The sequence below is a fragment of the Cornus florida genome, unplaced genomic scaffold (genome assembly GCF_030987335.1).
Source record: "Cornus florida cultivar Cherokee Brave unplaced genomic scaffold, ASM3098733v1 CherokeeBrave_3.0.0_Hap2_Chr08, whole genome shotgun sequence".
Classification (NCBI taxonomy): Eukaryota; Viridiplantae; Streptophyta; class Magnoliopsida; order Cornales; family Cornaceae; genus Cornus; species Cornus florida.
The window spans coordinates 9,263,500-9,318,814 of record NW_026775578.1 but is presented as its reverse complement, the minus strand read 5'-3'; the positions used below and the strand labels follow the sequence as shown (position 1 = coordinate 9,318,814).

The 55,315-nt window shown below is 36.0% G+C and overlaps 3 protein-coding genes across 5 annotated transcripts; 1 reads left to right on the top strand and 2 right to left on the bottom strand.

The window, feature by feature from the left end:
- Positions 1–6,169: 6,169 nt before the first annotated feature.
- On the top strand, positions 6,170–12,858 carry LOC132269273 (uncharacterized). The gene is made up of 6 exons (XM_059770413.1): positions 6,170–6,439; positions 7,942–8,213; positions 8,297–8,948; positions 9,077–9,276; positions 9,980–10,224; positions 10,692–12,858. Exons 2-6 carry the CDS (start codon positions 7,942–7,944, stop codon positions 12,401–12,403), a joined length of 3,081 nt encoding a protein of 1,026 aa, XP_059626396.1. The 5' UTR covers positions 6,170–6,439; the 3' UTR covers positions 12,404–12,858.
- Positions 12,859–17,569: 4,711 nt separating this feature from the next.
- On the bottom strand, positions 17,570–18,738 carry LOC132269272 (uncharacterized). Its single transcript, XM_059770412.1, has 2 exons — positions 18,057–18,738; positions 17,570–17,972 (listed from the first exon to the last, which is right to left on the bottom strand). Exons 1-2 carry the CDS (start codon positions 18,213–18,215, stop codon positions 17,847–17,849), a joined length of 285 nt encoding a protein of 94 aa, XP_059626395.1. The 5' UTR covers positions 18,216–18,738; the 3' UTR covers positions 17,570–17,846.
- Positions 18,739–26,017: 7,279 nt separating this feature from the next.
- On the bottom strand, positions 26,018–35,743 carry LOC132269270 (uncharacterized). 3 transcript variants are annotated; one of them, XM_059770409.1, is made up of 12 exons: positions 35,602–35,743; positions 33,159–34,106; positions 31,743–31,861; positions 31,523–31,642; positions 29,761–29,851; positions 29,240–29,331; positions 29,058–29,162; positions 28,361–28,470; positions 27,290–27,377; positions 27,178–27,213; positions 26,994–27,080; positions 26,018–26,715 (listed from the first exon to the last, which is right to left on the bottom strand). In XM_059770409.1, exons 2-11 carry the CDS (start codon positions 33,991–33,993, stop codon positions 26,997–26,999), a joined length of 1,680 nt encoding a protein of 559 aa, XP_059626392.1. In that variant the 5' UTR covers positions 33,994–34,106; positions 35,602–35,743; the 3' UTR covers positions 26,018–26,715; positions 26,994–26,996. The 3 variants fall into 3 exon arrangements, with proteins under 3 accessions (XP_059626392.1, XP_059626393.1, XP_059626394.1); XM_059770410.1 differs by lacking the exon at positions 35,602–35,743 and adding an exon at positions 35,043–35,416; XM_059770411.1 differs by having other exon boundaries at positions 26,019–26,715; positions 29,761–29,848.
- Between the last annotated feature and the right edge of the window lie 19,572 nt (positions 35,744–55,315).

The following is a 55,315-nucleotide window of genomic DNA, read 5'->3' as shown; positions in this document are numbered from 1 at the left end:
CTCATCACGTGGAACAATGATTGTATCTGCTTTAGCTACGTGGTAAGATCCAAAAGCAACATCATTCTAAGAGAAGGAAACTTGATTTACATAACTAGATGGTTTGCCATAAAGTTTCCAACAAAAATTCACAGTATGATTAGAAAGGCCACAATGAATACATTTTCGTGATTCCCTACCACGGCCACGTCCTCCCCGTGAATCACGACCACCACGTGTGGAGCATCCCCCACGACCTCCACACTAAGCATTGTGTTCACCCTTTGAAACTACCAATGCTGAATGCTCACCACTCGTCCCATTATTCAAATTTGAGGTGTCACTTACAAGTGTAGCGCGCTGAAATCAAGAAAACACATCAGCAAAAGATAGAAGTGTGGGACTGCCCATAATCTGTGCACGAATAGACTCATATGCTAACGACAAACCAATAAGAAAATGGACAATATTAAAGTCCTCGCGTTGTTGTTGCATACTTCGAACATCAACAGTAATGGGCTGATACATATTCAGCTCATCACAGACTCCTATAACTTTGGAATAATACTCTTCTATATTGTGATTACCTTGTTCAAGATTGAAATACTGCTTACAGAGCTCATAAATACGGGTGATATTACCTATCCCAGAGTTAAATTACTTCAATCTGTCCCATATCTCCTTGGCAGTATCCAAATAAAGTAAAGTTGAACTGATTTGGGGTTCAATACTGGTTAACATTACAGAGATGATACCATGTTCAAAATCATAAGAGATAGATAGAGAGAGAGTGCAGACATTTTGTATATATTGCTTAACCCTAATAAGCCTATGTAGGCTTATATAAAAGATACAAGACCTACTTAATAACACAAGGGCCTTACCAACTATATGTAATTACATAATGACCCAACATATATATATATATATATAAACATTTCAACAAAAGGGAAGGTTAAAATTTATGCCATGTATATATCTGATCAATACTCATTGTTGTTCACATTTGAGTAGTTGATTTCCCATCTAAACTTTATATAACTTTTTTACTTTCGATAAGTATTCCAAATATGCCACAGATTTTGATTTTCTAAATATGCATCTATCTGAAACGGGTTAAAGCAAATTGTTTTGCATTATGCAACAAGTCACCGTGAATATAACATATAATATATATATATATATATATATATATATATATATATATATATATATATAGGAAACATATAACAATGTCAAACAATGACTGGAACACTAGATAATACTCTATTTAGCCTGATGATTGCTTATTTGAAGACTCACTAACGACTAACAGATCAGTAACATATGAATTGAAAGAAATGGTAATCGTGAGTATAAATGATGCAAAAACATCAAGAACACATTGCAAGCAACTAAAGGGATATACAGAGTCTATCTAGCACCACAAATTGAATCAATGAATCTGCATATAGTAAACGACTAACGGAAACTCAAGATGGTTTCATTCAATCCACCTTGATTTTAAGGAGGGTTGTTAGAATATATTATTAATGTATTGTAGAATATATTCTAACCTTATATAGGATTACCATATATAACATTACTTTATATGGTATCTGTCTTAACCTACCCTCATTACCATATATAGCATTACCTTATATGGTAATGACTTGCTCTCCACACGACCTCTCCTATATAAACCCCCATGTACTCTTGTATTATATATCTCAAACATCAATACATAGTACCAATATATTATAGAATATATTTTAACAATATGAATCTAAAGAAATAGCAAGCATGAGTATAAATAATGTAAGCAACAAAATCATACACTCAACTATTGAGATTGTGATGACAATCTGTTTAAACCTATGATACCCCTCGGATCCGAGACACGGGTTGATCAGGCCCAGACCCAAACCCGAGGGAATATCAAACAATTAATATTTTATAATGAACACGGAATACAAAATAAATTAAGAAATGAAATTAAAGCTGGAAGGAACTAAAAATAGAATCCGCAAAATATTATAATTATTAAAATCCATCAAACCCAAACTCCAAAACTCCATCAGTTTACAACTTGGGAATCCATCTCTAGTGGACCCCTATTAAACATCCAAACGGAAGATAGAACAACTGTAATAAACGTCCAGAAATAAAACTATAGAGAGAGCCCTACATAGTCGGAAGAGTGAATAGAGACCTCTGCTCAGCACGAACACGTCTAAACCTGGAACTGTCGTGTACCTGAAAAATAGAAGTGGGTCAGGCCCACGCGCAAGTTCTATACTACTACAATCCAAACAGAGGCCCGATATGCATGTACATCCTAAACAATTCAACAATAGCTAATAGTCCGTAAATATATATATATAGTCACACTAAAGGACTCTCACTGGACTACAGGTCGGTCTCAACCTGAATAGAGGTAACATGCTAAAACGCACACGAAGTGGGCATATGTACCTATACCTAAACAGGGTACACCTCCAACCATCGTAGCCAACTACACATCCCGATGCATATACGCTCCCTAGCCATCGGTCTTGAGGCTCAAGCTCATACCGAGGCATCATAACAGTACATATATAAAATCCATCCAAAATCCCTGGTATTGCCGCTCAACAAGTAGTTGCCATGACAATACAAATCCACGGGACTTAACTTTTAGTTAATCCCATCCTTATTCCAAGTAGGTGGGTAATGGTATTGTTTTAAAAACCAAACACATCCTTAGTATGCCACCGTCCCATACCGGTGCCTACTTTCCAATCCTCCAGTAGTCAATAATACCAATAAATCAAGTATATATCAACTAAATTCCAACATCCAACATTCAATGTTAGCAGTGATAAAATAAGCATTGATAAACAGGGTCACAACAACAACATATACATGCCCAATTTAAGTTGTTCCCTTTAGTCTGATATAAAGACAGAATTAATTAAAACTTCCATTTAACACCTTACAAATGACATACAGATATGTAGGGTATGTATCACAAAATCCTAACCTCCACAGTTGATACTAACTGTGATAATGTAAGCATCAAAACAATATTCACAGTATGTATGTAGACATGCTCAAATTATAGTGTTCCACAAAACCGATCTAGTGTTAAACTCAAATCCTCCTAGTATTTAAGTTCCAACAGTTGCTATTACAGAAGTTAAGATAGCTATCATCTAGACCCATCCTTCCAATAATTTATACTAGCAGTGGTAAGGAAAAACGTGAACCACAGAACCACAATGCATCCACAAACATGCTTAGTCTAGGTTGAACAAGCATACAATACTACTGTAACTACCAGTTTCATAGCAAAACAGATATCATTTTAGTTTGGTTTAATCTTCATTAATCCTGGAATCATTTAAGAGTGCAAAGAGTATGAAGCCTAAGGGAAAGAGTAAGGATAGAATCTTGCCTCAGAAACTTTTGTTCAAAGTTTCAACGTCGTCTTCTTAAAAAATCCCAGCGAATTCCAAAACCCAGTTACTGTTCATGGGTACGAAACACTATTCCCGAACTCAAAATCTGATCTCCACCATTCAGATTGTGAGACACTGAGTCATGAACCTATCCTCCAAATTTCAGCTCGATCGGACCACGGACGAAGCGGGATCAGATGTTTGATGAAATCTGGGCAGAATGGAAAAAACCTGTGCGACCTAGTTACTGTTCACGAGTACGAATCACTGTTCCCGAGGTCAAACTCTGATCTTCACCGTTCATATCGTGCGTCACTGAGTCGTGAACCTCTCCTCCAAAATTCAGCTCGATCGGACCACGGACGAAGCGAAATCGGATGTTTGATGAAATCTGGCCAGAATGGAAAAATACCTGTGCGACCCAGTTACTGTTCATGAGTACAAATCACTGTTCCCGAGGTCAAACTCTGATCTTCACCGTTCAGATTATGCGTCACTGAGTTGTGAACCTCTCCTCCAAAATTCAGCTCGATCGGACCACGAACGAAGCGGGTCGGAGCTTTGATCAAACCTTGGCAGAATGTGAAAAACTGCGATTTTCCTTCTCCACTTCCACAAAACGTGTGCTTTGTTTAAAAAAAAACCCTACACAGACGTCTACCTTATACTTATAGAGTTTTCCTAAACCCTAGGTTCATTTAAGTCCAACTCACAATCCTAACCGGCCCATCCAATTAACGTAGAAACCTACGACGGCTATAATATAAAACCCTAATTTATACGGTAATTAAAACCCTAGTTAGATGTATTTACCTAATTACCCTATTCACCATTAAATACTTAACAAATAATAACCATTAGTAAACCCAATTAAACCAAATAAGACACACATAAAATAAGACACACATAGAATAATTAAACCAATTACACTTAAACCATTAATACTAATTAAATAATTAAAACACTAACAAGTAATTCCAATCAAATAACTAAACCAATTACACTTAAACCATTAATGCCAATTAAATAATTAAAACACTAACAAGTAATTCCAATCAAATAACTAAAAATAAATATCATTTAAATAAATTAAATCACCACAAAAGAAAACAATTAAGCACCTAATAAAAAAAATAATGACACATAATCAAATAAAATGTACTTAAATAATAAATTAAATACCATTAAATACCAGGAATATCCTTTTTAAAATTAGGGGTATTACAAAACCTGCCATTGATGCTTCTTGAGTGCATCCGGCCAAGTGATTTACCCACTTTAGCCAACTCCTTAGGCTCCGTTTGGATTGAATGATTTGGAGAGATAAGGAAATAAATGACATGATAGTGTGAAGTGTGTTTGAATTGTCTCAAGTGAAAAAAAATAAAAATAAAAATAAAAAAATAAAATTGGGAGAAGATTTAGTGAGAAAGAATAGTGAATAAGTAATACTTTCATAATTCCAAAACTACTTTCAACAATTAAAATAATAAACATGTTATACACTTTAGTCCTATCTTAAAAAAGGAGATGATAGTAATTTGATTGTTATTCTTTTCTTATCTCTTCTCTTCTTTCATCTACCTTTTCCAAACAAGAATACTATATTTTCTTTGCTTTTCCTTCATAATTTATCCAAACATGAATAAAGATCATGGATATCCTTTCTTTACTAATGTTATTCTTTATTTTATTTTCTTTTCTCTCCTATTTATTCAAACTAAGCCTTAGAATAATTTGTGCTAATCAAAATAGAGGACAATTAAAACAAACTAAAAGAATCAGTTTAATTTATTAACACTAATAAATTTCTGAGATGTATTGATCCAATGCTCGAAATATTCAAACATCAAAATAAATCTTTTTTTTTTTTTTTTTTTGGGATAAGTCAACATCCTAATGAATCATCAAATTAGCAATACTTACTTCTCACACCATCCACAGCAGCCTATCCGGAATTTTGCTCTCTAAATTAGCCACGTCAGCTTTTTCCAGAGCCACGTAGGCAGCTTCTACTCTTCAGATTTTGCCGCTGCAACAGCCCTCTTTGAATTTTCGCTCTCTAAAAAAAATAATTTTTTAATAATATTTTTTGGAGTATGGTGTATTACCGGGTTGTGACTGTGAAAACAGACCAATATTTTATTCGTCAAATGGTGAAAATTCATCGGTCGGTTGAGAATTGTAGTAGAATGGTGATATCGAATTTATGGAATTGGAAGAATATATAAATAAAAGCTAAAATAGACAAAATAAATAAATAATTAATTAAAGCTTGGAGGAGTAGAGAATAGAGATGGGTTGGATGGTGGTAGAAGTGGGGCTAAATCGGAGTAAAAAAGTGAAAAAAAAAAATATATATATATATAGTTTTTATTTTTTTATTTTGTAGGCCAATATAGTCCTTAGGCACTATTTGGGTCAGCCAAACTGTGCCTACGGACTATATTATTTATTTACTGAATTTTTTTTAAAAATAAAAAGACCACAAAAGTACAGAACAGGTTGTGGGAGCAACTGGTAAGCAAAAAATTTCAAAAAAAAAAAAAATTAAGCGATCGCGGGCTGATTCGCCAGGTCAGCGAGGAAGCCCGTGACCTCAAATGGGCCACCCTCTTTTAACCAAGGCCGCTGTGGCCTGCATTTGGCCCATTGTCATTAAAAAAGGAGTCTATTTATTTTTATTATTAAACCATGTGGGCCTCGGCACCGGCCCTTATATGGTTTGGAGCCTTGCAGCCCAATCAGTATAGTCCCAACCGCGACACATCTCTCCATAGTTGCACTACTGGCTTCGACAGCGGCTGTGAAGGATCCGCCAAAACCACTCATCCCCTTCTTCAGTTCCTCTTCTCTCGTTCTCCGATCGACACCGGTGAGTGACCACGATCGTCACTTCCTCTTTCCGGTGACTCTTATCTACACTTCCCTCACTATCTTTCCCTGTAGTGATTGATCGACTGTGCCTCAAAGCCCTACATCATTTTCTCATTCTTTTGGAAGAATAGGATCAAAGTTCACAGAAAGTTGATATTCCTAAGGTAAGAAACTACTAATTCGACCTACAACATGAAAAATTAGGGTTTCTGTTTCCAAAGTTGGTGGATTTGAATACTATATAAGTGTTTTTTTAATGAATATTTTTGAATGAAAAATCTAAAAAATCATATATTTCAATTTCTAGGTTTTTTGCTATTTTGATGTGTACTGCAAATTATATGGAGCTTATATATGTATTAACTAAAGTGTTTGCTTAATTAAATGTTGTATTGTGGTTGTGATGATTGAATATTAGGAGAAGATGATAGTATAAAAATGGAAACCCCTGCTACTTAAACTGTTGATTGGTTTCGTTGGACATTATTTTGTGTGTTTTTTAAATTTCAAATGACTTATTATGATTTGGAGATAAAAGCTGGTACTTTGGTTTTCTTTTACAATCTTGATCTCGAGCTCATGCTTGAGTCTAAGCTTATTATCGAGCTCGAGCTCACCAAATTAAACGAGCTAACAAGCTGATCCTGATCTTTCTCAATTATAGACTAGCCGAACTTGAAAACTAATGCCCAAGCTCAAACACTCTTGTTGCATGTTCGAGCTGAGCTCAAACAGGCCCCTAGTGGGCTCGGCTTGTATGCAGCCGTAAATGTAGTGTGAGGGCCAGAGTTAGTTTAAAGCAACCAAATAATCAATTAATATCTGAGCACTGTGGGTTTGATTATTTGGCTAGATTCCATTAACTCAATTTTTAATAATTGGCTCAAACATGAAGTGTTAACTTAACAACGAGTTGATCCTCAAAAGACAAGTGTTAACTTAATAGTAAATGCTTAATTTGCTATATAATTGTAGGAATTTGTTATTAAATATATAATTTGTAATTGGTAGAAGTTACTTGAAGCAGTGCCTTTTCTTCCTTTCTCTTACATTCTTCTAAATGATCCATTAAAAATAGAATTTGAAAAAAGAAAAAAAAAATTGTACAATGATTCCGTTTTCAGGAAGTCAAGAAAGCCTGCTTCCTAATCGACTTCCCAGAGGCGGTTAATTCATTGAAGTGAAAATTCCCAAACCATTCTAAAGTTGTCCCTTTCCATATATTTATTTTAAAATTTTATTTCCTATCAGAATAAACATAGGGATCCAATCACTAGGATTATTAACGAATAAGAAGTGTGAGAATTGAAAGATTTGATTCTCTTTTATGGCAATCCAGGGTAGCACTTCACTATATATGAATATGATGGAACCCCTTTTTCAATTATAAATATTTTGAATTATAAATATTAAAGGGCACTTCCTCCTATTTTGTGTCAAATTCACATTGAAAAAAAAGAAGAAGAAATATTTGTTCTCTCCTATGGCCTTCAAAAGTTGGAAATTTCTTCTGTATATTCATCCACCCAACAAACGGAATGCTACTGAAAATAGATTGTTTCATATACGTGTGTACATGTATAAGAAACATAAAATTATATAAAAATACTAAGATAGATTATTTTTGAATTACTTAGTCATTTATAATCCCTCTTATCGCTTGTAGATGGCCAGATGGGATGAGATTCTGTCCCTTCCTGTACAGAACCCTCCAACCTTGGAGTTTTCTTCTGTTGATCTTGTGTGGTCTAAGGTGGAAGGTTGGCGTGACAATATAGATAGAGTTGCTTTAATACCCTTTGCCAGAGTGGACGATTTTGTGAGGGGAGAATCAGCAAATAAAGACTGCCCAACGAGATTTCATGTGGAAGCCAGGAGGCGGAGGCCTCCAGAGATGGTTTACAAGCTAAAGGTTGATGGCATTCTTGAATATATACTGTAAGTTTTCATTTTTTATTTTCAAAATTCTTAAAGATGTTTCGTGTCTTTTAAAATTTAAGTGTTCCTGTTGAAATGTGTAGGTATTGGTGTTCCTTTGGCCCAGATGACCACAGAAAGGGTGGCGTTGTCAGACCAAGCAGGAGTACTTATGTCCCAAAAAAAAAATCTGCCGGTCGTCCAAATACAAAGAGGGGGTGCACCTGCCACTTTATTGTAAAACGTTTAATTGCGGAGCCATCAGTAGCTCTTATCATATATAATCAGGATAAGCATGTGGATAAGAAAGGTTTGCCATGCCATGGCCCGCAGGACAAGAAGGCAGCTGGAACGCGTGCTATGTATGCCCCATATATCTCAGAGGATCTCCGCCTCCGTGTCTTATCTCTATTGTATGTTGGTGTTTCCGTGGAAACCATAATGCAAAGACACAACGAATCAGTGGAGAAACAAGGGGGGCCATGTAACCGTGATGACCTTTTAACCCACAGGTACGTCCGGAGGCAGGAGAGGAGCATCCGACGTTCAACATATGAATTAGATGCAGATGATGCAGTCAGCGTCAGCATGTGGGTTGAAAGCCACCAGAGTCAAGTTTTTTTCTACGAAGATTTCTCGGATTCTGACCCATTCGTCTTGGGTATTCAAACAGAGTGGCAGTTGCAACAAATGATTCGGTTTGGCAACCGCGGCCTCGTGGCTTCTGATTCAAGGTTTGGAACAAATAAATTGAAGGTTTGTTTTATCAATTTGAATGTTATACACTTTGTTCCCCCCCTCCCTTTCAATTTTACATTTTCAATGTACCAGGCAGTTTAATTCCATTAGAATCTTATGGAGCTCTTATCTGCAATTTCATATAGTATCCCGTTCTCAGTCTTGTTGTGTTCAACTCGGACAACAAGGCCATTCCAGTAGCATGGATAATAGCACCAAAATTTGCAAGCATAGATGGGAATAGATGGATGAGGGCTCTTTACAATCGAGTTCGGTCTAAAGATCCTACATGGAAATTGGCTGGATTCATAGTAGATGACCCTTTTTCTGATGTCCTCACAATCAGGTTGGCTGCTAAGTTCTTCACTCTGATTTATTAGAGATGATTAGATACTTTAAGATAATTTATTTACAATTCCTGGGCAATAGTCTAGAAAGGATGCAATCAGCACCTGATAGCTGCCTACTTGATTAATATAGTTCATGTTGAGTAGTGTGTGCATCTGAGATCATGTTCAGTAATTGAGCGGGGTTGGTTCATGAAGCCTATACCTTGATGAAATCGGATTCAGTTGACCTCAACCTGTACTTCCATTATTGCCAAATGAAAATTATTGAATGGGTCCGGATAAGATGATACCAGATGGACCACTTGACATCTGTAACCTGTAATAGTCCCTTTGTGCCTGCTTAATTCTGAGCAGAAATGCTCATCAATTTTGACTATACTGCTGATGCACCACCTCTTGTATTTTTATTGGTCAAATAGTTGTTTCTATGATGTGATGCTAACCATCTAAAGAATAGAAGTTCTAGGTATAGCATTGCTCATGGAAAACGTCCAAGAACAAGCTGAATGGTATGCTGTTCTGTTTTTGGTTTACATCTGGTCCAAGAGGTGGCATCAGACGGTTCAGATCGATCAGCGGGCATACAACTGATTGTAACAGGCCATTGTAGAATGTGCAACTAAAATATCCACTTTGTTTTTCTACCGAATGTTACTTGCATTAATTGGTGTGGTATATTTTTGTCTATATGTTACTCAGGGAAGTGTTTCAATGCTCTGTATTGTTATGCTTTTGGCGGGTTCGTCATGCATGGCACAAAAACTTAGTACAGAGATGTTCAGAAATCGAGATGCGTGTTGAGATATCAAGACGGCTTGGTCAAGCAGTTTATAACATCTGCAGAGGACATGGAACTGTTGATTTGTTTGAGGATTTTATGGAAGATTTTATCGATGCCTCAGATTTTATGGATTACTTTAAAGCGGTTTGGTATCCTAAAATAGGTTAGACACTATCTCTTAAAAGAACAATACTTTTTAATTAACTAATTTGGTAGCATTTGTATCTCTCATTCCAACTTATCAGCATCTGTTGCCACCATTGATTGAGATCAATAAATTAGTGAGAACACTTGTTGGATGGACCATAATCCCAAAAAATTTTATTTCCTTGTGAGCTGAATCAAATTAAAAAATATAGTCAGAATTTGATTAGGTTGGTGCTCCTAGCTTATTTATGGGGAATATGATCTATCCTGAGAAGTTGGCTTACTAATTGGGTGGCCAAGCATCATTTTGTAAGCCTGTAAGGAGGTCATGTTAATTTCCTGGATAGGCTGGATGAATGATACATACAAAGTTTTACTATTAATCTATTATAGCTTGAAGTCTGGTGTTTTTTTTTTTTGTTGTTCCTTTATATTTTATTTTTCCTCACTTCTGCCTTATGTGAGTGCCACCTCTCTCTCCAGGGTTCTGGAGTACTGCGCTTAAATCACTTCCACTTGCCAGCCAGGAGACTTGTGCAGCAATGGAGTTTTATCACAACCAACTGAAGCTCAGGTTGGTAAATGAGAAGGACTCTAGTGTTTATCAACGTGCTGATTGGTTGGTTGATAAGTTGGGTACTAAAGTGCATTCATACTTCTGGCTTGACGAGTATTCAGGAAAGGATGATTTCACACGATACTGGAAAGATGAATGGTTGAGTGGTTTAACATCTTGGCGCAAATCATTGAAGATTTCAGACTCTGATGTTGTCATGGAGGGTAAATGTGCGAAAGTTATTGACCAGGAAGATCGAAACAGAGCTCATGTTATTTGGAACCCAGGATCAGAGTATGCAATCTGTGATTGCAGTTGGGCAGAAATGGGTAACCTGTGTGAGCATGTATTCAAAATTATTAAAGTTTGTCGTGATAAAGGGTGCAGTTTGCCATCTACCTGTATGTTTCAATATCACCAGGCTTTGGTTAAGATGCTACACTGCCCACCTCATGACTCTTTGATTCGAGATCATGCTGTTTCTCTAGCAATATGGGTTCAGATGCAGTTAAATGCACAAGTTGACCTGGATAACAGCCACACTAATGTAGATCCTGCCGAGCAACAAATTGTAGGGCCAGTAGTTATACCGAGTCAAGATAGAGATGTAGTAAATGAAATCCATGGTAATAAAGAGAACATTCCCCACACAGAGGATGGTTCTCCAGACTGTATTACGGGTGATTTGGTTGGCGACTTGATTAATCATTGTGACTCTTTCACTGAGATGGAAGTTGACCCATCATCCATCCATACCTCTGCATCCAGATTATTTTCTATTGATGGGGTTGTATCTGCTGATGTCACAGAGAATGGGGATAGTGTTTTGATTGATGCAGGTATAGACATAACTAGGAATTTTCCTTCTGCAGATGATTTATTTAAAAATCTGAATGGTTTTGATGATGATATCATGGAGAAAGACACTGGTGAAGAAAACATGATGGATTTGGTGCCACAGTCTGAACATGTCCCTCTGTCAACAACGGAGTCTCTAGAGCAATGCACGAGGATCCATCAGAATGATGTTTGCAGCAATGATGCAGAACCATCAGCAATTCCTAATGTAGAAAATATTGATCCCAAAAGCAATAATATTTCCCTGCATTTACGCATGCCCGTCAATCCCCAGCTTGTTGATATGGTTGAAGCTTCAAGTGTAAACAAAGAGAGTGGAGGGGCAGATTTGCAGCGTGAGAATGGAAGTACAATTGAGAAGCTCTCCCCAAAAGGTGACCATGTTTCCTCAGAAACGGTTCAAGACAACATGGTAGAAGATTCTAATCTTTGTGATGTTGCCCATAGAGATGGCAGCCTGATGGAAATGTGTCCAAAAGCAATTCAAGATTCCTCTTCAAAGTCAGTTTCTAGCGAGCAACAACCCCTTGTTGAGCTTGCAACACATGGAGCTGAGATCTCTGCAAAGCTATCTTCTAGCGATAAAAAATGTGGGGCTCAAAATGGTGTTGCTGATAATGGTTGCCATGATGAGGCGATCAGTCAGCATGATATTGTCAATGTTGCAAATGATACCCTTACTAAAGGAAATATTTCAGGGAAGTGCGCCCATGTCTCTCCAGCAAGAACGAATTCTAATGAGCATCAGAATGCTGTCAATGCTGCAGTTTGTGATGGCTAAAAGAGGTTCAAAACTTCAATCTCTCTCAACCCATGTACATAGTATTGATGAACCTGAACTATTTTTTAACCGGTTCAGCCAGTTAGTTCTTTTACTGATTTTCTTCATTGTTGAGCCCTTCTATGAGTGAGAGAGCCCCCTTTTTGACTGCTTAGGCTGGATTACAGATTGATCCTGTACTTATGTACTACTGAACTTTGTTGCAATTGTGAAAAAAGTGGGTGATAGAAAATATGCAAGAGAATGAAATGGGTAGGAGGGAAACAACAAATCAATTTGTGATTGTATACTTGATGTTGATACGATTGTTATTAGGGGAGCAAAGGTGCATTAATATCCAATATATGTACAATTATTCTTCTCCAAAATTTTCTGCCTGTTTCTTGGACAATTCTTGTGCCTTTGGCAGCTTGCCTCCTGAACTATTCATTCAGAAATTTTCCTTCACAAGCTCATACCCATTAAGCCATTCCTTGCTTTATTTTTTGGGTAAATGTTGTGCAATGTCTTTAACCTACTAAAATACCTTACCTTAGGAACAGTCCATGATATCTAGCGTGGCCATGTTTTTGGCTGTAATTAATGAGCATGGCTATTGTTGTATCAGCACGGGAACTTGACAGTTCACTAGGGAGGATCCAATACGAAACTTTATGCCTAGGTTTATCTATTGAAACTTTATCACATGGTTCGCCGTATCTGTCGATACGCGATTGTCTTTCAAGATCCTATACCGGTCGGTTCGGCCAATTTATAATGATTTTGTCCGTTACACCTCAACTGCGACTAATACTGCAGACCATGCTTTATCATTTATATTTATAACACTTCTCAGGTCAATCTCATCCTTTATAAATTAGGGTTTGTCACCCTTAATTGTTCTTTTTCATTTGGATAAAATTGGTAACTGCATGCGATCCACCGTACCTAGGCACTTGGACCGGTCTAATAGCCTACAAATTGAGCTCAGAAATCTGCATTTACTACACATATAGTCAAATACTTGTTACCAGTTAGACACACAAATTGAACCCAAGAATCTGCATTTCCTAACCAACTGCTACAAGAGGAGACTTACCCTCACCTCGGATCTTGATGGGAAGTGAATTGGGCATATGTGGGTTGAGTGTTAGTCTTACCTAATAGTTTATGTTTTTGGAACGGATTGTGAAGAAACACCTACCTGTTATAGTTGGTATCAAAGTCAGACTCAATCCTTAATTTGGTGTTTTGCCAAGTGCTTAGCCCGGAAATATGTCCGAATGACCAACCCATGGACAGGGTGGCTAATTATAACAAAACAATTCAAATTGAGGTGCTAGCTTGATAATTATACATCAGTTGAGCATTAGCTTGCTACACACTCCACCCAATTAGGAATGTGAGTCCAAGACATAGTTGGATGTCATGATTACTTTTTAAGAAGTCTATGGTGGCCAATTATAACAAAACAATTCAAATTGAGGTGCTAGCTTGATAATTATACATCAGTTGAGCATTAGCTTGCTACACACTCCACCCAATTAGGAATGTGAGTCCAAGACATAGTTGGATGTCATGATTGCTTTTTAAGAATGTACGCAATCAATTTCTTTCTCCCTCTTTAGAATAAAACTCTCTTCATTCTCCAATTGCAAATCAATTATTGAATTGTTTTAACCAAAAGAAATGTTTAGAACTGTCAGTCGATTTCATTTCATTCCTGCATTTTTTATTTCATCTCTCATTGTTGACATTATCTACAGGTATGTGCCACCCTAGAAAGATTTCTTTTGACGCGCTCTTCTGATCGGTTTTCTTGCACATGCACCCATGTAACACAGTCGCCATGATTTGCTGCTGCTGTTTCTTCCTCTTAACTTTTTATTTTTTTATTTTTTGATAATTAATAGGAGCATGTTTTGCTCTCGCTGATGCCAAGAGTCATCATATAAATTAAGGTAAAGTACAGAGACACCTCTGAAAATTAGGATAAGAGATATGCGGATGAAAATTTGCCTATTTTTGGACAACCACACGCCCTCGTGAAATTTGCCATCCAAACATAACTTTGAAACATGTGAAAAGTTCATTTTAACCTCACTATTTTATTAATTTTAATTATAAAATATCAAAATACTTAAATAACCTAAGTTCCCTCAGCACCCAATCAATCCTACAATCACCGTGGCCACTACCACCTCCTCCCACCGTAGCCACAGTCTGTCCACCGCAACCTCCACCCCTTCTCTCTCTCTCTCTCCACAGCAACCTCCACGCCAATCAGTTCTCCTGTCCACCACAACCTCCACCCCTTCTTTCGTTCTCCACTACCACCTCCTCCCACCATGGCCACCTTGATGTGTCTAAGACCCTAGTTGTGGCTCCAGAGATCTATAGCGGACGGTAGAGAGCAACGGCAGCGGCAGAGAAGTGATGATCTGCGAGGGGTTAACAGCACCGGAAAAAAGGCTGAAGGATGAGCGCGTAGGCACGTTCGGCGTGAGTTAGATCTACTCGTGGGAGCGTGTCGGGCGCGTGGGTGGTGATGATGAACTCCGTCGTCGCCGTTGCTCGTCACTGCCTTGTGTGTGTGTGCGTGTAAATTGTGTTTCACCAGTTTACTTACATATGGCCACCAGTTTTGTGTGCCCTATGATGTGCGAGACAATGCTATCTATTGGCATACTGGAAATTTGTTGACAATGCACCTTCATTTGCCCTCGTGACATACTCTGAGAATCTGTGTGACAGTATGTGCGTTTGTGTTGGTGTTGGGGTGAAAGAAGAGAGAACAAAGAGAAGAGAAGGAAAGGAATTGTGGGTATCAGGTTATAAAGATCATTTTAAAATTTAAATTGGTTAATATAAAAGTCAAAGAACAAAAATATCAATTTATTATCCTTATATTTTTTCTTTCACTCGTAATATGGGGAAGAAGTGGACTCTATAAGTACTACTAATTGAGTTGCGGAATCTTCTTAAGATATTTTCTTCCGAAGTTTTGTTATAACATCTATAACTGCTTTCGATTTTGGTGGACAACCCAGTAAATAAAAGAAAAAATAAATAAATAAAAATAAAGTAAAAGAATTCAGATTCTAAACGAATAAATTCAAACATACGGGGTGTCTTCATTACTGTATCAAATTTTCAATGGCTGTTGCTATACTTTACCGTTGTCTAGAGAATCTGCTATGTGGCAATTGCACATACGTTGAAGGCTTTGAATGCTAAACCCACAGATCTGGACAGAAATTGCATTTTTCTGACCTAATTAATTGATGTGGTTGTTTGGGCTTTCTGGCAATCAGAGAAGAAAGTCAAGGTAACTAATTGTACAATGTAACAATGTTTTTAAACTACTTTAAAAAACCGTTTAAATTGGGAACCGCCCATGATAACCAAGCGTGTTGGCTGTAGTTAAAATGAAAATGAGCATGGCTGATGTTCTATCCAAGATCTGTCAACTGATTAAACGAGCATTTTCCTAACTTGTACTCTTACATCAATGGAAAGTCATTGGAGGGATGTTTATTAGCTACTTTTGTGAATTATGATCCTTCTTGTCGTTTAAATTAAAAAAAGTGAGAGAACACTTCCTTTTGATTAGATCAATGTTTCCCCTTTGATTTTTGTTTTCAGGTTACATGGTGGGGGCAGTTGAATGTAGTAGTAATAATCACCATTGCTGCTCAAGGGTAGGATTAAAATACATGATTTTGGGAACTTCAGGAAACAAAATAAGTTGAACCTGAAAGCAATGCAACCAAAACTGGTTCTTTCACCTGGTTCTTTCAGGAAAACAAAAAACACAATAATATAAGAGAGAATAATAAGTCAACTATCCTTCAACGAATCAACGGTGTGTTCACAACCGTGTACACATATTGCTATGAAACCAGGATAAGCCACAAACCACAAAGAAACCATGTATTGAGGAGAATGTAAAACTTAAAACTGCACAATTCAATTTTTAGAAATGCTTTATACGCCACTATACCAACAAAGAGGTTTTTCGGTTTCAATGTATCATTGAGTAGAAGAGAGGCAATTGACTATTAACTTGTTATCCAAATAACAAGATAAATGTGAAATCAATCATACACTTAAAACCTGGGAGTAAAAGAGACTGATATGAGAAAAACAGATCATATCAAGAAGAAGTTAAACAACTAGTACACTTAAGATGAAAAAACCAAATTCATCCAGCGACAGTGACGACCACTTGGAATGATCACATATATAGTAAGAAGAAAAAGGGAGAAAATGAACTAATTTACAAATAGATATACAATACTATAGTATTTCAAAGAAATTGAGATTGCATAAAAACTATAAGCAGTATCATATTATTTCCCGTTTAATTACTATTAGTCGGTTTCTAAAGAACAAAATTGCATACAAACTATAACTAGTATTATATTGTTCCTCGTTTAATTACTATTTGTCAGTTTAATTACTATTAGTCAGTTTCAATAACTATTGTGTTTGGTTAGTTGACCCATTCCTTTAGTTAATTTGTATTCTGAGTGCTAATCCGGCCAGCTTCATTTGTTAAGGCACATACTTGCCCAACAAAAAAGAATGAATAAATCTACACTTTCACGCGATAATATTCATTATATGATTTCTTTGGCATTTAAATTCAGAAAAGTATGTTACACGATTTACTTTCAGTTAAATCCAGAAACACAAGCTATTCATTGCTGAAATCACATCTATTTTCGCTTCACAGATAGTATATAACATCAAAGAAACTCATCTGAAGCTCAACAGGCAAAAAACTCCTAGATACACTGCATTTTTCATGGAATTGAGGTTTTCAACCAACAAATCATCTTCTAAATTTTCCTCATCAGAGAAAAAAATTTCAGCTTTATATTCATTATACTTCATTCAAGAAGAAGAAAAAAGAAAAAGATTAATTGGTTAGAAATTAATACCTAAGATTTGTTTTTTGGCTAGCAAGTTAAGTAGACAACCAAACCAAGCAAAAGAGTTGAGATTATAGAAGAGAATTCCGGTGAAATTGACAATTACAGATTGCAGCAGCATCCTCAAGAATTAACATTGCAAGAAGTTCCAACCTTTTTCTTCACAAGCCCCCATACCCATTAAATAAAAAAATTGTAAATAATATATCACATAAACACAGTTCCAACCACAACAAGAAGAAAAACAGAATGAAACCAAAAGCTACCCAAATCCTGATATTGATTGAAGAGAAGAGCATCATTACAGGCAGGCAAAAGTTTTTGCAAATCAGATATTGCTAAATTTTAAGTAACATACAACTCTACAGCCAGTAATGGTGTACTTTGATTCCGAAATCATGATTACAACAGCATTAAAAACGAACCGCAAACAACTTTCAATGTAAGTAGCAAAATAAAAGCAGTAATAAAACCAGAGAATAAGAAAACAGAATCAAGAAGACGAAGAAGTGAGTCGCAGGCACGTGTCAGCTAGAGCGCTTGGAAGAAGAAGAAGAAGAAGAAGATGAAGACGAAACCAAATTCCTCCAGAGATAGCGACCGCTCGCCATGTCCACGCAGGTCCAGAAGCCCGTCGACATTGCTGCCCAAACCTGCAATAGGAGAGGGAAATCCAAGAATTAGAGGATTTGACAGAAAAGAAAACCCTAGAAACGATAAGAAGGTAAATCGGGAACCTTGGAGGAGGATTTGTTTTGATCAGTGGGAGGATTGACGGAATCGGAGGGAGGAGGATCTCCGTCGGGAATTTGGGGTTGAGATTTGAGGTTCTTGAGTACGAAGAAGCCGGCGAGAGTGGCCGAGAGGAAGATGAGAATCAATCTGAGAGGGCACATTCTCTCTCTCTCTCTAGAGATTTAGAGAGAGAAAATCATTCCTTGCTTCCACAATCCGAAGTGAATGAGATGAGAGAGAAAGAGGGATTAGTTAATGGGGAAGGGAAGGATGAACAGCGTCATGGGATTAGTTGAATCAGTTTTGTGAATTTGTCAACAAATGTTAGGTAAGATGCGTTACTGTGCATAATCATAAAATAGTTGACGAATGACGACGGCCCCATTAGGTGAACGAGCTAAGACATGACCAATTTTTTTCATATTATTTTCTTCTCTCAAAGTTAGGGGATAATGCAATATTAATTTTAAAAGTAATGAGTACACATGCCAAATAATAATAATAATAATGACCCATTTCTTTTTCTTTTAATTGGACACATATCATAGAGATATCTGTGAGGGCTATTAACAAATTTTAAAATTGAACCTATAAAAAACAAATAAAAAAATAAAAAATATTAGACCAAGTACTTCCATTACATCCACCGCCATTTAGATGTAACATAAATTTATATTAGATCAATAATGCCAAGATATAAATTATTAAAACTAAGGCCATAGAAGTGAATGGCAATGGGTTGAAACTTCATGGTCACACGTCACATCTCATGAAACTTTGGCTCCACTATCATCAATTACTATAAATAAAAGAGAGAATTTTTGATCCCCAAAATTTTGCTTCTCTTGTTCAGATAGGGAAGTTCGTGTGGGGTAGTGTGTTATACTTTGGCCCCATTTTAGTTTACGACATCTTAGCCATACAGCTTGAATTGAAGATTCCCTGCTAGAAGGAAAATAAATAAATAAAAATGAATTGATCGCAGTATTGAGTTTGCTTTTAAATTTTCAGATGAAATCAAAGATAAAACTCAACTTCAAAGATTTCTGGGTAGCTTGAATCATATTCGCAGCCACTACAAAAATCTTGCACAGGATACAGCAATTTTGTACACCAGGTTAAGGAAATCTCCTTCCCCATGGACTTTGGATCACACCAAGGCAGTCCAGAAGATTAAACTAAGGGCCAAACAAATTCCTTGCTTAGCTCTAGCCAATTCTTCATGGTTCAAAATTGTGGAAACAGATGCCTCCAATATTGGATACGGTGGTATTCTTAAACAGAAAAATCCAAATACAGGAACAGAGGAGCTGGCTCGCTTCACTTCAGGAACTTGGAAAAATGCACAATTAAATTATTCAACCATAAAAAAGGAAATTCTTTCTTTGGTTAAATGCATTTACAAATTTCAAGATGATTTAATCAATCAGAAATTCTTGTTACGCATTGATTGTAGTGCTGCTAAACAAGTACTGGAAAAAGATGTAAAAAATTTAGTTTCCAAACAGATATTTGCTGGTTGGCAAGCTGATTTATCTGCTTTTGATTTTTCTATTGAATATATTAAAGGCAGTTCTAATTCTTTACCTGATTTTCTAACTCGCGAATTTTTGCAGGGCTCATGAATCAGCCCCCCCATGGGCAGGGCCGGGGTAATACTCCAAAGGCTCGTGGCAAAAACAAGGCTAAGGCCAAAGTGGTTATACCACTCACTGATGATCAGTTTCCATATCTGGAGCATGTTGCTGATCTGCTCAAAACTCCTTCTAAAGGAAGCAATAGTTCTCAGCAACAACAACAGAAACCAACCATGAAAGAGGTTCTTGAACAAGAAACTCCATGGATACCTAATCAGAGGTATATTCAAACAGTATTGGTACTGGATTCTCAAGATGAGCAATGGATGCCAGATCCTTGGGAAGTAAAATCCAGATATTTCCAAACTCAACAATATGCTGCACCGGATGGTCGCCATAGATATATCTATGAAGCCATTCTTACTGAAACTTCCTCTGTGGAGATGAACCACACGAAGCAATTTCCGAATTCCAAAGATAGTCCTCTTACTTATAGTAAAGCTATCTTTAAGAGGCTTATACGGCCTAGTGACTGGGGATTAAATCCCAATTTGCCCAGGAAAATATCCTATGGTCACAGTTACAATTATTGGGATTATATCTCAGCATGGACATATTCGTTCTTTTATCAAAACCCGAAGCATAGGCATTCTTGGTTCTTCAAGATATGTCCTCAATCAGTTAAGGCTGATTTCCCCAACTGGGTTATACCCTGGTGGGCTATATTTGGCCCTGATCTGGATATGTTGCCTGAATCAATCAGCAAATTATATTTGCCATGGCAACAATTTCATCCTCAATTACGAGGACAGGATAATATTCCTGTAGGGAAATCCACCCTATTGTTCTTTACTGAATTTGGAATCCCTTGGATTTGGAAATGGGATTTCCAATGTGGTTATACCACTGACAAGTTACCAGTCCTCCAGAGGATCTTTTATTACAGATGGTGGTCAGGCATGACTCAAGAGCCTATCCAAGCCCTCCTCCATCAGATCAGAAAGAAAACAATGGAATATATGGATAAGATTCCAAAGTTATCTATTCCAGAACCTGAAATCTTTAACCCATTTGAACTTGTTAAAGATATGATCAGAAAACAACAACCATTAATTACCGAAGCAGATTTAATGGTTAAATGCATGGATTTTATGAGAAATAAATTTGTTAAATCTTTTGAATCCTCTACCCCTACAGTACGAGATGATGCATCCATGGTATCAGTCTCTAGTCAGAACAGTCAAGATGGAAATCAGTTTTCTTGTCTTGCAGGTTATGCTCAGGATCCCAATGAAGATCTTAATTCCGAAGATGAGATTTCAATAGCAGATTATTGGGATTCGCTCACAGGACATTTGAAGGACAAGATGAATCCACCCAAAAAGTAAAGATTCCTCTTATCCTGCCGACAGAAGAAGCCAAAGAACTTTTCCCCAAAGTCTTTGATTCAACAGTATTTCCTTTATCAGATGTCTACTTTCCATCAGATAAGGAGACAGCACCTAGTGGTGGGCCGACCGACTGCATTATTCCAGCACACGATCCCATGCACTATGCGGACTTCAAATTATTAATTTCAAGTCCATTTTATGTATAAATAGAAGGCAATGTTCTCCTTCAATGTATCTTTCAATTTTCTTTTCTCTCCTTTGTAATATTTCTCTGTACAAGTTTGAAGTTGAATAAAGCAAGTTTTCTGTAAGTCTCTGTTTAAAGTTAAGTATTATCTGTTATTAGTTAAGTATTATCTGTAGTATTATCTGTTTACATATATCGATCATCTAAAATTGGTATCAGAGCCATGCTGGCTTAAATTCTTATTGTTAATACTTTTTAGGTTCTGGTAGCATGATTATTATAGTCATTATGTAATGAACAATATGAATATTATTCTGTCTAACTTATGTTTATCCCAGATTCAATTATGGGTCGTCCAAAAGTCGCGTTGGAATGTTTAACCCGTTTTTGCATTGAATTGCTGCACAGGGTATTGTTTCTAGTAAATCGTTGACAGACGAGTAATAGAATCTCTTTTAAGCAGAACGACGACAGAATAGTAACTTACTGTTCACTACATAATATTATAATATTTATATTATGCAGACCTACAAGTATTAACAATAATTAACAGCCATGTTACAACCCTCTTCGTCCTCCTCCTCAGGACTACAGGACAACCAGGATTCAGAACTGGTAAAAAATACTGAAGTAGTGGAATGGACCAATGTTCAAAATCAATTGAACAAGTGGACTATCCCTCCAGTAAGTGCAAAAAGCATTTACAAAATCGGAATGCTTAATTTAGCTGATCTATGGACTATTAAGACCATGGAACAGACCATGCAATTAAGCACTACGGATACAATAATTAAATTATTGTCTTCCCGTGACCTTCAGAGGCACATGCATAAATATAAGTACATCCATATAGGTTTAATTCAAATTGCTTTTAAACATTTAACCTTGTTAGGTATGGATGCCTGTATTCAAGCAACCCTAAGGGATGCTCGATGTCTGAAATTTTACCCTTCTTTGATGGGTGCACTAGAAACCAGTCTATGTCATGGACCGGTTTATTTTGATGTCTATCCTAGTCTGAATTTATCTTTAACAGATAAAAATATCCATGAGGCAGTAAGTCTTAGGGTACAGACTTATGGATATGATTACTTACCTGGATCGGAAGTGATAAGTGTTATTTATCGCATCCATTACAAAGTACTTGATACTATGTGTCCCAAGGCCATACGCAAAGACTCTAAAGGAGTAACAGCGTTATGGGATACTAACATGTACACCTCAAATGTTGCCACTAAAAGGATGATTCCTTGGAGTGAGATAACATTTCCTGAACACTGGACGATTTCTAATGCCGTTCCAGCACAGCCAATTGCTAATCATAGCTTAGACTGTGTTATTCAGGACCAAGATGGTGATGTTTTTCTGAATTTCAGAAAATCCATAGATCTATCCCGATCTGCATCATCTAAAGGAAGTCAACCTCCTTATCATGTATCTTGTCCTCCTTCTCGACATTCGATCTCGTCAGATTATCGTAAAGAAGGACTCCCTGCAGCAGTTGATTCCAAGCTCAAGCTGAAAGGAATACAACAATCTCCGAATCAAATTCCAAGAGGAGTTTACGAGAAAGCACCAATAGGTATGTCTCGTCGTCAATTTGGAATTGAATTCAGCCCCACTCCATCTGAAATGGGAATCGGAAACGAATCTGTTAAGGATCAATTTGAAGATCCAACAGACATCAATGATCCTCATGAATATTAGTTTTAATGGATTTTATCCCTGATCGAATTGCCATTAATGTTGAATTTCAACAGGATCAATATAAAGAATTCAGAAGTTGGTATTTCAAAAGTTTTGACCAAAATCAATTACAACTTTTCAAAACCCAATTTTATGACTTTCTACAAGAACGCAAAATGGTTATACCTTTTGTTTCTTGGTTCTATATGACCAATCATTCTCTTGTTAATATCAACATATTGGATGATTTCCTGAAACCATGGACTACATCTGACGATAAGGTTTTCCACTCTGTCCATCCTCCCCCTGACCATTTAATTCTGAAACGAATTGCCCCGAACAGTGGTTCTAAAGTGGAAACCAAGGCTTATAGCCAACCGAAAGTAATTGATCCAACTAGTACTGCGACTAGAAAGGACATTACTCACGTTTACAAGCAGAACAATTATACCAATGTTTGCTTACAAACGATAGGATCCCAGCTTGGGAGAATTGAAACAGGAATCGACACGGTATTAAATACAATTAATACTAAGTGTATTTCTGTAAAAACTTCTCCTCCAGAAGCTTCCTTATCCAAAGCATTGGTGAAACCTGCAATTGAAGTCCAAGGCTTCAATCTGACACATCCTAAGAAGAATGAAGAATTTCTTACTCTTCTTACTCAAAAAATTCAAGGACTCAAAATTCAGACTTTATCCCATGATGAATCTGAAATTGGTTCTGATTCTGAGAATGTGATGCCTCATATTGAGAAAGTCCTACAGGATCTTACTCAGTTACCTGAGTTCAACAGAATTGTCTATGATAAGAATATCCACTCGAATACAGCCCCTGCTCCGAGTCGGTATTATTATCCCAGACCCACACCTCAAGATATCTTGTATGAAGAAGATTATTTTCATACACAGAAATCTTTTCATGGCAAGACCATTTATGAATGGAACATAGATGGCAAATCTGATTATCAGATTTACGAGGTTATTCATCAAATCCTGATGTATAGCCAAGTTTGTAAAATCAACAACAATACTGACCCAACCATTGCTAAGTTTGTCGTTGCTGGTTTTACAGGAATCCTTAAAGGATGGTGGGATAATGTTCTCACAGACATTCAGAAAGCTGAAATCTTTGCTGCTACCAAGATTGTTAAAGATGAAGCTACTCAGCAATCAGGCCCTGCTGCTGATGCTGTTTACACACTCATTACCACTATTATCCAACATTTTGTTGGCCCTGAAGGTGCTAATAGTGAAAGGAGTCGTGAACTTCTACAGAATCTAAGATGTCCATCTTTAACTCATTTCCGGTGGTATAAAGATGTATTCTTGGCAAAGGTTCTTCAACTCAATGATGCAAATCATGAGCACTGGAAAGTCAAATTTGTAGATGGTTTACCAACCTTTTTTGCTGAAAGAATCAGGAAAAAGCTTAGAGATATGAATAATGGTATCTCTATCCCTTACAGAAACTATACCTATGGTGGATTAGTTAATATTGTAATCCAAGAAGGTCTAGCTCTCTGTAATGATCTGAAGTTACAATCCCAGTTAAAATCCCAAAGATTAACTGGTCGTAAGGAAGTAGGTGAATTTTGTGATCAATTTGCCTATCAGACTCCCTTATCTTATCCTAAACCTAGGAAAAGAAATAAGGTTGACAAACCTTATAAAAGGAAGTATTCCAAAAGAAAGAATTATTCAAAGGAAAAGGATAATTCTCGACAGTATACTAAGCCTAAAAGGAGATATACTCCTAAAGCAAAGGGTAAAGGAAAGCCCAAAGCTGAGGCTAAATGTTTCAAATGTGGACGCATTGGCCACTATGCAAACAAGTGTAGAACTAAGGAAAAGCTCAGTAGTCTTCACATAGAGGAGGAACTGAGACTTCAATTAAGTAAATTGTTACTTAATACTAGTTCTTCTGAACCAGAATCATCAAGTGATTACGGAGATGTTGTCATGGAATTACAATCTTCTTCTTCCTCTGAAGCAGAGATTGAAAACCCTAGATGTTCCTGTAATCCTGCGCATGATGATTATTATAAGGCAATTGTTGAAATGAATGGGTTAAGCTTAAATGTTTTAACTTCAACTCAACAATCCTTATTGGATCTTATAGATCATATCCAGGATCCTCAAATCAAGATGAAAGTCTTTGAAATAGGTTCTGCTCTGGCAAGATCTAATGAGGATACGGATAATCCAGATTTTCTGAGAGCAGAAAATCATTACAGTATGAAAGAAGTTCTACGCAGATTAGAACACCAAGGACAAAATTCTCGTCCTGCTAATCTCCCTGATCTTAAAATGGAGATTAATCTTTTAAAAGAAGAAATTCGTCAATTGAAGTCTAAGCAGACTACGATGGATCTGGAAATTTAGAAGCAAACTCAATACTGCGATCAATAGGTCTAATTTTCCCATCACAAATTTCATGACCAAGAAATCTGACCTTTGTTAAAAACAGTTTTAGTTTAGGAGCAGAAACAACTAAACCACTTCGGTAAATTACATCTTTGAAAATTTTCAAGTGTTTATAATGCTGATCTATTGATGTTGAGTATATAAGAATATCATCAATATAAACAATAGAAAATTCAGTGAAAGGATTAAATATGTCATTCAAAATATGTTGAAATTCTGAAGGAGCATTTTTTAACCCAAATGGCATTACTGTCCATTCATACTGTCCGAAAGGTACGCAAAAAGCTGTCTTGTACCTGTCTTCTTCTGCAATTTGTACCTGGTAATATCCAGATTTAAGATCAAATTTAGAAAAGATCACAGCAGATTGTAACCTATCTAGAAGATCTTTGATGTTGGGAATTGGGTATCGGATCCAACTTAAAGTAAGATTAAGTGGTCGATAATCAATAACCAATCGAGGAATTCCTCGTTCCTTTTCAGCATTTTTATTGACATAAAAAGCTCTGCAACTCCAGGGGGAGTAGCTAGTAGTGACAAGCTTCTTAGCCATTAAAGAGCTGATTTCAGTCTTACATAATTCCAAGTAGTCAGCTTTCATGTGGCTGGGACTAGCTTTAGAAGGAATCATGCTATCGGTAAACCCCTTTACATAGGGTAAAGAAACAATATGCTTCTTTCTGGCCCAAAAAGCATTAGGAATCTCACTACAGATTTCCTATCACTAACATAAAATGTTGTTAGTACAAGAATTCCTGAAAAAAATTTAAATGTTGCAATCTTGCTACCACATGTGGAGAGACTATTCCTTAATTCAAATTCGTAACATCTAAATCACAATAGAATCATGTGTGCTTAAGACACAAATTTATCCTCACACTAAATAGCCCTAAGTTTTACAATTGCAGCAAACAATTACCCCCAACTTATCAATTTCAAAACCTTCCAAAAAATCATTTGCCCCTGATAATGCAAATTTCCAGCATTCCTAATTAAAATTTTGATCTGTAAAACGCTGGCTTACTGAAAAATGTGAGGAACAAAGAATTTCTTTGTGACATTTTCAAGTAGAATATATGTTAGAGATGTATTTGGTGATTGTTTCGAAGTACCATATCACGTTCGACCCTTTGGAATGTCATCCGGCTAGATGAAATGAGCAGGCAAGTTTGCAAGGCAGTAACTGTTCAACCTGCATTATGCATACCACACCAAACCATGATGATTTCAAGGATTTAAGGCTTTCAGCTTAGCAAAGTAACGGACCAAAACCAAGAACATCATCAGTGATAACCAGTAGGAACATCCAGCCACTAGTTGATTGAGAGGGAAGATAAATCAAGATGGAGATCCTGACCATCCCAACATGGCAACTTCTTGAAACTAATCAACATCTACAACAGTAAACCTTTTTTATATTAGATTTACATATATATTTTTTTATAAAAATAAAAAGAAATAAAAAAGTAGGGGGCAAATGCATAGAGGCGGAACCCAAATTTGTACCCAATGAATTGTAAGTTCGGGTCAAGCTTTGGAGTTTCAGTTTAAAAGGGAAAAATCATCAATTTCATCGACTGGTTTAGGTCCACTCTGAGATTTTAATATGTAAAACTGACATGATTGGTATATTTAACATGAAACATCTTCCAAGAAAAAGTCACCCAAGTACCTTCTAGACTTTTGCAAACCGAGCAATCTTAGCAAGCACAGTTCTTAAGCTTCGGACACCAGCTCCAGATTTTGAGCTTACCATCATCTGGAGTAAAAAGACAAAGCCATTTATTCAGATTGCTTCCTAAATAGTTGACCTAAAATATCAAATAAAATCAGTTAATCAAGAATTTCTTTCATACAACTGGTGGAATGGCAGACTTCTTTGCCTTGAGGCTCTGCAAAACAAGATAAACCAGCTTAGTTTTACAAGAGAGAATGTTATTATCTCATATATATTTGCACAAAAGTTACCTCTTCAATTTGCATTGCACGACGTGCCACATCAATCGGTGATACCAAATCTGTCTTGGTTAGTAAAATCTGGTATTTTGTTTGAGATCTGTGGGGAAAAGAAAAAAAAATAATGAAGAAGAAGAAGAAGCAAACCACAACCGCAAAGACAGCTGATATGGAAATAAGGAAACACTATCACTGAAGCACCTTGACATTGCATTTCATTGCAATATTCTAGGAAGCACAGATAAAAACACGGGTACGACACGATAAGGACATGGAAAATATCAAAAAAATATGACATGGATATGTCAAAAAATAATAATATAACAATACATTATATATATAAATAATATTTTTTGGTCTTTTATCCATAAAATCATGAATGAAATCACTAATTTGTAATTTAGAAATAGATATTTGTTATTTTTATTTTCGTAAATTTTATATTATTTTTTTAATTAACCCATAATATATTTTAAGTTGTATGAATCCCATTCTTCTAAATTACAAACCACCCCGCCGTGTCCTAAAAATGTCCAAAACATGTCTTGTCATGTCCGACCAGAAAATAATATATTCAAATTTCAGGACACTTCTAGCCGTATCCGACACGTGTTAGGGCCGTGTCCGACGCGTATCCGAGCGTCCGATACCGCCACGGCACCTCAGGAGACGTCTCTATGCTTCCTAGGCAATATTTGGTGATATTGTATAATCTCTCTAAAATTTTGAACTTGCAGCTCCTAATGTTACAAGAACTTTGGCTAAGTTGTTAGTCCAGACTATGGTACAGCAACCTCAACATGAACACTTGCCAATGCACCAAATGGCATCCAAATCACATATTTAGCAAACATACTGACATGGCAAACAATGCAAAATTGTGAGTGTCCAACATAGATGACTTTAAATGTTGCACTGAAAAAGTAAAATGATTTCATTTCTAAGGTGGTAAAAAGCCCGAAATAATGGTGTCCATCATTCATGTGTGGTAATGTATGCGAACGCATAGTCCATGTGACGTCAATCTACATCCCAATAGTTAAGTGCGTTCTAAATGGAACCTACAAGCAGGTATATTTGTACCTTTCCATCAGACCAACCAGCTCATAATCCCTTGGCTTCATGCCCCATTTTGTGTCTACAATAAGGCATACTTGCTTTAGACCAACTCGTGTGGAGACATACTCCTTGACCTATATAAACAGAAAGTTCTGGAATCAACAATGAGACATTTTGAATTGACTTGTGTTACTAAATGACCAACATAAGCAATTGAAACATAACCAATCCATACAACTGAATGCATAAAGAAATTAAAGGAATAATAACAGTAGGAGAATATTGAAGATTAGTCAAATTCATCTGCCATCAAGACCACTATATTTGTCGACCACTTCTTAAATATAACACTTCTTTCACTGTCTTGAATTGCATACAGAATAAAGAATAATAAATTAATTGATATCCCCATTGAATATATCGAATGGAACTTCCATCACATGGAGATATTCCAAGACAAACTCGACAAAATTATAATACATCAAAATCTTTCCTTCTACTTCAATGGTCAACAGTTACTTTACCTACCTGTACAATGATGCAGAATGACCAGACGATGGTATAAACTTGTAACCAAAACAAAAATAATAAAATATATATATATTTTTTTGATAAGTAAAAAATATAAATAATAAAATATAAATGGACATGTAAGCAGTCCATGGTGTACATGTAGATAACGGCAACTAAAAAGAAAATCAAAGGTCCATTGCATACTCACAAGCTCCTCCCAAGCTTCCTTAACTTCTTCTTTTGCATAAGCAAAGCCATATCCCGGCAAATCAACTAAGCAGAGCTTTGGTCCAAGCTTGAAAAAATTAATAGTCTGCAAAGGAACTGTCAGTGATCATCACGCATACACTGAAACAACTAAAGCTTCAGTTCGTGGGAAAACAATAGCACCTGAGTAAGGCCAGGCTTGTCCGAAGTCCGTACAACACCCCATTGTCTGGTTAGTGCATTTATTAAAGATGACTTCCCAACATTTGACCTTCCTAATAAGGGAATCAATTTCAACTTAGATAGATCAAGCCAACAAAATGCGGCACTAAGCAAGCAAAGGAAACAATAAAGGATGTCACGAGGAAAATACAGGAACCATCAGACACTTTCAGAGGAGTTCCATTAATGAATGAACTATCAAGTATATAAAATAAATGCTTTTCTATTAGCCTGACAAGTGTGAGGCTTATTTTAATTCTACACTTCTATCATATGTTTTCCCTTTTTAAAATTGTCTTTACTAGACATTTTAGCCTCTGAAAAAGATTCCTAGTATATTCTAGCCAAAACATGACTTCACACCACAGGTTATTGGAGTCAGGGAAGTTATTCAATAATTTAAGTATTTAAAGAAGTGATCGAGCAAATGCAAGAGATTAACAAAATTAGAGATATACAAGGGTAAAATTGGAAATCTCTACCTGCAAATGCAATCTCTGGAATATCAGGAGGTGGAAATGATGATGAAATTTTTGCAGCAGCAAAAAATGATAATTTATTCCTAAAAATCTGCTAAAGATAAGTTAGCAAATCACAAAATAAACAGCAGATGAAAACGCAGTTGGCAGTAAAAATGTTACTTCCATGCTCAGGATAGTAATGAACATTACATCACATGGGAAAAATAGGAGGTGTTTCTAATTGCAGAGGATGTTGACAGAACTTTGTTAATTGCAACTAGCTTTTTAAATCCTGTAGTGCCAATCTATGTTACCTGGATATGTGTGTTGGACATGGGTATATATCCACGTGTCTGATGTGTCAGATATCTAAACAGGAGGACACATGAATAATGATTCCCCTTAATTAAAATTAAAGGAGTACTTTGGAATTCATAGAGGATTTATTTGTCTATGTATCGTTCCATTTGATCTTTTAGGTCCCAACTACACCTATATGGTTATGCCACGATGTCTTTAAAGCCTATATGCGATGGATAGACTCCTGTAACCATGACATATTTGCTATTTGCTTACTTGAACAGAAACATAATTTCTTTCGAAAAGAAAGAAAATGGTTAATTCCACAAAAGAAAGAAGTCTTTTTTTACGAGGTACAACTAGAAATTCCTATTTATTTGTTATAAAATCGACCATAGACTAAATATTCATTTTATTTAATTATTTTATTTTATTTTCTAGAGTAAAGTAATGTTTTTATCTAATATAGTGTTCAATATAGGCATTTAACTCCTTTTAAATTAATAATATAATATAATTGAATGATTGGATATGATTTTTAACTACATGTCCACCCAAAAGTGTCGGACACGTGTCCCATACCCATGGCCGAGCAATATGTGTCTCACACCGGTACTTCACTACTTTTGAAGAGTCCATGTAACATAGGTGTCAATTGCTATCTTAGTAGGAGCAAGAAATTTCCTTTTGATTAAGTTTGTAAAACAGAAATTTTCATCTCAACAACACATTAATGACGACTGACCGTCAAACCATACTCAAAATCACATGTTCAATCTAAATCATCTTTCCTCTAGAATTTCACCAATTAAAGATACAACTAAACAAAATCTCACTAGACCCATTGAGAAAAGTGAAAATAATAACATATTGCCGAGGGCCAAGATGAACTCAATTTGTGGTTGTGCATGCATCATTAAAACCCACTTGCACACCTAAATAAAGAGTAAATATCATATTTTCGCATGATCTTGATTGAAACACTTTTCAGACTGATTATTTTGAAGATACAATTCTAGCACCAAGAACAACATAATTGGAAAATTATCCCTCTCATTTAACTCGTTCACCAATTGGTGGTCATGTTTTGCTTATCTTTGACCATTGCCTAGGCAATGGAAGTATCACATGAATTGAGAAAAATATAGCAGCATGAAATGAAGAAAAAATTTAAAAAATATTTTTTTTAACACAGCATTAGTTGTTTTACTCAGAATAGTATTATTGAAATATATATATATATATATATGTTGTGTAGTTAACGTACAAAAAGAACAACCAGAAGATAAATTATCAGCAAAGAAGACCTACTTAACAATAAGAGTTGAATATAGAATGGCAGTTATTTCAAAAGTTTCAGCAAATTAATAGGATGCAATGATTCTTGTCAAAGTGTCTGCTACTATCCAATATAGAGATAGAAGTATTCAGCAAGAACAAAGCATAAGCATACTGTCCCAACATGCACAATCTATTGACATACCGCATCCTCAATCCGTTTTCTTTCTGAGCTTGTAGAGAAGGGGACATTATCTAAAGGAGCAGAAAGCTCAATGTTGTAGCCTGCCCTCCGTAATTCATTCGACCGTCTACGACCCAGTAACTGTTATTGGAATTGCAAAGAATCAGATAACAAGAAAAGAAAATGTAGGAAATATATATAAGTTAAGAAGCAAATCAAGCCCTTTCTCAAGACAAATTACATTTTCTTCCACGAAGGAAAGGATAGATGGAGTAGGTTGTATTGCACGGAACTGAGCATTCATTGACATTTCAACACTTTCATTTTTCTTCAAATCTTCTTTCTTCTCCTTGGTATTTTCTGGAAAGCATGCAAGAAATAGAAGCCATCAACTTCATTCAAAAAAATAAAAAGAAGGGGGAAAAGAAAATGAACATAGGGAAGATACATTAGAAAGAAGCATGTCCCACAAAACTTATGTAACCCTATGTAAACAATGTAAAACCTAACAGCAAGATGAACAATTAATAACCGATAACATCTATAATTTCTACGAAGGTATTATAGCTTGATTTCATTATCATTATATGACAAAGAATTGAAATGAAAAATAAAAATACAAAGTAACCATTGAACCAAGAGCTTTGTTTTGTTAAGCTTGACACCTCACCCTCTTACACCAACTCTTCCAGTTCTCAGAAAGATACTGGGGAAACAGCATAAGACTTTTAGCATGCTTCACAGAAGAAGCAACTTGTCATCTTTTGTTGCTTTCTGCTATCCATTCTGAGAACCGAATAGAGTATAGAACCCAAAGAACAAAAAATCTTCCAATTCACATGTGAGAGGATTACTAAGCTATATCTATTTGTACCTGATAATAGGTGTATTCGATAATTACAGCAACATTCATCAGATTTTGACAGTAGGAAATGGTAAAACTTAATAGGTGATATATTGACAAATGCACCTGGAAGAAAGTAAATTTAAGAATTGGAGTATTCTACTAACCGATGGTTTTGTAATAGTGTGCTAGCTGTCCCCATTCAAGTTCAACAACATCCCTTTCTATCTCAAAGCCCAAAAAATAGTGTGAGCTAGTATACGTCTCTTTTAGATGAATTTAACAACCCAAGTTATTGTCCGATGAAATGAAGCTTGATTAATAATTTCTTGTCAATGGTCAGATTGATTACCAATGATTCATAATTGCTTACCATTCATCGTTCAAAACAACTAAAATAGTAGCAGAATAACAGTATAGGATAAGAGAATCAAAGCAGTAAGCGAGTTTGTCAGGAAGCTGCTCTTAGCTGAAAACACTAATCCTAAAATTACATGCTCCCGGTATCATAAAAGCATATTTTCCTAAATCACACTAGGAAAAAATAACAAGAAAACAACTTTCAAAGATCAAACGATTAAGTTTATTTATTTCATTATTTTGAAATTTCGAATTCCATGTTACATAGTTGTTAAACAGAGTTGTGAGGAATCTATGTAGAGAAGTCAAGATAACAAAGAAGACGAGTGTGGACCACATATGAGAAACAATCTGCGCTAATAGGTGAAAATAGTGATCATTAATAGACACCCTAAATGGTGAGAACAGGCAACATATACAAGAAAATCAGACCAATTCCCAAAAGATTCTTACCATTAGTAATAATGCCATCATCTAACCGCTTATTTGTGATATCACGTGGATCTATCCGAATCACCCGCTTTGTTTTCATTGGTGTTACTGCTGATTCATCATCCAACCTTTTCTTGTCATGAAACTTTTTCTTGTCAAACTTCTCTAGAGATTCATATTTAAGCATGTTCAGATTTCGACCAAATTGGCTTTTGGCATCTTTCTTCAGCAAACTATTCCTGGCAACATCCGTTCTGTCAGATTCCACTTTATTGGTAGCCTTCATCTTGCCCCTAAATTTCTTGCCACCATTTCTATCAAGTAACTCATTTGCACGAGCATTCAAATGTCTATTGTTAGATGGTTCAAAATCACGAGATTTCCATTTTGCAGTTCTTTTTTCTTTAAGATGATAATCTTTGGGCTCATTCCACCCCTCTCTAGATAAAGGCACTTTTCTGTTGGACTTTTCCACATTTTTCTTAAACATTACTTCCTTGCCATTACCCCGGTCGGCGTATATTCTCTTCCTCTTTCGATCAGAATTGAACTGTTTAAAAGCACTATTGCCATCAACCTTCGTACCATACCCTTCTTGAGCAGTGTGAATTTGTTTATCTTTTGCCTTAAATTTCGTATTCCTTCTTCCATTGTTCTCTCTCTTGATTAACTTACCATCCTTATAAGAAACATCAACCCCATCTTCCATAGTAATTTGAGCCTTTTTATATCCTTGAAAACCCTTCTTCCTGGAACCTAGGGTTTCATCATTATCCTTATGTTTCTTTGATTTTCCAATTGCAAGTCTCACTTTCTTTTGAAGTTTCTTAAACTTTGAGCTCGTTTCCGCAGACATTCTTTATAAGTAATGATTCAAATATCAAAACCCATATATACTACAACCCCACATAACTCATTTGTATTTCTTGATTATGAAGTTGTTTCAGGCATTTCCATTTAAAGCGCAATCTGGAACATAGAAGAACAACCAAAGCAACACAATTGAAATTAAAACGGTCAAGCTAGAACGCAATAGTGAGAGATACTAACAAGAGCGGAACCAAGATTTCTCAATGGGGTGGGCTAAATCAAAATATATCAACCAAAATCAACTGTTGTTCAATTCAATTTTAGTTAATTAACAATGTTTCTTTAGACAAATGACTGATTAAGGCATAGAAAATACTATTTGGGTAATTTTATAAAAAAAAATTACCAATTTATTTTTGAACAATTCTCCACTCAGTACCGTATCTCTTCTTTTGACCAATTTACTAATCCTATTTGAGAATCTACAGGTGGAAGCAGCGTGTGAGGTAGTTCATGGCAAGCCCCTTCCAACACTGTGGAATTCACTCAAAAGCATGCTTTTGTAAGTAGTTTAATTTTCAAGAAGTAACTTTAGAGCTTTACCCTATATTAAGTACTTTTGCCTGTCAAAGTTCTTGTTATGATTTTTTTTTTTAGTTCTGAAAAGATTTCCATCTTCAAAAAGCTTGGCATGTTGATAAAAATTGTTTCAGATTCAATCTCTGCAGATTTCTAATCCAATTCAGATTCTTTTTTCTTTTTTTTTTCATGCCCAGATTCAAATTTTCTTGTAGACATAATTGACAACAAGAAAATATATATATACACAAATGCACAAATAGAAGTTATAGAAATAAAAATATATATATTTGCTTTGCTGAAATAAAATGTAGATTACGCTGATTACCCCAAAATGCAATGCAATGATTACCTCAAAATGCAATGCAAATTTTGTTACTTTACATTGTAAAAAAAAAAATTAAATAAAAAAGATCATAAAAAATTTCACCGAATAGGATTTAGTATGCAAAACAAGAATTACAGAGCTTGATTAGTTGATTTAGAAAAAAAAATTAAAACAAAACCCATACATACAAGTTAGCAGCTGCAGAGAGAGAGGGGGGCAAGCTTGAGAGTTGAGAGACAGCGGGCCAGCGGCTGAAGCTTGCGAACGGCGAACCCGAACTGGAACAGCGGGCGATTGAAACTGAAAGATATGGGTTTTGAACAATCTGAAATGATATGCCGATATGGGTTTTGATATAGGTAATAGGTTTTGAACTTTTGATTCTTGCAGACAGATAGATAAACTGAAATATATGGGTTTTGAACTTCTGATTCTTGTAGATTTTGTAGTTTGCAGTTGGAGAGAGAGAGAGAGAGAGAGAGAGAGGGCAAGTTCAGAGTTGAGAACGAGAATAGAGATGGAGGCGATTGGGGAGGCTGAAATGATTGGGTCAGGGCCGGCCGTGGGCTTTTTTTTTGGGTGGGCTCAAACCCAACCCTAGATCCGCCTTTGTCATACTAATTTAGAAGTGACATTACATTACATATATATATATATATATACAATCAGATGGACATACATACACATACAGATACAGAAAAACGAGAGTGAAACGTCAACCTTCCACAGAATATTGAAGAAGAATACCTTTTTCGAACAATTCATTTCCTTTGTTTTTCCTTCTTCTTCTTATTCTTCTTTCTTCAACTTTTGAACTCTCTGGTTGTTCGCTTCTTTTGCCGCCATCGATTGGTTTGGTTTTTGCAGTCTGATCGCTTCTCTGCCCTATTCTCTCTCTCGCTCGCTTTCACTAAACCACTGAACGACGCCGTATGGAGCCCTTTCTTTCTTTTGCTTTTTGGGCTGCCTCTCAAAATTTTGTTTGGGTTGGTGCGTGTGTTAGAAAGGATTGGGCTTTATTCTTTCTGGGCTACAGGGCCTCGGGATTCAGGCTACGCTGTTGGTCTTCTTTGTTCTGATAATAGTAGGTTTATTCCATTGTTAGGGACCGTTTGGTATGCTTTGTGTTTCGGGCGTTTTGTTTTAACCTAGAACAAAATAAGTGTTTTGTACTGGAATGTTTTAAGACGAGAACAAAACATATTTGGCAATGAAATTTTGCAGTGAAAAATATGGAACAGAAATATGGTAGAACATGTTTGGGATTCGTTTCAAAAAATATAAGAACAAAACATGTTTGGCAGAGTGAAAGTGTTACCAAAATCATTGAAACAAAAACATGAAATATGTTTGGTAAAGAGTGTTTTTAAATAATGTTTTCATCAATATATTATTTATAACTTTATTAAATATAAAGTAAAATTTTATTATTGTATAATTTTGTTGTATAATTGGTATAACTTTATATTATTTTATTTTTATAGTTTATTTTAGTTTATTAAGTTTTAGTTTATAATATTTTTTAACTAATCTATAAAAATCAATAAAATATATTATAAATTGTAAAACCTATGAATGCTAGATATTGTTTTGACAATTGTAGAAGATATTGTTTCAATATCGAACTGAAATAAACTTTTAACATATTACATATTACATGAGTTTAAAAATATTACAGACATGAGTTTTATAAATATTACATCACTTGTCAACACTTGTGAACAGGTATAATAAAAGTATCTAAGTAAAATTAAACTAATATATTACATCATTTATCAACAGCCACAATAACCAACAATAATAACATGAGCAATAACATAAATAATATAATTATAGTAAGACAACAACAGCCACCATAGATAATGTAGTTTTGTCTATTTTGTTGAGTTTGCATAACAGCAACTACATCCTCCAACTTTTGATCCACATGACCATCCACTTACAGACGTTGATGCATGTCATCTAACAATATAAATGAACGCGCATGTGACTAAAACATCAAAGACTTGTATATTATTATAATACCCCTATGACAGTAACATGTAAGTATAAAAAATTATTAATGCAAAGGATTATATACCCCCAAGCCAAACATTTATAGAATGAACGTCCATAATTCTTTGAAGTTCCAGCCGTATAAAGATTGATTCGACCCCTTGCACATGCACAAGGTTGCCCGTCACCCTGTATCTCATACATGACTGCATATATAAGTGGTAAAATGTGTAATGTATACTTCGCACGAGTTATTACATTTATCCAAATTGTAAAAGAGAGTTAAAATAAAGTACTTATTATAGTTATCCAAATCCTAAAAAAAAGTTAAAATGAAGTAGTTTTTACAATTATCCAAATATGATAAACATCTAAATGTGATTTCAATGGTGCTGAATTGTATTCTATATAGTATTAACAACATGAGCACGTAAAATATCCACTGGTCGTGACCGAGACTGCGGCACATTAACCTGAATATCATCATTCTCATCTTCAAATATTTCATCCATCAGCGCCTCCACAGTTTCATCATCAAATATTGCATCTACTTGTGCTGACATTCTTATAAAGTTATTAAGTGTGCAACAGGCTAAAATAATATCAACCTAAGTTCCAAACTTATATGGGGGCATTTTCTTCAAGATGGGGAATCTCATCTTCAGCATCCCAAAACAACGTTCAATGATCTTTCGCAAAGACGAGTGCATGTGATTATATATTTCCTCTCTCCCTCGGGGTTGCCTAGAAGCCCTACGGTACTCTTAGAAGTGGTACCGTTGACCCCTGTACGGAGCCAAGAAACCTGGTTAATTGGCATACCCGGAGTCCACCAAATAATATTTTCCTGCCATTTTACAAACTATAAACAATTGTACCATTATATTTAAAATAAATTAAAAAAAAATTGGTAGTATAACATTTACCGTCTGAAGGCTGTGGGAATTGTATATCCTCATTATTAATGTTCTCGTTCAATATCTTAGAATCATTAGTAGACCCCTCTCATACTGCTACAACGTACATGAACATCATATCAAATGAACAAACAACCATTACATTTCGTGTGGTATCCCCCTTCCTACCACAAAATGATATTTGCTGGTCCACAGACACGTTTGCATGGATATGAGGTCCATCAATTGCCTCTACTCAATTTCTAAAAAAAAGGTGGAACTTTTTTGACTTTCTTATATGGTTAGGAATTTGGGTTAAATCTGGGGAGGGACAATAATTTTTTTCCCTAAATTACACACTTTTTAAAAAACCGAATGGAACTGTTTTGAAATTGTATAGGTAAAATGTTGAAATCTTTCTTCTACCACACGATTCCTTTCATTTTGAGCTAAAAGTAAGCAAGAATATGCCAACTTGTTCAAAAACACTTACATTTTTAGAGTCTTTCAACCCTAATGACCTAAACTCCCCACAAAACTTTAAAAAAACAGGGGTAGACATCCTAAAGTTTTCAAAACATTTACTTCCATGCCCGTTCAAAATCTCCAATATATGTGCTTCCCCTCTTGAAATTGAATCCTTACAATGCTTTTTATGGTAATGTTTCATACAGCAATCTAACATACATGCCATTATTATGACAAATTCATTCTCGTCGTCATCGTCATCATACAACTCAATGATTGTCCTAATATCCATCTGTATAATACAAAATGTAAGAAACGACATAAATTACAATCATCCCAAGCCAAATACTAAATAAGAAATAAAAGCAACACACCAAATAAAATCATCCAAGCCAAATACTGATATTGTCATTACAACCATCCCAAGCTAAATACTAGTTTATAATACAGTCATCCAAAGTCATAACAAAACCAAATAAGAAATAAAAGTAACACACCGCATAAAGTATAGTTAATAATACAGTCATCCAAAGTCATAATAAAAGCAATATACCGAATCAAAGATTTATGATCCAACCAGCCCTCTTATCATCAGGAAGGTCATTCAGAAAGAAATCCCTCCAAATTTCATTACTACGTAACATATGGGTGACCTTAGCATATTATTTCATATTAACGCCCTCCAACTGATTCAAAATACTACAACATAACTTAAAATCACCTTTTGTCTTGTCCGGAGAATTTACTTCAACCTGACATTCGCCATGGAATGTTTTCATGTTAGATGATGAAGCTTCTTTTATGGCCTTTTCAATTCGATCAGCTTTTATGTTAGCATTGTCTTTCATTTTATCCATGACGTCGCTCATTATGGAGACAAAACTCTCTTTCTTTGATTTTTTTACCACGAGGTTCAGGAGAGGGACTGATCTCGTGACCGTCTAACTCAACTAAATCATCAATTTCAAATGAGCTATGTATGGATGCATGGTGTGAGAGGGCTTGGTTGATAATGGGTGGATTAGTCAAAGTATGGACATGTGCACCTGTAGCATATGTGCGTCCAAATATGGTGCTGAGCTTGTCAAAATGCTTGTTTCCCTTATTTCGAAACTTACTTACATTTTTATTCACCTACAAATTATTAAAGTACTATTAATATTAAGTTAAGTCTACATTTGTAAAATCAACATACATTTATTTGAATAACTAACCTTCATCAACTTAGGCCATTGTAATACCCTTAATTTTAAAAGGATATTTCTGAAATTTAATTTATTATTTAGTTGCATTTTATGTGATTATTTGCTTAAATTGTTTTATTTAAAAAGGATATTTCTGAAATTTAATTTATTATTTAGTTGCATTTTATGTGATTATTTGCTTAAATTGTTTTATTTAACTATTTGTTAAGTGTTTTATTTTGTTTATTTATTTAATTGTTTGTTTAAGTGGTTCATTGGGTGTTCAATGTAGTTAATTATTTAATTGATTTTATTTAATTGAATTTAGTTAATTATTTAATTGAATGTATTTAATGAAATTTAATTATTTTTCTGTCTTAAACTTAAAGGTGACTGTAATTGCTGTTGCTCACATATAGTTTTACACTAGGTTTAAACTTTACATTGGTAGCCGACGTTATTTATAACACAAGATGGTTTATGGACTGAGTTGGGCTCTGTCTCTAATCTTAAAATGATTAGGGTTTTAGGGATTAAAGCTTATAAATACACCATGATAATAAGTCTAGGGTTACGATCAAAACACTTAGTTCACAGACGTAACCTAAGTTCTGTAAACAAATAAACAGAGGGTTGAGAGCAGAATATTGAAAGGTCTGTCAAGCAGAGAAGTTAGGAGGACAACGAGGAAAGGCTAAAGGCAAGTTCTAACCTCATATCTTTCCCTTTTACTCGTGTTCTTTGCATGCCCAAGTAGTTCCAGGAAACCATTAAACGGAATTAATTGACTATGCATGTTTAGAACTCATTACATCAATATGTGTTGAAACTTGTTGTAAACTTCTTGTCTTGTGTCCAACTGTGTAATTGTTCTTTTAAATTACTGTTAATCAATGCATGAAGGAGGTAGATGGGTTTTCTCTGGGTAGGTCTAAACTCAAATAAAAGTGTTAGAAGCTATAATAGAAAGGGACGGATGTAGTGCAGTCAAACGGAGACGAAACAAGCAGACAGCTGAGAGGGGGAAGAGGAGACGGCTCCATGGAACCATGGAGTCAGCTCTACAAGGTTTGGAGCTGGCTCTACATGGTTAGGAGCCGGCTCTACCATGGTTGGAGGCGGCTCCACCTTGTGGGAGCCTGCTCTCCTTGTGTGTTTTTCCCAGTTTTGAGTTTCTGCGACTTCTGGACTGATTTTTGACATAGCAGATATGTTTAGGAGTTGTGAATAGGAATTATGGTTGATGTCTGAGATTAATATAGGTCTGTAGAGGGCTTGTTAATGCATATTCAACAAATTAATATTATTGTTTGGGACAGTATAAAATTTATAAGATAACTAGTGGACTGTCTTGGAGATTTATGATTTAAACTACACAACTTTAGGTGTAGCAGTTTATTTGGGAATGGAGTTAGGTTTTGTTCGTGTTTTTGTGGTGGACTATAAGCATGTAGAATTATAGAATGAATTACATGCCTATAATGGATGAAAGATGTATATTTACATTAACTGTTTTATTCATTCCTGAACAACTGTGTAGTATTGTAGGATAAGTATGTAAAGTTGTAAAACAAATCTGTCATGCTTACTTGGATTTAATTAAAGATTATATATATGGTCTGTATTATCCAACATGGAACTGTGAGGAGGAGTGTTGAATAGGCTTGTTAAATAACAAAGTTTTAACATGTTTAATGTGAAGCAGTTGATGTTTACAATTGAGTGATTTACTGTCGATTGTTGGATATTCTGTATAGTTGATAATTACTTTTATTACTCGCATTGTCAACTGTGGATGTTGGATTATTGTTGGATATACTATATAGTTGATAATTACAGTTATTACCTGTGTTGTCAACTGTGGATGTTGGATTACATGCACCGGTATGAGACGGTGACATGCCTAGATTTGGATTAGTTTCAAAATACTAAATCCTACCTACACGGAATAATGGAATGGATATGAGTCAAATAAGCTGCATAAGCTGAATGACTACTCGGATTACTCGTAAGTTATGTTAAGTCAAAGAAGTTGCACAAGCTGAATAACTAACTGGACTTTTTATGGTTAGGACGGACTTTAAATATATGTTATGGTACTGCGATCTGAGCTTGAGTCTCAGAGTCGTCGGTTAGGGAGCGTATATGTAATAGGATGCATAGCTGGATATTAGAGGTTGAGGTATACCCTATTAGGTCTAGGTACTCATATCCACCTTTGGGTACGTTTTCGCATGTTACCTTCTACTCAGGTTGAGACTCCTTCTGTAGTCCAGTGAGAGTCATGTAGTGTGGATATAATTATGTATCGGACTATTAGCTATTGTTGAATTGCTTAGGATGTATATGCGTATCGAGTTTCTGCTTGGATTATAGTAGGTTAGAACTTATTCATGAGCCTGACCCACTTCTATTTTTTTCAGGTACTCGTCAGTTCCAGACTTAGACTTGATCGTGCTGAGCAGAGACTACTATTCACTCTTCCGACGACGTAGGACTTTCTCCGTAGTTTATTTTTGGATGTTTCTTTTAGTTATCGTTATTTCAGTTTGGATTATTATTAGGGGTTCACTAGAGATGGATTCCCGAGTTGTTTAATCTATTGGAAGTTTTTGGATTATTGGGATTTAAGTATTTATTTTAAAGAATTTTATTTTAGTTTCTTCCAGCTTGTAATATTTATTCTTTCTTAATTCATTTTGTCATTTGTGTTCGCTTTTAAAATATTAATTGTTTGATATTCCCTCGGGTTTAGGCCTAGGCCTGATCAACCCGTGTCTTGGATCTAAGGTGTATCACAGCCATCTTTCTTTTTCAACTATAACCATGCCCGTCTCAGCATTGTAGCATCACACGCCTGTTTCTGCTAATAAACTCACAAAGTTTTTGTACTCTACTCTCAAGTGGTTGAATTTGCTCCTAAGTTGTTTCGGTGCATACTTCTTCCCTGTATGGACACTTATGCCTTCTACTTTATTCTTCCAACCAATTGTGCTAAAAGTTCCGGAAGTCCAATTACCAACCGTCCCTTCTTCCTCCATACGGATGATGAAAGTTTCGAGTTAAGAATCATCCGATACTAGTTTTGCATCATTGATATTGTCTGTAAAGTCCTCTATTTCTTCTCCCACCATATTGTCACCATTGTTATCCATCTAATTACATAGTTTTAATATGAATAGAATAAAAGGTCATTAACAAATGTGGTCTCATTAATCAAATTCACAAACTCATGTTTTATCATTCTAGCAGTACACAAGTGTGGTCTCATTAATCAAATTCACAAACTCATCTTAGAATTCGAAACTTTCATGAACATATATGTAATGAAAAGAGTTTGGTAAAATTTCAACATCATATCTTAATTTTGAAGCACAATTCACATCACAGTTCATGTTTTTAATTTCCATCTCAACATGTATATATAACAGCCATCCATTCATAGAAGAATAGACACAAAAAACAGATATATATATATATATATATATATATATATATATATATATGGCATCCAATAGCACAATAACATTCCAATATTATATCAGTTTATGCTGAAGTGTATCTAAATCTCAAATGATAAATGATCCATAGCCATAATGAACCGTACAATTTTCCTCTTAAGAGAAAATATTTGGCATATTAAAAATTGAAAGCACTTAATTAAAGCACCTTATTGTCAGAGATAAATTATGCATGTTGAATGAGATTCTTAAAATGACTCGTATCAGGAAGAGATAAATTAATTCTGAGTTCTTTAGGTGTAGCATTCCTTAAAATCAATCTATTTTTAAATTGGAGCATACAATACTGAACCAACTTCTATTCCATACATACATACATACGTACATATATATATATATATATATATATATATATGCAACACATTAGTGGAAAAAGAAAAAGAAGAAAACTTATGTACTATCATCACATCGATCCAAAGCCATTTGAAGCGAGCAAAACAATTAAACCAATTCATATTCCGTAACTATATTAATGACCAAAGCTACAAAATCTAATTCTTTTACATTGAACTCAATAAATTAGAATTATTAGTGTACAGTATACCTGTTCTTGTGCTTTCAAAGTACTGAAATCAGTATATGTAATTTTCTGTTTTTCAGTCTTTGTGCTCACAATTATAGTGTTTTTCAGTTCATGTGCTCACAATTATAGTGTTTTCCAATTATCTGTTTTTCAGTTTGAAGCACACTATAATTGTTTAGTATAATACTGGTGCATGTGTAACAGATCTTCTCCCTGCGTTTGTTCATTGTTGGTTGGTTTTTGAGTCGCAAGAAGAGGAATATCACAAACAGGTTAATCCCATAGTAATGTCAAAAAAAGAAAGAAAGAAAAAAAAAATCCCATGGTAGTATGTGTACAGATCCAGACATTATTGGATAGTTTTGGATCATCCACTACTTGGTGAGGTGAGATCGACCCATGTTCAAGTTTCTTTGTATATTGTATTACGGAAATTGATAGTGAAAAAGTAAAAGTCAAAAAACATGAACTAAATAAAAATAATAATAACGTTTTTGTTTAGCTTGAATTTTTTTCAATAAAAATATGAAAAATTACCATTGCATGGTTTTAATAATAACATGAAACTTGTAAAATAACAGAAAGGGAGTCATTTTGAGTTCATAAGACTTTCACATAAAAAAATATCTGAATTTTTTTTTAGAAAAATTTTACAAAAAAATTAGGTAGTTATGAAAAATAATTCTCTCAAAATTTTAATTTTCCTTCCTTACAAAACAATTATAGTGTTTTTTCAATTTTCTGTTTTTCAGTTTATGTTGATTTTTCAGTTTTCAGTTTTCAATTTAAGGTGCATATATATAAAAAGATGAAATATCAAACAATATAAAAAAATTTAAAAAAATTAAAAATAAAATTATAAGAAAACTCAATATACCCGAGATGAGAGAGATGAGGAAATAGAGAGGAGAGAAAGAGCTAGCTTGGGGAGATTCTGGAAATATTCTTGGCAAACCGTGGCCGGAGAAGAAGACTGGAGCTCGCTGGAAGTTGCAGAGGGCTGCCGGTTTCTTGTTGGTGTAAATCGGCCGGAGAAAGAGAGAAGAGAATCCAAGAGTGGAGAAAGACGCGATAAAGAGAGAGCTCTTCAGATTTTCATACACAGTCGTCAATTTCAAGCCCAATCTTCAAACATCGTCGAAGTTTTAGAGAAAGAACAAGGATAAGTATGTTAAACATGAAATAAGAAGAACTAAATGAGCTCACCAGTGAGAAGAAGACGACGTTGTGCGTATTGGAGTCACCGAGTTGTGCGTACTGGAGTCGCCGAATCACCTTCAGCTGCACGATATAACCCTAGCCCAAGAACATTATTGCAATTTCTATTTATACACGTTCTCAAATCAGAACAAGTTTTGGCATTTGTTGCACCCACTACAGCGATAACTATGCCGGTCAAATTTTTGGAACAAGCCAGAACACCATATTCTTGTTCCAACTTTTGGTCTATTTTTAGAAATTGTTCTGACACTGTTGAAATCAACACAGGCCGCGCCAAACATGTTTTGGGCCTTAATAATGGTACTGTAGCCCGCCTGGAACACTACACCGCAGAACATTACATATACCAAACAAGGTAACCCTCGTAAACTTATCCTAACCATGGACTACTTACCCACATTTTTTTTTTCACGACAGTAAGAAGAATACTTTTAATGGAAATGTTTTGTGAGATGAGATCAAGAAAAATAATTTATTGGAAAGGATACTCTGTAGTCGGAAATATAGATTGGGGGCCACCGATTTAGTATTATGTAAATTTTTTTAAAAAAATGTAAATAATTATAATTAATTTTTATATAAATATCTATCTTAGTAGGTGTGTAAATATACATATATATTGAAAATATATAATCCAAAAAAAAGTGCAACCTAAAAAAATATATATGGAAAACTAATATAAGAAAGAAAATCAAATTTTCTTTAGTAATTGTTTCAAATTTTCTAAATTTTAATTTTTGATTTTTTTTTTTTAATACTTTGATTCTAATTTGACAAATATATATCATTATTAGCTTGATGAGTGATTTAAAAACTTTAATAAATAATTCTAACTAAACAAATCTCACAAGTTTTAATAAAACACAATTATTATGATTAAAATAGGGAAGCATTTTAATAATTTATATAATGAGTTGTTATAGATTTTTTTATTTATAACTAAAAATATTAACATATATAATATCATTGTTTTTGTTGGCATTCTTGTCATTGTTCTCTCACAATACTTTAGTTTTTATTTCTTCCCATACTCCTAAGACTTGTTGATATAGATTTATATATAATTCTAAATAATTTTCTTGTGAACACCATATTTAGAGCATCTCCAACCGTTGTGTATATTTTTCCGTTGTGTATATTTTTTTTTTTTGTGTAAATTTGATATGTCATGATGAATTTACACAAAAATTTTAAATTATTAATTTTAGCTCCAACAATTATTTTATACTTTTTGTGTAAAAATATATTTCCCAATAACAATCAACTATGTGTCATGTTAGGACCCACATAACTTTTACAAACTTACTTAATATATGGTTAATTCTTTAATAGAATGAGAAAGAAGGATAAAAAAAGATATATGTTGATTTGACCGTATAAAAAAGTTGTGTATTTTACACAACCCTTTTACACATAGGTGATGTGACAATGTATGTTAACAGACTGCTGAAGATGGAAAAAATTTACACATCATAGGTGGTAGGGTATATTTTACACAAAAGGATATTTAACATACCGCTGGAGATGCTCTTAAGTTTGGTTTAGTTAGGTTAGAGAAATAGTAAGAAAATAAAGGAAATGGAAATTTTTTAAATATTTTAGGACTTAACAGGTAAAATGAATTTTTTTTTTTAGAAAAATCACTTTCCATAACCATTTAATTTTCCCATAATTATTTTTTACAAAAATCACAAGAAATTTTTGATATATTGAGAAAGTTTAATGAACTGACAATATTAATGCCCTTTCCTTTATGGAAAATTACATATTGTTTAACCATAAAATAATAATTTTACAAAATTTTTATTCTATTTTTTTAAGTTCTAATCAAATTGACATGTAAACTTAATTTTCCTTCACTTCACTTCAGTTTCTTTTACTTTTACTTTCACTTTCACTTAATGTCTGGGAAATTTTATTTATTTATTTTATTAGACATTAGGGACATTGGTATAATTTTCTTTTTTCTTCTCTCCATTTTATTCTATTTTATTTTGCGTAGGGATTGCAAAAATAATGAACTTACATTTTTATTTCACAAGATTTAAGTTTTTAGAAGTATGGCTAAAAGATTCCAAGTTTATATTGTATGAGTTAAAAGTGAAATAAGATAAATTTATTTTCACTCTCTATTTTTGGGCTAATAAATAAAAGTTTTGAATTTTTTTTTTTGGGGGGGGGGGGGGGGAGGGGGGAAATTAGAATTTATAATAGGATCATAAATTAAGTATATTTACAATATTTATATTGTGGGGGCTACTAAAAAAAAATTTAAAAATTTTGGGGGGATGGCCACCCCTTGCCCCCTACCAGCTCCGCCCCTGCATCTGTGAATTCAAGTATTTACTTAGTGTGTTATTAACCAGACAGACGCATGCTACATGGTGTAAAGAATAATATGAAATAACTGAATGGATTTTAAAAAAATAAAAAATAGAAGGGCTAAAATCATAAAACCTCTTATTGTTTTAAAAAATGTCAAGTAACTCTCTCAATTAACAAATAACCCTTCCAACTTTAAAAAATTATCATCTTACCCTTTTGTCACTGAGCCGTTAAATTAGTGTTAATGACCAAATTGACGTCCACATTATATTATTATTTTAAGAAGTGAAATGCGTATTTTTTAATGACAAATATGCCCTTATGACAACTGACTTCAGTTGAAGCATCATTGAAGAACCCAAAACCGAGTGTTTCAAAGCAGCCATTGAATCCGGCGACGAGCTTCATTATGCTTCTGATGATACCAGTGACCATCATCAACAAAACCAGTTGAAGCTTAGTGTTTGCCTCACAAAGTGGTCTGAGGTTGCTAGCCAATGAATGGCTGACCTAGAACGCGGGCGTGCCAGAGTCCTGATGGACTCGAATATTTCTTGCCAAACTATTCCTATTGGGTCGGGTCACCGACCTAAGGTGATTCAGGCAAAAGTTGGAGAGTAGGAATGACCCTCTCCTTAAGGTTGCTATTGCCTTTAAGAAATGACTTTAAACATTTAAGATGAATATCAATTAGAAGCAAATTAAACTGAACAATAAATATACCTGAATCTGCAAACCTTTCTTCATTGAACTTGGCTGATTACAATGATGAATGAATTACAAAATCTTGATTGAAATGAAAACTAAAGTATTGAATGCTGAAAGATGAACTAGGAATTAAACTGATAGTGCTAAACTGAACTTGCTGAAATAAAAGCTAAGTACTAAACTGAACTTGATGAAATAAAAACTAAGTGCTAAGTGATATGAATGCTAAAGGTTGAACTTTAGAAATGGTCTTGGACCCCCTCCTTGTGAAGCTTGAATGGGTATTTATAGAGGCTTCCACCTGGTTTTGTCCCTTTCAACCGTTTCTTTAGAAATTGATTAGTTGTAAGCTGAAAGTGACTCTTCCTGACCACCTTACTGAGCTGGTCAGGTTGACTGACTTGCACATCCCTCTATAGGAAGACACAAGCATGTCTGACATAGTATTTTTGACTAAGTGGTGCCTTGTCTTTCATGCTTGATGATTTTGGTCTTCAAGCCATTTTTAGCTCTCTGCACCTGTCATGTCTGGCTTAATTTGTACATTAGCCTGGAGGCATCTGATTACTGACAATTCTGACTCTCCTCATCAGATGTAGGTGAGAACCTTCCAATTGTAGTTCTGAACTTCTGATATTGTCAAGTTGTCCTTTTCTATTTCAAGCTCTTTTCACGTTTCCAGACCTGACTTGTTGGGTTCTTAAATCATTGAGATTCCAGCCGATCTTCATTTGAATTACCCCAAAGATTCTTCAAGTGATTATGACCCGAGACCCTTGATCATGACCATATTTGGTCATGAGTCTTGATCATGGCCATAGTGACTAAAAATCTTGGTTAAGATTCATGATCATGACTATTATGACCGAGAGCCTTATGATTATTGTGACTGAGAGAAATAACCGTCGAGACTCTTGATCATGGCTGGTTATGAGCCTTTGGAGAGATTTTGGATCGTGACCATTATGACTGAGAGTCTCATAACCATAGTGACTGAGAAGATTTTGAATGAAAACTCATGATCATGACCATTGAGACTGAAAGTCATAACCATAGTGACTGAGAATGTTTTGGCCTAAACTCATGATCATGAAGACTATGAGGATTTTCGCCTAAGTTCATAACCATGGTGACTGAGACTCTCATGACCAGAGTGACTGAGAAGATTTTGGCCTAAGTTCATGATCATGAAAACTGAGAGGATTTTGGCCGAGACTCATGATCACGAGACTGAGAGAAAAATGGCCTAAGACTCATGTTCATGAAGACTGAGAGGATTTTCGCCTAAATTCATGACCATAGTGACTGAAACTCTCATGACCATAGTGACTGAGAGGATTTTGGCCTAAACTCATGATCATGAAGACTGGGAGGATTTTCGCCTAAGACTCATGATCATGAAGACTGAGACTCTCATAACCATAGTGACTGAGAAGATTTTGGCCTAAACTCATGATTATGATGACTGTGACCGAGAGTCTCAATCATGGCCGGTTATGAGCTCGGAACCTCATATCACTTTTAATGACTTAAAAATTCCACTGTTCTTCCTTCTCAGCCTTAAATCAGATCACTATGATTAATCTTTGGCCCTGATGGTCATAGGTTGATCCAAAGTTCAAACTTCATGGTTTCTGACCACGTGGCACAATTGCTTCGAATTATATTTTAGGTGTTAACAACTGCCCCCCAATTCTATGAAAATGGGTTCATACCGAATTTTTATAGAGTTGTATTTATTTAGGCCAGTTTGTGTGTTCGGCCGGGGACCAATCAAGGCTAATTTTTGCCTTTAATGTATGGACAATTAAATCCATATAATATATTAACAAGAAAAGAGAAGTGCATAGTTTCATTTCTCAATGACAATTTGTATCTAGGCCATATTGAAACTGCTGACCTGCATCAGTGACTTATACCCATTTCCTGCCTGCAGTGGCCATTCATACCTTAGCCATTTTGAAACTTCCAATCTGCTCAAGCTTCAAAAATACACCAAAACAGAACATAATAGCAGCCGTTGACCACTTTTTAGAGAGAGATATATTGAAACCCATTTAATCCAAAAGAGAGAGAAATGAGCTATGCAGCAGCTGCACGTCCTAGTCCCAAAATAAAAGCAAACTCAACAGAAAAAAAAAAAATGACGAAGTGTGGATCAAATTCGCTGCCCAAGAAACATACAAGTTCCATTACAAGCATCAATGTTATCACCTCCAATGGCGGCGTCGCCGGAGATGATGCTCCCACCATTTTCTGACCTTTTGAGAACGTTGGTGAAGAAATGGTGATTTTCGACACCATTGAATCAAGTTAGAAGCAAAGTTTAGCCTGACCAAAAGTTGGCGAGCTTCTAGGAACTTCGTGAACCGATTTCTGGTGACAAGCTTGCAAACATGCATGATGCTCTATCATCCACCCAGCCATCAACATGCAAACCCGTTTTTTAAATGGGCACTAACCAACCAAGGAACGAACATGGTTCATGGTTCATACTGCCAAGCATTGCATCGTGTTTGCCATGGACCGTCGCTGGCCAAGAAGAGATTGTCGAGCCAGTCGTCTTCTTCATGAAGTCACTGCCGCCAGAACTATCACCGTGGATGGACTCGCCGCTGGAAAAAACATGTGAGCTTCCACTGCAAAACACAAGTTGTTATTCCCTTCAGCGGCGTTGCTGCCGGTAATGGTACCCACAACATCGGCCATCATCAATACTTGACAGTTTTTGATTTCGGGTGGGCTTCAAAACTAACCAAGTGGTGGCGTCAGTGAGCTCTGTGCACTTCATACATGGGCAAAACAACAATGATGAGCTTGATTGCAACACGGCCGTCATCTTCTCCGATTGCCTCGACGCCGAACATGGTGCTCACACCATCGTTCATGACCTATACCCAACGGTTTTGGGTTTTAAGTGGTCTTTAAAACTGACCCATGTGGTGACGCTGGCGAAACTCCGTGATCAAAGCTCTGAGCTCCATAGGTTTATTTAAATGGGACGCCGTCGCCAGTGCACAACCGTTCATCGTTACAGCCACCAACCTCTGCCCACCAACTCAACCTTGTCTTCACCATTTGTGAATTGTCACTAGGCTGGGCGAAATTTGGCAGCGGTAATGAAGATAGATAGGCTGTCGGAGTAACATGCAAGACACCGTCACCTCCAAGGCAACTTCGTCGATACATACCGCCGAAACCATCGCCTAGATGGACTCGCCGCTGGAAAAAAAAACATGCTTCATTGCAAGCACAAACCGTCATTCTCTTCGACGGATAAAGGTCATGCCGCTGAAGACCCAGGAGATGCCAAGGAAACTGACGCCGTCGCATGGGCCGCTCCGCTTCTTGTAGCCGACGATGATGGCCACGGCGACGTAGAAAAAGAGGATGGTGACGATGAGAGCGGTCGGGAACGTTGAGTTGGCAGAGTAACGGCGAGAGTGAAACGGTCGTGAAGCCAAACCGGCCAGCTTTTTCAAATATCGGGTCTTCGGACTCACCTCGGAAGGTTAAAACGGTGAGAAGGCCGGCCGTCGGGTCGCAGTGGACGCCGTACCAGTTCTGGCTCTCAATCTCTTCTATTCCTCTCTGGAAGGGAAGAGCTTGCACTGAGCTTCCTCTCTCTGAAAGTATGTTTCTCTCTCTAGCTAACTTGTAGAGACATGCATATATGAATATAAATATATTTACTTATACATCATACAACACATATCATGCAACCCCTTTTTTTTTTTTTTAATGGGTATTGAGCCATAGCTTAAATTAAGTTGTAAGTCAAAATAGGTACTGACATATGCTTAATTTAGCACGTGAATGAACCCTGTTGTTTCATCTTGAATGCTGGCTGTTTTGGAGCTCAATGCATATCATTTTAGATATAGTCATGTACAACACGCAACCAATGCAGACATGGTTGGTTTGCCTCAACCAACTGTGGTCCCTTATAAATATAAACATGTGCGAATACTAATATATATATTAGCTCTGTACAAAGCACAGCCACTTTATTGTTATGCAAAGTGTGTAATGAACAGTATTTCGTATACCAAAATGAGTCTTGATGTCTTGTCAAAACAAATGGGTTTGGAGCTCAATATACGCCTTTATCTGCAATTTAAATTGACAAGACAAGAGAGAAACAAACCCCAAAACCATGTGCTCAATAACATGTCAACAGACACGGGTTGCACTCAAATGAAGAACACATTACCCTATGGTTAAGGATGTATAACAAATCTCATTTGCTGACACGTTGATTTCCAATACCCGAATTTACTCTTTATATGTCCTTGGATTTTAAGCTAGCCTGTTTTTAGGCGGCTCCAAGTACATTTATAACCCTGTGGCGTTTTCACTGGGTATAACATCTCGCCAGCTAAATCAAGCTAATTGCTCTATATATATAACACTTGACTCTACCAAGCATTGTCAACACCATATCCAACAAAACCCTCTGTAGCTTTGCCACAAAAATTGCAGAACATCTCTGCGAAATTTTCCTAATAGTTGTATGTCTTTTCAAACAAAAAACTCCATGGCAAAATGCTAGCTCATCTTGTCCCACAATCAAGAAGCATATAGAGCGCACGTTTAATCCATCGTAGAGAACACCGCTTTATTTTCAGAATTTTAGCTTATCACCACTTGTTAGCTCTTCTCCACTGCGCATCTTCCTCTCACCGGATTTCAAGGGTGTCAAAAGAAATTCAACAATTGCCATCATAAATACGTCGGCTCCGACCAATCAACCAGTGATTATTTTGAAGTGAATTTTCCTCTTTGTTAGTGAAGCTAAAAATTTTTGGTCTCCACTATCCCTCTCACTGGTTCTTTTCTAATTTAGCTTTATCTTCTTTTCCTCAGGATCTCAGCCAATGGGTGGTAATAAAATCGTAACGATCGTTGCTGAGAATATGTCAATTCCGGCCAGTAACAAATCTTCCAGTCAGGCCGGGATTGTTCAAAAACTCGTTAACGAGATCATCGCTACAGATATTTCTAGTACTAGTGAAGTGTTAGCCAATGTCCTAGGTGCTGACTCCTCACCTAGAATCGGCCTTGCTCCAGCCTTCAGAGATAGTCCACCAACCTCACTTCTTCCCTACTGTCCCTTAGCTGAGGAGCAACTCCCATTTCAGCGCGAGTTCTCTAATCCTGTGGATTCTTCCAACCTTTTCAGAAATTGCCCGATCCCTCAGAATGACTGGATTGATTGGGTCGATCGGGTCGAACCTCACTACGGAGCATTATGGAAGGAGGTCGGCATTTACGATGCCATCATTCTTTCAAAAAATCGAATCTCTATCGATAAGGAGGCTTTCGTTTCATTACTCCTTTTCTGGTCGAGTTCTACCAATGCCTTTCATCTTCGGTGTGGTATGATTGGCCCGACGGTGCAAGATATCTGTTTTCTTACCGGGCTTAGGCCTCACGATACCGAAATAAATTCACTTCTCACCGTTCCTGAAGTAGCTTATGAATATCCAAAGAAACCTGACGCTTCTGAGCGCATTACTACCCATGGCCCTTTTATTAAAGCCAGCAAGGGTAAATGAACTTCAGTTTCCATCGCCGAGCATATTTCTTTCTTGGTGTACTGGCTGAACAGGTTCTTATTTTGTGTTTCTTCGCTCACAGTCACCAAGGAATTTACTCAATTGGCCCTTGCTCTTCACTCGGGCGAGAAACTTGCTCTCGCTCCTTTTTTGCTTTCTTATCTTTACCGTGGCATCGGGGAATATGTTGCTTCCAACTTCAAAACCTGTTTTGGGCCATTCTGGCTGTTACAACTTTGGGAATACGCATATTTCCCTGAACTTTACCCCGATCTCGACTTGTCGACCGCTGTTCCTGTCCCCGGCTATCATTATACACGTATTCAACCAGGAAAAAGATCGTTCAAAACCATGTTCTCTTTCTTTTACAAACTCCCTGTATACCGAGCCAGTCATCTTTTCTTGCCATTCTCGCCTAGACCGAGGCGACCTTTGTGGCTTTCCTATCCCCCTGCCTAGGCTCCACTGAGTTGCCAAGACGAACATACACAAACCTGGGCCAATTTCTTGATTGCTAGGGACATCTCTTATGGATGTTCAAGAATGGGCTCTCCAAATAGTAAGTGTGGGGTAGAGTATTACAATCCCCCACAATTTGCTAGACAATTTGGTCTCACCCAACTCGTTCCACTTCCGCCTTTTCGATCTTTCAATACCTCTTTCTTGGAACGAGTAGTCTTCACCTCAAAAGAAACGGTGGATAGAGTATCCTCTTGGTTTAACCGTCTCTGTAATAAGTTCTCTTTGCAGCCATTTTTGGAAAATCTTGATACTTCTCCATCCTTTGACTACTAGTGGGGAAACCATATTGCAGAGGTTATGGTGGAGGATTCTCGTGCTATAACAAATAGGATTGCCTCCATTTTTATTAAACCCCAAGGAGCCTTGACCAAGCCATCAAAAGGGATCAGTGTGGCTAATCCTGGTTCTCCCAGCAGGACGAAAAAATCAAAGTCGTCCAAAGAAGGTACACACTCATACTTACATATATATAAATACCAAGTTTTATGCCTTAGATCATAAAAACATCTTTTCCTTTATGTAGCTGTTGCCTTCTATGACCCATTGGGAGTTTCTGATCATGAGGCGGAAATGTCTGAGGCTGACGAGGAAAACGTGGCGCCCCCCAAGAGGCCTAAGGTTTTCCTTATGAATTCTTCAACGCATAATCTCTTAGAACTTTAGCTTACTTATATGTACCACCTATATACCCTTTTTTTAACCTCAATGGTATTCCAGGTGATCAGGGCAGGGAAAGGAAAAAAACAGGTTACCTCAGTCAAGACCACCAACCCTTTACCTCTGATCGATGAAGAGGAGGAAGAAAATCCTTACCCCTTGATGCCATCGACTTTCTCAGTCGAGACAAATATCTCTACCAGCCGTGAGGTAACTAGGCTTTATTTTTTACTTCCAGTATCAATGTACCTTGCCGATTCTAAAGGCATCTTTATGGACAGGTTTCTTCACACTCGGCTAGGTCGTTGTCGAGAGATAGGATCAACACTTATGATGACATTGCGAATGCTGATCACCCTCGCACTAGTGGAGTCGAGTGTCAACAAGCCACCATTCAACCAAACACTGTCTTTCATCAATTTGATGGGGCTGAGGTGATTTTCAAGATGATCTTTCAGTACATCTCCCGTATATCTTTATCAAAGTTAAGCATTCAGAAACATTCTTCTCTTGCAGGTTGTCCCGGGCACACAACCAAGAGTTCCAAACCCTTACTCTGCACCAGCGTCTGCTCCCAGACGCACCTTTGGCCATGTGACTCGGCCCTCACCAGTTGGTGTGAGTATTTATGACTTATTCTCTCATTCAAGCCTTGACTTGTTTTACTAAATTCCTTTCATTCACGGGCTGACTCAAATTCTTAGTCCCAACCGCCCCTTCAAACTTATAGCACGATCGATGACTTTGATGCCTACTTTTCCGAGATAGCGGCTGGGTTTGATCTAGAACCCTTGATGAGCGAGCCAGTTGTTGTGCCTACATCTTCCAGTCGTCCGCCAGATATTGAGGGGGCAAAAAGATTACTAGTCGCCGTCGTGTCCCG

Coding starts and splice junctions, on each gene's coding strand:
- LOC132269273 (XM_059770413.1), top strand. CDS start 7,942: ATGGCCAGATGGGATGAGATTCTGTCCCTTCCTGTACAGAACCCTCCA. Junction 8,214..8,296: donor GGCATTCTTGAATATATACT/GTAAGTTTTCAT, acceptor TGAAATGTGTAG/GTATTGGTGTTCCTTTGGCC. Junction 10,225..10,691: donor GGTTTGGTATCCTAAAATAG/GTTAGACACTAT, acceptor CTCTCTCTCCAG/GGTTCTGGAGTACTGCGCTT.
- LOC132269270 (XM_059770409.1), bottom strand. CDS start 33,993: ATGTCTGCGGAAACGAGCTCAAAGTTTAAGAAACTTCAAAAGAAAGTG. Junction 29,852..31,522: donor GAAAACGGATTGAGGATGCG/GTATGTCAATAG, acceptor ACTTATCTTTAG/CAGATTTTTAGGAATAAATT. Junction 29,332..29,760: donor TCCAGAGATTGCATTTGCAG/GTAGAGATTTCC, acceptor TTCCCTTATTAG/GAAGGTCAAATGTTGGGAAG.
- LOC132269272 (XM_059770412.1), bottom strand. CDS start 18,215: ATGTGCCCTCTCAGATTGATTCTCATCTTCCTCTCGGCCACTCTCGCC. Junction 17,973..18,056: donor AAAACAAATCCTCCTCCAAG/GTTCCCGATTTA, acceptor CTCCTATTGCAG/GTTTGGGCAGCAATGTCGAC.